The sequence below is a fragment of the Pinus tabuliformis genome, chromosome 3_2 (genome assembly GCF_031772625.1).
Source record: "Pinus tabuliformis cultivar Carrire ecotype Pingquan chromosome 3_2, CPIR1, whole genome shotgun sequence".
In the NCBI taxonomy this organism is placed as follows: domain Eukaryota; kingdom Viridiplantae; phylum Streptophyta; class Pinopsida; order Pinales; family Pinaceae; genus Pinus; species Pinus tabuliformis.
The window spans coordinates 238801287-238873375 of NC_142302.1; the positions used below are offsets into that span (position 1 = coordinate 238801287).

General features: G+C 34.4%; 1 protein-coding gene across 2 annotated transcripts; it reads left to right on the forward strand.

Annotated features, from left to right (window-relative positions):
• Positions 1-20425: 20425 nt before the first annotated feature.
• Positions 20426-48790, forward strand: LOC149180581 (MADS-box protein GGM13-like). Of its 2 annotated transcripts, none has more exons than XM_089418198.1 (8): positions 20426-20887; positions 20999-21265; positions 46614-46680; positions 46832-46893; positions 46984-47083; positions 47210-47251; positions 47337-47378; positions 47926-48790. In XM_089418198.1, the coding sequence occupies exons 2-8, from the start codon at positions 21078-21080 to the stop codon at positions 48115-48117; spliced, it is 693 nt and encodes a 230-aa protein (XP_089274324.1). In that variant the 5' UTR covers positions 20426-20887; positions 20999-21077; the 3' UTR covers positions 48118-48790. The 2 variants fall into 2 exon arrangements, with proteins under 2 accessions (XP_089274324.1, XP_089274323.1); XM_089418197.1 differs by having other exon boundaries at positions 20427-20887; positions 20990-21265.
• The last annotated feature ends 23299 nt before the right edge of the window (positions 48791-72089 follow it).

The window sequence follows — 72089 nt, forward strand, 5'->3', positions numbered from 1 at the left end:
TATATATATATATATATATATATATATATATATATATATATATATATATATATTTTAAAGAGTTTTAGCATTTCATTTAACTTTACATAAAGTTATTTATATTTTGTGATTGATTAACCATAGTTTTTACCAATATTTACTATCAGTTGACTTCTTTGCAAATTTAGTATTTACTTTTTATAACATTATTTATATTTTCTAAACCCATTAAATAGGTTCACCATAGCTTTTACCAAAATTTATTGTGAGTTAGCTTTGTTACAAATTTAGCATTTATTTTTTATAATTAACAAGTATGAAACTCAACTCATTTAATTGATATTTTTATATTATTTTTTTTTATCTCTTTTCATTTGAGTACTTTTTTGCTTTTGCCATATAATGAGACACATTAACATGCTTTTACCCTTTATTAAATTTTTAAAATAGTCGCCTTCAGGAGCAAGTATTATGTGATGTGGTTTAAATGGATGCATGCCACATACTTCTTGGAAGGCCATGGTTTTTTGACATTAAAGTCCACCATGATGGCCGAGAAAAAACTTATGAGTTTAGGAAAGAGGGACAATGGTAAAAACTCACCCCAATGCTGGAAAGTAAATTTGTAAAAATAGGATGATATAGAAGTAACAACAAGTGTAATAGCGAGATCATGTTGTGTTTAGCCAAGGATTTTGTACATGAGTAAATAAAGGAAAAAAAAAAATAGTAGTGATTCCAAAGGTTGTGTAAGAGGAACTGTAATTAGAAACCATACCCACATAAATTAATTCATTGTTAGATGAATTTCAAAGAGATTGTTGTGGATGAATTTCCAAAATGACTACCTCTCATGAGAAGTATTTGTCACCAAATTGACTTTATTCCTAGTTCGAGCTTACAAAACAAGGCACCTTACAGGATGACCCCAACAGAGAGTGATGAAGTAAATAAGAAGGTACATGAGTTTCTTGATACAAGATTGATAAGAGAATGTTTAAGTTTGTGTGTTGTGCCAGTAGTATTGACTCCAAAGAAGACAAGTGAATGGAGAATGTACGCAGATTATAGAGCCCTTAATAGGATAACCATCAAGTATTGGTTTCCCTTGCCAGAGATGGAGGATATTATGGAATGTTTGAGTGAGGCTGCTTATTTCACAAAGATAGGCTTAAAGAGTGGTTATCATAAAATACAGAATAGAGAAGGTGATGAGTGGAATCCTGCATTCAAGATGAAGGATGGATTATTTGAATGGTTGGTTATGCCATTTGGGCTGAATAATTTACCTAGCACATTGATGAGGCTCATGAATGAGGTCTTGAAGCCATTCTAGGGAAAAGAAATTGTAGTATACCTAGATTATATTTTAATTTTCGACAAAAACAAAGAGGATCACTTGGAACATGTAAGGAAAGTGTTGTAGCAATTGAAGGAAGAGAAGTTGTTGATCAACTTGAAGAAATATACATTCATGAAAGATGATTTAGTGTACTTGGGATTTGTGATTTCTAAGGAATATTTGAAGATAGATTCTGAAAAGGTGAAGGCTATCTTGGATTGGCCAACACCTCAATATACTTTTGAGGTGAGGAGATTCCATGGATTGGCAAGCTTCTACCAGAAATTCATTAGGAATTTCGGCCAAATTTGTGAACCTCTTACTGAGTGCATGGAAAAGGGGAATTTTAAATGTACAATAGTAGCAAGGAAATCATTTGCATATCTAAAAAGGAAGATGATAAAGAAACATGTTTTGGTGCTTCCAACCTTTGATATAGTATTCCAAGTTGACTGTGATGCAAGTGGGACAACAATTGGAGCAATTTTAAGTCAAGAAGGCAGACCAATAGCATTATTTTGTGAGAATATGAATGAAGCTAAAAGGAAGTATTATGTATATGATCAACAATTTTTTGTTATTATGTAAGCTTCGAAGAAGTGGAGACACTATTTTCTTTCCAAGGAATTTGTCTTAATTACTAATCACAAGGCATTACAATATATCAACAGTTAATGTAAGTTAAATCAAAGGCATTCTAAATGGGTTCAATTATTTCAAAGTTATACATTTGTTTTCAAGCATAGATCTGGAAAGTCAAACAAAGTTGCAAATGATTTGAGTAGGAGAGTGTTGCTAATAAACACTTTGTCAATAGAAGTGTTGAGTTTGGAAAGGATGAAGGAGTTTTATGTAGAAAATTTTGATTTTGGAGAAGCTTGGATAACTTGTAAAGAACCTTGGAGTGTGGACAAGACCATGTTCTTGGATTACATTACCTAAGAAGGGTTTTTATTTAAAAATAAACAATTGTGCATTGCTCAAGGGTCAATGAGGCTAAATATTATTAAATAGCCACATGGTGGAGGTGTAGGTGGACATCTTGGCATGGATAAGACCACAACGTTGGTAAAGTGGTATTTTTTGCCTAACTTCAATAATGATGTGAGAAATTTTGTTGAGTGTTGTATATTTTTCCAACTAGAAAAGGGTAGAAGTCAAAATACAGGGTTGTGTACTCCATTGTCGGTACAAAAAATTCCTTAGGTAGATGTGAGCATGGTCTTTGTCTTAGGGTTTCCAACAAAACAAAGGAAGAATGATTTAGTGATGGTTGTTGTAGATAGTGTTTAGAACATGGAACATTTCATAGCATGCAAAATGAAAAGTGCTCCTACCTAAGTGGTTATTTTGTTCTTCAAGGAAGCAATGAGACTTCATGGTTTACCAAGAACCATTACTTCAAAGAGAGACACAAGATTCTTGGGTCGCTTTTGGAGGATGCTATGGAAGAAAATGGGATCTAAATTATTATACAATTTATCCTATTGTCCACATACAAATTGACAAATTGAAGTGGTGAACAAAATCCTTGGAAATTTGCTGAGAAGCTTGATTGGTGAAAATCCCAACAAATGGGTTACGGTTTTGGCATAGGTAGAGTTTGTGTATAATGATTCAGTGAACAAGTCAACTGGTAACATTCCATTTCAAATATTTTATGGGTGGTCACCGAAAGGTGTTGTGGACTTGATACAATTTCTAGATTTGGAGGAAAGGAAGAGTTTTGATGGAAGGATTTTACAGACAAGATGTAGCAGATGCACGAATAGGTGAATAAAATACTGCAGTAGAGTAATAACCTATATAAGAAGAAGGAATATTTGAAAAGAAGAGAAAATTTCTTTGAAGAAGGAGCGATGGTAATGCTACTTCTGTGGAAATAAATATTTCCCATGGGTACCTACAACGAGTTGAAGTATAAGAAAATAGGGCCATCTTGAATTCTTCGAAAAAACTCTGAAAATGCCTACAAGCTAGAGTTTCCAAGAGACTTGGATATATCTCTAATATTCAATGTGGTTGAGCTATATGAGTTCCATGAAGGAGAGAAAAATGAGGAGATAGGTACACTCACTCACTGGAAGGAACAATTACAAGTTAAACCTTTTCAAGAAGTGGAATATATTATGGCCATAAGGGTTGGAAAGAAGACCTGCTAGAGGGAGTATCTGGAATACTTGGTCATATGGAAAAATAGGGGATCTAAAGATGCATCATGGGTGAATAAAGAAGAGATAGCATGCTTACAAGGAACTTCAATCTCTAGAGGAAGTACCACACGAGATGGTAACTTATATTTTATGACCAAGAGTGTTAGATGCAAGAGCATCCTTGGCCTTAGGAAATCCTCACCAACCAAAAACAAGTTCCCATTTGAGTTCGTAATGTAGAATTAAAATAAATGTTGTTGTATGCATGTACTCTAATTTACTAACACTCCTATTATGTTATTTCCTAATACACCCAACTGATAGTTTTTTATATTGATTTGTGCATCTTATGAGGTACTCCCACTGGGTTTGTGAGGAATTGACCCACAAAAAGGGCTTTGTGGGAAGTGTACCCAAGTAGTGGGTCTTGTACCCAAATTTGTGGGCACAAAACCAAGTGAACAAATAATAGTTTATTCACTGATTACATGAGGGCACCCTTAATGTACCAAGGGAAACCTAAGGCAACAATGAAGTTTCTTGATAAAATAAAAGAAATTTATTATATTATGTTAGTTGTGGCTTCATGAAGAAAACTCAAGTTATCTTGGGCTTATGTCATGACCTTTGAGGGATAATGTTTACCCTCATAGAACACTAAAAGAAGGAATATATGAAGCTCATTAGATTATAGCCACAGGAGCATCTCATCATAAGAAGAGTTATCAATTAGCCATAGACCTCAAGGAATTTGAGCTAGGAGAAAGAAGGAAGGACAAATGATCTCTCTACTCTTATGTTCTGGCAGATCGAATTCATGCAGGCTTGTTCATGAGGTTGTGGGTATGTAATTTTATATGTGTAGGTCATGACAAGTTCTGGAATTGTAAAGAGTGTCGAGACCCTATTTTGTGTTGGTTAGAAGGATGCAAGGTCTATGATAAGGCAAGAACAAATGGATGTGTCCTTGCAAAAGAATTTAGGGCTAGAATAGAGGTGACTACAAGCTTGAAGGTGACTAAGATAACCCTAGTTTTGGGTGACACAAACATCTAAATATCAAGCCAAAAAACTTAGTCAAAAGTGTGACCATAAAAATTGAGCTTTGTATTTCATGTCATGTCTCTAAGGAGGAATGTTGAGTATTCTTGTGTTTGATGATTTGCTATGGTGGTTGGGTATGTTCAAGGGTTTTTGAACAATAGTATTTAAAAGCCCTAATTACAGTGAATAAAGGAAACATATCCCTATTAAGAGGGTCATCATTGACGCCCTAGGTAGGTTTTCTTCTATGCACATTGCATGTACAATCACCAAGAGCATCTGTAAAATTATATCCTAATAATGATGTGCAAGTTTGCTCTATTTCTAGGTACAAGTGGAGAGTGTTGAGACCCTAAGGGAGCTTTATTATCCTTGGTTTGAGGACCGTTGTGCCTCGGTTTGAGTACACATGTGTGTGGGAGACATGATCCATGTCAGGAGGCCGAAATACTCTCAAAGTGTGGACAACGTGTAAGTGTGGATAGAGGTAGGGTGATATGTTAATGGTAGTATTGTTGTCATGATGTTAAAAGATGTTGGAAAAATTAAGGAGAAAAGAGCTAGAAGTGATGGTGTGAAAAGGTATATACAAACTCTATCCCTAGTTCACTCATCTTATAAGTTTTTAAGGGACTGAGTGTGGGATGATGTGTAAGCACTAAGATTTGTGGTTGGTGTTACAAGTTGCAAATATGTGGGTTCTACCAAAAGCCTTAGATTAGTCATTTTCTTGGACGATGTGAAGGCTAAATTGTGTGCACTAAGATATTTTATTTTGGAGGAGAAAAATTTAGTTAGTGGGAAGATTTTGGTGATGCGCAAGTACAGGAATTTGATGGTGAAAACCACTGATAAGAGGGCAGATCTAGAAGTCCCTTAGAGAAATTGTAACAACCCTAGTGAAAGTTCCATGTAATAAAAGTTAAAAACAATAACCACGGTTGGTGGGACACTTATTCCAAGCTTAATGATGGGCAAGACATCATAAGGGGTGTTCATTTGGTTGTTCATGGCTAAGGAAATTAGCAAAGGAAATGGTGAAGGCTTTGGAAAGCCAAAATGGAATTTCTGGCACAATTATTTATGAAAATAATGGAAATTAGGAGAAAGGGAAGGTGAAAGGTCATAGGTTGCATGTGAGGAGGAAAATGAAGAAAAATAATGGAAATGAAGAAAATAGAGGCCTCATTCAAAAAAATCCTTCTGAGGTTCAGTTGGTAACCTTTTGTCAGTTGAGTTTTGGAGATCTCTCATTATTCTCTCTCTCTCTCTCATACTCTTGGACACTTAGAGTTTCTTGGAGAAATTCTGGCATTGGGGCAAGAAAGGCAAAGAAGGCAAGAGGGAGAAAAGATCAAGCAGGGAAAGGCAGGATCAAGCAGCTACAATAGGATTCATTGCAGGTATCGATTTTCATGTGTATTTTCCTTGCTAAATTTAACATGCATGGCATTGCATGTGGTTCTTTTCTATCATGGCATGGGTTTCTCCAGGTGTAACAATTTTTTCAGCCTAGCCTTTCCATTTTCGGTTAGCCATGGTGTGATGGGTTTCTCATGTTTTGTTTGAGATGGATTTCTAGATGGATTCGAAGCTGAGTGGGGTAGACCTTTGAATGATATAGCACATGGCATAGTGGTCCTTGAACCAGATTGTGGATCACGGTAAATCCATCAGCCTAGTGAACCATGAGCCAAATTGTGGGTTGCGGTAAAGCCAGGATTGTTTTGCCTCGGCGAGCCTAGGAATCCTTGCTGATGAATGGAAGGATATATGGTAAAACCAAGACGTGGTTTTCTCTCCGTTGGGCCTAGTAATCCCAAGTTTAGGATATGTAGTAAAGCCTGGAGAGTGGGTCTCGATTTAGGGCCTAGTGATCTCGGTTTGGATTGTGGTAAAGTCTGAGAGACTAGGATACAGGAAAATTCCTCATGGTGTATGTGGAGAAATCCAGTGGCATCCATGCTTGTTTGGCCTAGTGATCAGGTGTATATCACTGTAAATCCCGTTATGATGTGTTCGTTGTGTTGGCCTAGTGATCCAGGGTGGATTACGGTAAATCCTGGTTTTTATTGATGAGGGTGAGGTGGTTTAGCCTCGGTATTCCCTGATTGGTTCTTTTGGTTTGAGTCCCACATTCATGCCTCGAATATGGAATGGGGGTGAATGGATGAAGAGGGATTTGGGTCAGTCATTCTATGGTTGAGTGGAACGTGGTAGTCCCATCTTCGATTGGTTTATTCCATTCATTAATGAGAAATTCATTCCCTTGATTTCCATGTGCAAATGTATTGATGTATATGTGGATTTTGATGGCCGATATGTTTATGGTAATTTTGTTCCTATTATGTTGGTTATATGTATATTTTATGGCAGCATCTATGTATGGATCTCAGCATGTTTTTACTTGTAAATGAATGGATAGTGTATCTATGGCGTAATAGATGATACTGAAGAAAATGACATAAGGGAACAATGGTTCATAGAAATTCTTAGATAAGTATGAGATTCCTACACTTAATTCTGTTGTTTACACCAATAGGTTACATGTTGATGATATGTTTGATGAAATGCATGGCATGTCTAGTAGGGGTCTAGATATGGTCTTATTCATCTTATTGATTTTGCATCATTGTTTCCTTATACTTTTACTGATTTCAAGCTATCACTCCATTCTAGGCAATGGCATGTGATTTGGTCCTGAAAAAGTGGCTTAAATCCTGGATTTGTTGGCACAGAACTAGCAATTTTGGTCTCTGGTCACTGTCAGACAAGCCTATGAGAGTGACTTTAGGTTACTGCTCACTCCCTTGCCCATCGCATGGGAGTGACTATGGACTAATATATCCAGAACAACAGTGGGACCTAGGGATAGGCATTTTGAGTGGCTGACATGTCTCCTCAGGGTTTTGTTGTTCATGTTGGATGATTATGTGCGATGTTCCAGTGATTCAACTTCCTTAAGGTCACATAGGAGGTTGAATATAATCATAGTAGCCTCTTGTCTCATGTTTACCCTAGCTGGAATGGTTACCTGGGTATATGTGGGAGGAGGGTGTTATAGAGTGGTATTAGAGCATGGTTCACCCCTCAAACTGGATGGGCAGTTTGTGTTCCTCGTCCATGCATTTTAGTTGTATGCATGTCTCTTACACTTACATTTCATGTGCTTGTTACATTTGCTTAATGATTGATTATGGTTGTAGTATGTTTGTTATGGAGAATTTGATATTGATTTCGTGAAATGTATTTTTCATGAGTATGTGACCGATTGCATATGGATTATATGTTGCTTACAAGTTGATTTTATGTCTCATACTTACATCCTTGTATGTTAGGTTGCATTCTTGAAGGTTTGATTACATTTATTAGTCTTGTAGGTTGATTACAAGAATTGATCGCTATATGCTCGACTACATGCATTTATGCATATGTGTAGTTGATTAGGCATTGATTGTGGATGTTGATGGTTGCATGTGGCAATGTGTACAATGGAGTAATGGTTGTTGTCATGCATGAGGTCATAGCGTGCAATGTCGATATGGCCTTGCATTGATGACTGGACTGTAGCTAGAATGATGTTTGTTTGTTGATGCACTTACTTGTTATATGTCTATATGATATTAATGTCTATGTTATATATGTATCATGCTGACTTGGCGACATTGCAGACAAGGTATCCTCCCCGAGATATACTGAGGTAAGTAGATTTATTGTGATTTAGCTTATCTGACATATTTTGCATTGCATGAAAGAGATAAAATGGCTAGCAAGATGGTTGACTACAAAGACTCTCCCTATGAATTTGAATAGTAGTATGGTGTTGGGAACTCTTCCGATTTGGAAGTTACACTGATAAGTTTGAAGGAAGAGATAAAGAGTTGTAATATAGATAATGACCGGAACATATAGGCACAAGAGAAGCAAGCAGAGGTTAATGTTATACTTCTTCAGAGTTTTCTGGACTTGCAGCAATAAGGGCCACTTCAAATCAGCCATGGACATGGGGATGGAACTAATGGGGTGTATGGAAGTAGGTCTCCTTATAGACACAAGTAAAATAGATCTGACACAGTGAGAGATGGCAGGTTGATGGACACTCTGGATATGAGGGGCGATGAGTACTTGTACTATTCTAGTTCTGGTTCTGATAGACATCGTGATCATTAGCATTATCATCCTTACAAGTGGAATGATAGGGGGCACTTTCCAAATGAGTTTAAGAAAGAAAAAACACCTACTTTTGATGGAGACGTGAAGAATTCAGAAGAGGCAGAGACTTGGATACTTGGAACGAACAAATTCTTTGAGTTGCATGAGTACACAAATAAATGAAGGCCAGAGTAGTTATCTTCAGCTTGAAAGGTAAAGCAGAAATTTGGTGGGAAGATTTGAAGTGGGTCAGAGACATTAGGATAGATTATTTGAGTTGGCAGGAGTTCAAGAGGCTTTTCAGAAGAAGTACTTGTCAGAAAGGTACTATGACTGTAAGGATAAGGAATTATATGAGCTAAAGATGGGATCAATGATAAGCAAAGAGTACACAACCAAGTTTTTGGATTTATTAATGTATGTACTGTATCTAACTGATGCGAAGGCTAAATTTCAGATATTTGTCAGTGATTTTCCATTATCATTTAGAGATCGGATTGAGTATGATGAGCCTTGGTCACTTGAGGAAGTTATTGGGAAACTGAAGCATTTCTATGAGCAATCAAACCATAAGAATGAATCTCAACATGAATGGAAAGGAAAGGAAAAAGGTAAAGGTAAATGGTGGCCTAAGAGGACAAGGCCTTCACATGCAGATGAGAAAGAGAATGTGGCACTACAATAAATATTTAATGCGGCTAGATAAGGACATGGGTTAGAGCAGAAACAACATCAAGAGGTGAGGGCACTAGTCGGTTGGAGTGTTGGACATGTGGTAAGGAGCACCTTAAGAGAGACTATCCACAGAATTAGGTAGGTAGGCCTTAGACATACAGTGCACGGGAGGTGAAGACCATTGGGGATGTTGGTCAGAGTGTTCCATGTATCTATGCAACAGTGGACAATAGGCAGGCAGATCATCGGGAATCTATCATTAAGATGGACAGTAAGATTTTTATCCAGTTATTTCTATTTTGATTGACCCTGGATATAATTATAGCTTTGTTAACCCTGGGTTGGTGGATAGATGTGGTTTGAGTAAGGACTTTCATACAAAGTCTTGGTTAGCGCAGTTGGGTACAAGTACAAAGAAGTGAGTTCATCATTGGGTAAGAGCTTGCACATTTGATTTAAATGGTATGCCTACTATAGCAATTTTGAATGTACTACTGTTGGGATCATACAATATGTTGTTGGTCATGGGTTGTTTGTATCTTCTTAAAACCAAGGTAGATTGTTATGGAAAAGCTATTGAGTTTATTGATGATAATGGAGAACCAAGAGTCTTGTAGGGTAAGAAGAAAGCCACATCAGCTGCGATGGTGACAGCTATGCAAGAAAAGCGTAGCCGCAGGAAAGGGTGAAAGCTATTTGCAGTACACATTTATAGTGATAAGGGTAAGGAGGGTGAGTATGAAGATGTGTTGAACATGTATCAAGTTTTCCAGCAGTTTTAGGATGTATTTCCTAAGAATATTACAGAGTTTCCACCTCACTAGGAGGTAGAATTTTCTATCGAGTTAGTTTTAGGGTCATCTCCATCGTCAAAAGCACCTTATAGGATAAGTACACCTGAGTTGGTTGAGTTAAAGTTGTAGTTAAATGAAATGTTGGACAAGGGATACATTAGGCCAAATGTATCACCTTGGGGTGCACTGGTCTTGTTTGTGAAGAAGAAAAATGGTACTCTCAGATTATGCATTGACTACAGGAAACTGAACAAGGTAACTATGAAGACTAGGTATCCTTTGTTGAGGATTGGTGACTTGTTCGATCAGTTGAAGGGAGCAACGGTGTTCTCCAAGATAGACTTGAGATTAGGATACCATCAAATACATATTAAATAGGACGACATTTACAAGACTATGTTCAAGACCAGGTATGGGCATTATGAGTTTTTTGTTGTTCCATTCGGCTTAACTAATGCTCCAGCTACATTCATGTGCTTGATGAATAGTGTGTTGCATCCATATTTGGATAAGTTTTTTATTGTGTTCATTGACGATATATTGGTATACTCTAAAAATGAGGAAGAGCATGTCAAGCACTTAGCAGCAGTGTTGAGGATGTTGAGAGAGCATCAGTTGTATGATAAGCTTAGCAAGTGTAGTTTCTTTCAGATTGAGGTACATTACTTAGGACATGTTGTCTCCAAGGAGGGCATTGCAGTAGATCCAGAGAAGATAAGAGGCATCATGGAGTGGGTAGCTCCTAAGAGTGTGGATGAGGTGATATATTTCATGGGTCTGATAGGCTATTATAAGAGGTTCATCAAGAACTTCTCACAGATTTCTTATCCTATCACATCATTGGAGAGGAAAGTAATAAGTTTAAATGGACAGAGGAGTGTGAGGCTAGCTTTGAGTAGCTTAAGCAGTTGTTGACACATGCACCAGTGCTAAAGATTGCAAATTCGGGCAAGGAGTTTGTAGTATGTAGAGATGCTTGCAAGAGAGGACTTGGTGGAGTCCTTATGTAGGATGGACATGTGGTATGCTATGAGTCATAGAAACTAAACGAGCATGAGTAGAACTACCCAACACATGATCTTGAGTTAGCAGTGAACATACATGCATTGAAGATATAGAGACAATATCTTCTTGGCAGGAGGTTTGTACTAATGAGTGATCATATTGGGTTGAGGTATTTGTTTGATCAGCCAAATCTAAACATTAGGCAAACTAGATGGTTGGCCACCATTAGCGAGTTTGATTTTGAGATCAGGTACATCAAAAGTAAAGAGAACATGGTGGCATATGCTCTCAGTAGAAAAGTACAAGTACATCACTTGGAATCCATGATCTCCTATGGGACTAACTTACAGGATAGTATCTTGCAGGTAGGTTGACAGGATGTGAGGCATATGGAGATTGTGTGCAGGTTATAGCATGATGCTGGTATAGGTACAAGTGAAAGTACAAGTACATGTAGTGGTAAAGGTATAGGTAGCAGTACATGCACAAGTACAGGTGCAGGTGCAGGTGCACAAGGTATGGATTATTGTCTTACAACAGATGGATTGGTCAGGTTCTGAGACATGATATATCTGCTAGACAATAGTGAGCTCAAGAAGTTGATCTTGAGGGAGTTCCATGTGAAACCATATTCAGGTCACCCAGGTTATCAAAAGACACTAACAATAGTGAATAAATTCTACTATTGACCAAATTTGAAGAGGGATATAGCAGAGTTTGTGGTGAGGTGTTTTGACTGTCTGTGAGTCAAAGCAGAGTGTAAACATCCAGCTGGACTGCTACACCTGATCATGATTCCAGAGTGGAAATTGGAGGTCATTTCCATGGATTTCATCACAAGGTTGCCGAAGATAGTGAAACAACATGATTCCATTATGGTCATTGTGGACAAGTTAACAAAGGTTTCACATTTCATTCTAGTGAAGTATACATTCTCATCTAGCGATGTAGCACAGGTATTCATCAAAGATGTGGTCAGGTTGCATGGTGTTCCAAAGAATATTGTGTCAGACAGGGTTGCAAAGTTCACTTCCAAGTTCTTGAAGGAGTTATTTACAGGTTTCGCCACAAAGTTGGCCTTCGGCACAACTTATCATCTGTAGAAAGATGGATAGACAAAGAGTGTCAATAGGATATTGGAGGACACGTTGAGGATGTATATGATGAATCAACAGTGGAAGTGGGAAGAGTATCTCCCTTTGGTAGAGTTCGCATACAAAAATGGTTATCAGGAGTCAGTGAAGATGAGTCCTTTTGAGGCATTGTATGGGCAGAGTTGTAACACTCCTATCAGTTGGAGTGGCTAATAGGGTATTGATTGGAATAGATATGTTGGTGGACCTGGAATAGGAAATGCATGTCATCAAGAAGAATCTAAAGGCAATATAGGATAGGCAGAAAATATATGCAGATTAGAAAAGGTTGCTCAAGGAGTTCCAAGTTGGGGAACAGGTGTACTTGCGCATCAAAACGAAAAAGAGCTCCTTGTGAATTGGATCATGTACTAAGATGGCACCATGCTTTTGTGGACCCTTCAATATCATTGAGAGGATTTGGCCAGTATCCTATTGACTTTCACTACGTCCAATAGTGAAATTCAATGATGTTTTCCATGTATCTTTTCTTTAGAAGTATGTTAAGGATGTTGATCATGTGATTGACTAGTTTGTATTGTAGGTGGAACCAGATGGAGAATTCTAGCCAGAGCCTCAGTGTACATTGTAGAAAAAGGTTCTCATGCTCCAACACCGAGAAATCGAGCAAGTTAAAGTGCAGTGGAAGCACTTTGGACCTAATGAAGCTACATGGGATATGTCGGATCAGATGCGGCCTATGTATCCTTCCTTGTTTGTCGGTTGAGGCAAAGAAGCTTCAATATGGTGGTTTGGTATATGCTTTGATATGGTGTTTTGGTATATGTTTTAATATGGTGTTTTAGTATATTCTTTGATATGGTGTTTCAGTATATGCTTCGATATGGTGTCTTGGTATATGATTTGATATGGTGTTTTGGTATATGCTTAGATATGGTGTTTGGTATATGTTTTGATATATGTTTTGGTATATGATTTGGTATATGTTTTGGTATATATTTTTGGCAATATTTCTATATGTACATATGTATATGGATGTAAATACCTCCATGAGCTATGTTATAAAGTTACACTATGCAGTATGGGTGTTATGTCATTATGATTATGTTGTCATGCTACTATGCTATCATGTGGTTATGTTATCATGATGTTATGATGTCATGTGGGTTGGTACTCAGCAGGATTATCATTGTAAATACCGTAATGAGTTGTGTTGTAAAGCTCCATGAGCAGTATGTCTTCTTTTAGTAGGTTTCTGAGGTATATGTGTTATTGAACACTGAGGATGATGTCCCCCAAGGGGGAGGGTTCTGTAACAGCCCTCGTGAAATTTCCATGTAATAAAAGTTAAAAACAATAACCACAGTCAATGGGACACTTATTCCAAGTTGAATGTTGGGCAAGACATCCTAGGGGTGTTCATTAGTTTTATATGGCTAGGGAAATTGGCAAAGGAAATGGCTAAGGTTTTGGAAAGGAAAAATGGCATTTTTGGCACAATTATTTATGAAAATAATGGAAATTAGGAGAAAAGGGAGGTGAAAGGTCACAGGTTTCATGTGAAGAGGAAAATGAAGGAAAATAATGGAAAATTAAGAAAAAGAGGCCTCATTCATGAAAAGGCTTCCGAGGATCAGTTGGTAGCCTTTTTTCAGTTGAGTTTTGGAGGTCTCTCATTATTCTCTCTCTCTCTCTCTCATACTCTTGGACACTTAGAGTTTCTTGGAGAAATTTTGGCATTGGGGCAAGAAAGGAAAAGAAGGTAAGAGGAAGCAAAGATCAAGCAGAGAAACGCGGAATCAAGAAGCTATAATAGGATTCATTGCAGGTATCAATTTTCATTTTTATTTTACTTGCTATATTTTGCATGCATGGCATTGCATGTGATTCTTTTCTATCATGGAATGGGTTTTGCTAGGTGTAATAGTGTTTTCAGTCTAGCCTTGCCATTTCCGGTTAGCCATGGTGTGATGGAGTTCTCATGTTTTGGTTGAGCTAGATTGATGGATGGATTCAAAGCTAAGTGGGGTGGGTATCCAAATAATAGAGCGCATGGACTAGTGGTCCCTCAACCAGACTGCGGATCACAGTAAATCCACTATCCCAGTGACCCCTGAGCTAGACTGTGGGTCGTGGTAAAGCTAGGATTTTGTTGCCTCAGTGGGCCTAGAATCCTTGTCGATGAATGGTGGGATATACGTTAAAGCCAAGAGGTGGTTTTCTCTCTGTTGGGCCTACCTGTGTTTGGGATATGTGGTAAAGCATGGACAGTGGGTCTCAGTTTAGGGCCTAGTGATCCGGGTTGACCCTTAATGGACCAAGGGGGGCCTAAGGAAACAATGAGGTGTCTTGATCAAATGAAAGAAATCTATTTTCTTCTGTTAGTTAGGCTTTCATGAAGCAAACTTAAGTCATGTTTTCCTTATGTCATGACCTTTGAGGGCTAGTGTCTGCCATCATAAAACATTATAAGAAGGAAGAGATGAAGCTCATTCGATTATAACCACAATAATATCTCATCATAGGATGATTTAACAAGGAGCCACAGACCTCAAGGAATTCAGGCTAGGAGAAAGAAGGAAGGACAAATCTGTTCAATGTATGTGGACCAAAAGGGCTAAGTTGAGTGCCCCTTCACCAAGTGATTCAAGTGTGCTTTGTTCAAGGAAAGATTGGCAGTCATAAGTTTTTGACTCCAAGCCCTAGTTGAGCTTGTATCAAGGCTAATTGCAAGGGCCATGATCCCAGCTACATGAGCCCTATGTTTATTCTATTGAAGTTTGTAGTATAACAAATTTTGGGTTAAAAGTTGTCTTGCGTACTAAGTAGAATGACAATTGTACATTTTCCGTTATGCAAAGTATTTGTGTTGTGGAATTTTAGTGTGTTTGTGATCATGATATTAGATATAAACCTAATTCTAAGGTGCCAAGGAAAAATCACTAGTTGCTACTCTTGTAACTACTGGTTTCGAGTTGTTGATGCTCCTGGGATTGTGTGTTGATACTCTTGTTGCATGGAGTCATTAACACATGCAAAGAAAAAATTGTTTAGTTACGTTGCTACAAGACAGCCACTACTAGACATGCTACGAGAATGGAATGTAGGTTATAAATTTTATTTTTTATGCATACTATGAGGAATCAAGTCGATTCAGTTCTAGAATGTGAAGAGGTCGTCACCATGGGAAACAATTTGTCTTAGTTGGAATGCGAAGCAGTCAACAATGCAAGAATAATTGCGGGGACAAGGAAGGAAAGAAACTTTTGGCTCTTGGGGTTTTTTCTTTTGACTCTCAAGGCTTTGGCTTTTGGCTACTACACAATTAGAGACACCTTTGTATGTTTCACGAATGGGAGCAAGCGCTTTGGATATTACGTGGTATGCATGTGCCACCACATGCAAATTTCAAGTGTTGTGTAGATGCTCTTTTGAAATTTTAATTCATGTCTATAACAACACATTCTAGATTAATAAACACATTTGAATTCTATTTTGAGTTCTTTTGGTAAGGTCTAGAATTACTCCTTATTTATGATTTTTATTTAATCCTTGAATTAGTTTAATATTATAGCCAAAATCAAATGGCTAAGGCTATGCACTTTTTAACAACGATTTTGGTTTTGTAGTTTGTTATGAAAGTTACAAAGTCTAGATTACGTCACTTGATAACTTCTTCTATATTGTAGACCAAATCTAACTCATCTCCCATCACTCTAAAATAGTTCCACATCTTTGAAACTTTAGTAGCAATTTATGCCCATATAATTAACCTTGCTTCACTCAAGGTTGTTGTGCCTATTGATTTATTTTGTAACTTTTGTTTTTCCTTTTGAAGTCTAGCTTTTAGATCTTGATCAATATTAATGGTAGCATTCCTATCAGTTACCTACCCCTTTGAATTGCTTATTTCTTCATTTTTACTAAAATTATCTATATGGTATTTTCAATTTCCAAATCCTTTAAACTTAAAGCATACATCATTTCAACCAATTTATGTTGGAATAAGGAATTACTAGGGCGATAGGTTGAATCAGTAATCAATGTTAATTTTAACAATACATCTCAATTCTTATTTTTATCTTAACTTGGAAATCACTCATATGAGAATTCATAGCTAAATACATAAGCAATAATTTAAACCATTCACATGAACACACACACCATCAATCATAAGCATCATACACACATTGAAAAAGAGATTTAATGTGGAAAAACAAAAGGGAAAAATCACCAATCTATTTTTTATTATGATGTAATTAGAACTCCTACTAAATTACATCAGTTTGTTTGTGACCACCCACTCACAAAAGGCCCCAACCCCTTTTAAATTATCAATCCATGACTTGCCAAGACGCTCCAACCTCTTATAAATGCAAGCTACATCCTGCTTCAACCATCTGTTCAATTTTTCATACAATTTCCAAACTAAAAAATTAGCCTTCTTCTATTACAAAAGGCATACAAAACCTTATATATTGTTTCTTACAATTCCTTCTAATCTACTATCCCAAGTTTGTTTCCCTCATTGTTATTCACAAATCTCCCACAACCTTCTCATACACTCTACCAATCAACACTAGCATATCAATCCTCTCAACCAACACACTACTACCCAAACACTCACCCCACTCTAACAGTACACGCCCCAGATTCTATTTTTTCACATTCAACTCTATTCAGAGGGTAGACTTCATCTCAACCACGTAGTTTGAGATCGTGCATTAATTAAACAAAGTACTTAAATTAGAACTAAAACAACACACTATGAGTGAGTTTAATTCCACATAGTGGTTTCTTTCATGAAACCAATGCGATTTAATTCTTCAGCATGGCTCACTTTGCTTATTCAATCTAATTTCGAATGATGAAATGAACATTGATTGTGCCTTTCATTTTCCCGGTACAACTGAAAGTATTTCTTCCATTTAACATAGAATGGCACCGAGAGTACTTAGTTTCTCATTTGGATGGATTGCAGAGAAAAATTGTCACTGAAATAATGTGCTCCATCAGCTCCATTGACCAATCTCTGTGAATTAGTATAGCGTAGTGTCATTGGCCTTAATTCCATTGCATGAGTGAGATTCTTGTGGTTCTGGGATTAATTTCAACATTTGCGGGATTTAGTGGAGGTTTCATCATTTAGTAGGCCTTTAAACTTTGAAAGAAAAACTAACTACTTTGACCTTTATACCGAAAATTTATAATTCCGCCTAACATGGTCTTAACATCAAATATGGGCTCGCCTTTTAATGTTGGTAAGAGATAGAAGGTCAGAGGTCAACCCACTTTTCTTCTCGTGTCCCAGCTTTTATCGTCAACTAGCTTACAAGCCTGATTAGCTTGAAGGGTCGACTTGGTGTCATTTTCTTTTGATTTTCGTCAAAGACCAAATACATGGGAAAACTTCACCAAACTAACCTTGGCGCAAACTTCGAAAACTTGGCCACTTCATCAACTTACATCATGCTTACAACATGCTAACATCATCAATGCCATGTGGTGCCTCCTGGGTGTTGACACATGTCACCCAGATTTGGCCCACACATGGCCACCTAAAAATGCCAACAACACATGCCACATGTCATATGCTTGAAGTGCCATGTCAACCTATGTTGACGTCATCAACCACCATGGATACGCATTTTTCTCCACGTCATTTCTACCACGCGTCATAGTCCAGAGGTCGGGGGTCGGTCTTTTGTACTCCGGCGGCGAGGCCCAACTCGCTAGATGTTGAGAAACCAAGTGCAATGTAGTTTAACATGTAATTCCTCTTCTTGTTAATTAGTTGTGAATATTAGATGTCTTCCTATTACTTCTTGTGTCTTCGTCATCAAGCAATTATATAATTGTTTAATCATTCAAGAAAAATAGAGATCACAATGAAACAAGAGACACCATAAATTAGGCTAATAGTCAAGGCAAAACCCACAAGGGGGAAATCCAACGACCCTTTCCTTATAGAATCATATCAAAATGAGAGATATCCAAGCCAAGACCAAACTACCACCAAGATACCAAGTCAAACACTCCTCGAAGTCACCTACAAAAGTCAAAGTCAACACTAGTCAAATATGCTCCAATCTTGTCAAAATCATTTGACATTTTCCACAGAAAAAATTGTTCACACATGCGAGACGTAGTATGGTCAAACTTCAGTGGATGAGGAAAATTCTTTTGTGTTCTTGGCTTCCTACTCTTTCCTTTGATCCGATGTTCTTCCTTCATCGCTAGGTGCAAAAGATACTATTTGTTGCAATGAATGAATGAGCTCTCCAAGAAATCAAACTGTCTCTTATATATAGCTATCTAAGAGGGTTGAATAGGTGTCACTTTGGAGGGCCATGCCGACTTGGTCATCTTCTGGTTTTATGAGTCAAAATAGAAACTCAAATTTTATTTCTTTTAGATGTCCAAATGGGATATGACTGAAATAATTTATCGTTGGACTCAAAATAAATTTCCTTTGACTCTAGCATGAAGAAAACTCTTGACAAAAATATAATAAATATATAAACCATACACATACATTATGAAGACCGAACCTAGTTCATACCTACTTACAATTTCAACGCTCCCTCTTAAATAGGGAGGTATTCATGATGACTCATCAGAATATCCTCAAGTTGAAATATTCTCATAAAGGATCCAGGTTAATAAGCATCATTGATAATAACATCATTATAACCAATATTGTCAAATTACTAAAACCTTGACAAGTGAGCTCTATCTTGTCAAATTTCAAATACCAATTTGATATCTAGCTTGAAAGAAACCTTAAAATTAAATTAATATTATTACGAAGAAATATAAATATTTGTACAATTACATTTTAATTTTTTTTTTTTATAAATTAAATAAAAAATATATACTAATTAAATTAATTAATTTTAATATTATTTTTAAATAAATTAAACTTTACCATTTAAAAAATACAACATAATATATTATATATATTTTTATAATGAAAACTCTCGAAAGAAAATAACCCGAGTGGAACGAATAATCTTGAACATAAGAATACTAGTTAACAATTAAATATCAAAAACGTATATAAAATTATATTTTATTGAACAATAATATAATATTTGAGGGAAAATATGGCATATTGACTGCCCCAGATATAAAGCGTATGCATTCAAGTTTATGTTGCTTTCAATTGCATATAATTTTATCAGACACATAAAGAGCTGCATTGATGTCGTAGTCCCCACTTCGGTACCTCAAATTAGAAGTGAATTATGAACTTCAAAGGTGGATGGGGGGATACTAGGTAATTTTCTTTAAATGAATAAAGAGAACAGCAAAGGTGACATTCTAGCATTTTACAACTATAAACAAACTAGAATGGAATGGAATGGAATCAAGTCGGTCTGTCTGTCAAGCCTGTTTTTGCATATGTAGTGGTGAATATTAGACATTTTAAGTATCATGGTTTACTGTTTTTTCAATTTTATGCGAAATGTTGAGTGGAAATTAGATATGAAAATAAAGATTTTCTAAAAAAAAATAACCCATTAACGTTTTTCCATTCAAACCTATTTACTTCTATTACAGAGGAAGAGCTTGCGCATGTTTACTTAGATAAGCCAAAGAAATTTAGTTAAATATAAATTCACAATCAGGGAAGCTGTTTAGATACTACATACATGTATGCATAATGAAGGATGGGATAGTTTTCAGATTCGAGTGATTCTGATTGACAGAAATAGAAATAGTGTAATTTAATTTATTTGTTAATTCTGGGAATATTTGTATATCAGATTTTAGAATGAAAATGATGTAAATCTTTTTTGCCTCAGAATTCCGAAATATATATTGTAGAATTCAGCGATGAAGATAAAGAAGGATGGGTTAAAAAAGGAGAGAGATGCGACTGAATTCATTCAAATGGAAAGCGACATGTAATTGATCTTGTTGGAACAAGAAATGGAATATTGGCGCACGTTTAACCGTGTAAAATTCCCCGTGGTGAAGCCAAGCCAAGCCGAGATTAGAAGATTGAAAGGGAGGGGTGGTACTGGTGAAGCCAAGCCAAGCCAGATTAGAAGATTGAAAGGGAGGGTTGGTTGAATTGAAATTGAAATTGAAATTGAAGGAAAACCGATTAGCTCAAATCACTTATAACCCGTTGATAGAGGCAGCGAGGACGTCATGGCATGCTTATGACATATTTCTTTTGACCCCCCCACAATATTCTGCCTTCACTTGTTTTACTCGATGAAACAATCCCAGACTCTCGTGACTCGCATCTGCAGATCAGAAATAGTATGCAACAGATGGCACTTGTGAGTTGGTACCAACCCCTTGTTCCACAATTGGTTTGGCTAGTCCTTTTCAGGCATCAAACCCCAATTGACGGGCTGTCGTTTCCTATTTTAGCTCTCTGCCACGCCATGATCATGGGTTTAACCTGGACTGCTTCAATACCCATTAAACCCACCCTGCTCTGCCCTGTCCTGTCCTGAATTAAAATTCGAAAAACAGTGGAACTCGTCAGGGATTGGTCAAAGCACGGTGAAAGACTGTGCAACAAGGAATCTGACAGATTGATTTCGTATTTGTAGATTGGTAGGCAACAAGGGATTGCTGGTGTTGTTGCTGCTGCTGTAATTTCTATGCGATTCTTCGTCCTCCGAAGGGGTAAGGACTTCCCTACCCTCCCCTCGCCTCCCCTATGTCTATTGCTCTTCTCTTTCCTTCCTTACTTGAAATCTTCGATTGTCCTTTGATCTTGTCAAATAGAAGTTGCAGGTAGTGCACGGATTGATTCCGCCAAGAAAAGATACTACACCCTTCCAAAAGTGTAAACTGGATCAAGCCAATCGGCGGCATGGGGCGCGGAAAGATCGAGATCAAGAGGATCGAAAATACAACCAACAGACAAGTCACTTTTTCCAAACGCAGGGGTGGTCTGCTCAAGAAAGCCCACGAGTTATCAGTCCTCTGTGATGTAGAACTTGGGCTCATTATTTTTTCAAGCACCGGCAAGCTCTTCGAGTATTCCACCGCTTCTTCCAGGTTAGTGGAGGTTAACCAGTTTGCTCATGTTGAATCTCTCAACATATTCTGCATGTCATTATGTGCCTGTAAAACTTATAAGACTTGTGATTGTGGCTACTGAAGCTGAGATAATAATTGCAATTGCCTGTCTTGCTGAGCTGAGCTATTTTTTTCCGGATCCATTACATCGATCATAATTTCTTTTTCTGGATTCATCATATTGATTACATAAATTATGAATGTCATAAAATGATCAATCTAGAAGAAAAATCTCTAACACGACTCAAATCACAAAAAGCTCACAAAACTAAAAATTGGAGGGATGTGATGAAAATTAATTGTTTTACTGATTTTGCTCTTATTTATAAACTATTTGGATTTCTTTTAGTATGAAAAAAACATTATATATATCCAACATATATTCAGTATATGTTACATTGGAAGATGCCAAATGCCATCAAAGATCTCCAAAAACAATGTTTTTAAGATCCATCCCTATCTGTTATCTTAATATATGGCAGTCTATATTTGTGGCTATGTACCTAGTGGTAATAATATAGAGAAACAGTACATTCATATATCCAATTTGATCTAAATTGACAGCGAGCAGAAGCTCAATATAACATATGCTATGCACAAAACACCAAAAGATATAAACAAGAAGGAAAATTGCTGGAAAAAATAAAAAATCAGCATATATCAGATGTGTACTCCTCCAAAAAATAGATGTTATCCCCGGAAAGGCAGCACCCCAACATCCACGACGATATCACCCAGCTTGATTTCGATGTGCATCCCATCCAAAACATCCTGTAGACCCCTCTTAGACAGGCGATTGACATTTTGATTGAAGTCCCATCTAATATCCACCATTGTTGAGTCTCTAAAAGAGACCCAAAGAACCTCAATTTGATAGAGTCGGCCATGGATAACTGGTTGGTTTACTTTTGGGCAGCCCATAACATGATCAATGATAATGTGGGAGTCTCCAAATATGTGTATGGAAGGGATGTTAATATACCGTGAAAACCAGAGAAGTCCCCATAAATCCATCACTTCAGCCTTCATATTCGTGCATCCACCTACGCCCCAATGGACCCATATTTCCTGCGCCTTAAAATAGCAATTCAAAATCCACAACCACATCTATTCCTTTGTGCCGCACCATCAAAAAAGCCAGCCGGATACTCCATCTTAGGGCCCGGCCTTTTGTGAATGATCTTCTTGGACCTAGTATCATGTATTTTTCCAATAGTGTACCATCTTATAATGTGATCCGACACCTTCATTGCATTCACTCTATAATTTTCAGAAATGATTTTGTTATGCCATGCCAATATTTCCAAGAAAAGAACAAGGGAGATGTTCCGACATGAAGGATTTTGTTTACTCCACCAATTCAAACAAATAGTAATGTTGTCAGATTGGTTATAGGGGAAACCAATGAAACAAGAAAGATTATGCCACACCTATACATTCATAGGGCATTGTAGAAAAATGTGGGTATTATCCTCTTCCGCTTGCCTGCATAGTACACAAAAGCCCGGCCCTTGCCACTTCCACTTCTAAAGGTTTGCCCATGTAAGATTTTTGTTTTTCCAAACCAGCCAAAGAAAAACAATGATCTGAATGGGGATTTTAGTTTTCCAAAATTGTAGAACCAACATACCTCAGTGTTGTGGGCCTCCTGGAGACAAAGAGCCTATCCAGGCAATCTTGTCCCCATCTGCCTCCTGACATACACCTGAAAGCTTTATGCTGGTACTGATCTCCTCCCATTCCCACGCCATATGCCCGTCCAAGCCCAAGTCCCTCGCTCGTTTCCATATAGGACATTGACCTTGCCATCCCGAGATGACCTGGTTCCAAAAAAATAGCCCACGATTGTTGATGCAATGTATAAATCCCTTTGATATGCAATTTTCGTGTTCTATGCACTATATGTGATCCATTCCAATAATAGTCTGATATCCAGAACCCAGTTTCCAAGCGAGATTCTGAAAAAAATATTTACTGATTTTTATGAAGCTAAGCCAAATGGCCGAGCCTGATTCAATCCCAATGCACCCCCTACACATCCAAACAGAAAAGTCACGGTCCTTAAGGTACTTGTGTCTTATGATTTTACCCCAAATGTCATTCCCAAATAAACCCTGCCATAAAGACTTCTGCAGAAGCGCCCAACCAAATCTTCTTAGATTCAATATCCCCTAACCACCCAGCCATTTCAGATATGAGATATGATCCAGCTTGACTAGGTGGAGTTTTTTATTTTAGTTGCTCCAAACCATATGTATTTGGCCATTATCCAATCCAGACACTTAATAACGGAGAGTGGGAGGTGATACAAATGTGCCCAATATACTCCCAATTGTGTGATCACCGATTGGTTCAATGTGATGCGCCCCCTCAATGATAAATATCTGAATTCCCATCCTGTAATTTTTTTATAAAATCGGTCCACAAGCCACATCCAATTATTTATCTTATAATTGCAAGGCTTAATATGATAGCCAAGGTATTTCATGCCCCCCAACAGTAAATCTAAAGCCACCCCAAAAAGTCTATGTATATATTCAATTACCTCCATATCACACGAGCCATGAAGAATGATAGACTTCTGTAGATTCATGTAGAGTCTTGTAGCATTTCCAAATTTAGAAAAAATATGAAAAAGTGTCAGCCATGCAAACCTATTATGCATCCCCATGATGAGAACATCATCAACAAAAAAATATGTGAAATTATGATATATCTTCCCAAGTTCAGTGCAAGAAACTGTCCCTCTGCCACAACTTTTTTGATATGCAAACTCAACCCATCCATAGCCAATATGAATAATAAAAGGAGAAAGTGAACATCCTTGTCTAAGTCCCCTCCTGGCCCGAAAGAAATCAGTGGGATAACCATTAAGAATAACATCATCACTAACATTTAAGAGGCAAGCCATGATCAACTCATCACATTTGGTATGGGTACCAATTTTATGAAGTACCAACCTCAAGTATCTCCAATCTAGACAATCATATGTCTTCAGTAAGTCGACCTTCATAATAACAACATTTAATTTTTCTGAATGAATCATATGGATGCATTCCTGGGCAATCGCCACGGCATCATGAATTTGTCTATTCTTCACAAAATTGAACCGTTCAGGGGATATGAACTTTGACAAAGTATGCTTAATCATGTTAGCAATAGTTTTAGAGATAATCTTATATATAATATTACAAAGGGAAATGGGTCTAAAATCCAAGAAAGAATCAGAGGGATACCTTCTCGGAATGAGAGAAATATAAGTAGAGTTTATATGTGGGTATATATATCCCTTGGTTCTCACCTCCTCCACCATATCAAGGAGGTCCTGCTTAAAAATGTCAAAGAAATGAGTAAAAAGTTCAACTATCCACCCATCTGCTCCCGGACTCTTGTCCCCATTAATATATTTTAGTACCTCCGGGATTTCATCCCCTGAGACAACTTTGTATAAATCCCTGTTTGCATCCTCGTCGAACATAGAGGGATATAAATCCACCCCCAAATTTGATCTTCAACACTCTCGAGATCCCTATGATAGTAAGCCATTTGAAAATGTAGTACAACAGCCTTGCAAATGTCCTTCTGAGTCAGAGATTGATTTCCTATTGCATTAGTGATCTCCCATATGGAATTAATCTTTCTCCTATGATTTGCATATCTATGAAAAAATTTAGTATTCCTATCCCCTTCCTGAATCCACATGGTCCTACTCTTTAGGCACCAGGTAGTCTCTTTAATAAGTAAAATATGTTTCTTTTTAAGTTACATAGCTTGAATACGATCCCTGATAGCAACCGGTCAATTATGCAGAAGCATTTGTGGACGAATGGCATCCAACTCCACTAATATATCATTTAGCTCTTTGTTCATTTGACTTCTTTTTCTCCTCTGCCATGCTTTTACCTCCACCGTAATAACCCTTAGCTTATCCAGAATATGTTCCATGGGAGAGATGTCTTGTTCCCTGTGTCAGATCCAGACATCTAGCACAAGTTTTTTAAAGTTTGGGTCTTCCAACCACACACAATTAAACATGAAATGCATCCCACACCTGAGGTCCCCTTGCCTCCAATGAATGATAAGGGGACGATGATCTGAGATATAATTATTCATAATATCAGAATGGATGGTCCCAAGTCACTCCACTAGTTGTTCATGTATGAGGAAGTGATCCAGCTGCTTCGCCACATACCCATCCCCTGATTTTCCATTGTCCCAAGTAGGACCCATCATAGAAGGGCTTATATCAACAAAGTTGAAATCAATGATAATATCCTTGATTAGTTCAGCCTTAGCATCAACATTCCTGGATCTCCCCCATACCTCATCCAGACCAATGGTAAAATTCAGATCTCCAACAATGATTAGAGACCCAAGTTCCAAGATCCCCGACACTATCAAGTTATTCTAGAACTCAGCCTGATCTCTGTATGGGGCATATACATTTAAAATATGAATTCTACCCTTTAAACCTCTGATATGACCAGCAAGAAGGATGCCAACAAAACATGAAAATGCCTTAACATTGACCCATCAGGGTTCCCATAGAGCCATTAGACCCCCCGAGAGGCCTACAACATCTGTGGTTGCCATAAGCCAATCAGGGAGCATCTTCCTGAAATATTTTATCACTTGCGGAAACAAATGCATAGTTTCCTGAAGTAGGATAATATAGGGACGAATTCCTAGAAAAATCTCCTTAAGGGCCAAATATTTTGAAGCAGCCCCCAGACCCCGATATTCAATGAAAGGATGAAAGTCATGTTAACTCAGGTGAAAGCACCTGCGCTCCAAGGGCCCAAGGAGAGGTAGTGGAAACGATAGGAACATCAATGAGGGCATGTGCATCAGATGGACTAAAAGGAAGAGGTCGAGCACGTCCTCTAAAATGTCTGTTATCTTGGTTTTGTTTTCGGCGGACGGTGATTTACCCGTCGAGGCAGGACTAATGCGAGGGGACGATGAGCTAGGTAGCTAATGGACAGTGAGGGTATGAAGATCCAATGTTTTTTCCCGGAGAAGGAAATCAACGCCACTATCAACGGTTTTGGTAGGAGAATATAGGGGTGAAGTAGGCGATGTAGGGTAAGTCCCAGGCCCCGAGGAAGGATGAGAGGCACGTGAAGGGGATGACATAGGAATATACGTAACATGCGAGGAGGAGGGTGCATCATAAGACTTCGGGGAAGGAGGTACAATATTCGGTGGAGACGGATCATCACAGGAGGGAGGGGGGTACAATCCAGTAGGGACGGTAAGGTGGCATCCATCGAAGGAGCACCAGACCCTTCTGAAGTATAAGGGGATGAAGGAACAAAGATAGGAGCAGAGACATCATGTTTCACAGACTGTGATACATTGGGATGAAAAGGATAGGAAAACAACAAAGTACCTAATGAGCGTTGTGCATCACGCCAATGATTTATCTGCCAATGCATGTCATAAGGAATATCAAATTTAGAATAAACCTTCTCCAATGAACTCAAATATTGCCGCCTATGTGCCATACGCCTGCCACCCAATCTGCGAGGACATTGTGCTAGAAGATGTCGAGTATGATGATAGCTAAGACACCAGAAGGGTACTCCCCAGAAATCCAGCTGCTGCACCATATGTGTGTCCTCCCATCGTAATTCAATGTTGTCCAGAAATCTTCCTCTAAACTCCTTTTCAATCAAAATCCATGCAATTCTCTTATCCCGAGCACCCAAACACCGCGGGTCAGCATATACAAGTTTCCCAATAGTATTTCTGATGTCCATAAAAACTTGCTGAGTCCAGAATTCAATGGGCAATCCGGGCAACTTTACCCAAATCAGTTTGTTCTTTGGCATCTCCTTTGGAATCTACAATTGAGTTAGGATGATGGCATACAGAATATTGCAACTAACTAATAAAAAAACTGATATAAATTAGAGATATATGTGGTTGCAAAATACCAAATTGATTCATAATTGACTTGAGCTATGTCATGTGAACTTCATATATATTTAACTAATTTATGTCATATCAACTTGGTATATATATATATATATATATTTTCTATATATACCAAGTTGATATAAAAATATATTCAATGTAAGTTATCGATAAAATATTTCAATAAAAATTAAGATTGATGTAAAAAGATATTAATAATAAAAAAAATCATTTTAATTTACACTATAAAATCTTTGAATCTGTGGATGTACATGTTATGTCAAATATTTGTATGTCAATTATGTATATATTATATGTCATTTTAAAAAAATTATTTATGTAGCATGAAAAAATTAAGTTTTAATGATTAGAAAGTATATTTGATCTTATAAATATTCTATATAACATTCAAAATTATAATTAAATAATGAAAAATCACACATTATATTTTCTACATCAACATATTTATTTAATTTCTCTGAGTTCATATTAGATCCAAATCTATACTAATTTAAAAATAACTCTACTCTACACTAGTTTAAAATAAAATAATATTGATTTAATAAGCAAAATTTAGCACCGTACGAGTTTGGGTACTGCTTGGTGTTTATAATGATAGTAATAGATCAGACAGGTCTCACTGTGCCCTCAAATTTCCGTTAGGTAGACGTTTAATTCAGCATCGCCCTGTCTACAAAATGGCAAGATATGTTTATGCTTTCTAGGCCGATGTGAAAGCGAGAGTCGGCCAATGTAAAGGGGAGAGTGCACATATGTGACTGAAGAAAGAGAAAATATGCGCAGTCCACATCTCACGTTTTGAGATCATTTAAGGTGTACATTCAAGGCCCAGCCGGCCATAGTTAGACGGGTCTCTGAAATTGAACGGCCGCACTGAAGTGACTCTTTGATTACTCTTCAATCTTCTACGGGTTTCATAACTTAGTGTATGGATTTCAGTTTTGAGAATGAATTATATTAGATAATTAAAATGCTTTATTCATGTGATTAATTTAAATTATTTTTCTAAATAATTATATAAATCAAACAACTTTAAAATCAAAATAACTTAATATATTAATTTTAATAATAATTATAATAATTTAATTGGTTGAAGTCACATAACTTAGTATACGGGATTTCTATTTTGAGAATGAATTATATTAGATGATTAAAATGTCATTATTCATGTGATTAATCTAAATTGTTTTTCTAAATAATTATATAAATCAAATAACTTTAAAATCAAAATAACCTAATATATTAATTTTAATAATAATTTAATTGGTTAAAGTTTTGTTATTTTAATAATAATTTAATTGGTTGAAGCTTTGTTATGATGTGAAGGTTTAGTTCTTTTCTATTGCCTCCTCTCTCATGATTGGCCTGTTCATTTCTTCTTGGTTCAAGATTACACTACCCCTTGTCTTGATTACACTGCCCCGTTGTCTTGATGTGCAGGTTCAATTCTTTTTAGATGAACCCTTTTGAGTTTATCAAAGATGAGATGATGAATTCTGCTGCGTTTGTTAAATCGAAAAGGCGTATGTGAATTTCAAATTCAAACTTCTTCTTCAATAATAATAATAATAATATAAATTAAGATTATTCTCAAAATTATAAATCTCAATTTTTTGGGAGATTGTTTCTTCTCTTAATATTTTGCTCGTCTTTTGAAATTTTTGACATACAAAGATTCTTTGATAACCAAAGTATTCCTTTAATTTAGATTGATAAAATATTTTTTTTTTTTAAATAATCTTGATTATAAATGAAAAATAAAAAATATGATATTTATAAGATATATTTTTTATTTAAAAAAATGAAATTTAATATTATTTTCACATAAGATTAAGCAGTGTTATATAAATATAATAAAAAAGAAGTATATTATGTTTTTATTGGTTTTTTATTTGGGAAACTAAACTAGTAGCATAAAAATACTATTTTTATTCCTACTATGAAAATGTATAATATCATATTTTAAAAACTAATAATATGTATAATAGTGCCTAAAAAGATAACAAAAATATGAATCTTATTTAGCTTGTGAGTGATAGCCTTATTGCTTCCAAAACAATTCAAGTAAAGAAAAATGACAAACATTTAACTTGATGGTGAATCCACCTGAATGGTGGCAGGTTCTTTTGTATCCTCCTCTTGATTGGAGAATCCCAAACACAAAATCTTCATTTCTAACCTAGTTGCCAATTTTTAAAATTTTCCTCTAAACTTCATCAATGCATAGGAGAGTTCTATTGAGTTTTTGACCTCTCCATGAGAAATTTCCCAATAATGGTCTTGAGAGTACAAGTCCACAATCTACATGTAATGAGTTTGTCCTGCATGAGTGTTCCCAAGGGTCCAACTACTTAGTTGCCACTAAATTTCGTCATCTAAGACAAACCTTCTCTCCATCCTCTTCATGGTGTATCTCCCTTCGAATTTCTAAGGGATGTTGATTACATAGGTTGAAGCAAAGCACTCCGTTATGGATTGAGATCTTGGGGAAGGAGAGGGCTCAACTCAATGATGGCCCTTCCATCGAGGGGGATGGTGAATCCAAGGCATACTAAGATAGGATGTAGGATAAAGAAACATGGGCCAAGGTGTAATAACAACCAAGGGAATGATAGCCATCCTTCTACTACTAGTGGAACACGAATAACCAAAGAAAGCAATGGGCCACTGAGGAGGGTGTCAAAGGGGCCTCAACTCAACAACCCCACTGACAACAAAACTTATAGAATCCATAGAACAACCTAGGACCTAAATAAAAGTAGAGGGATTGACCATCTTACTGTCTAAATGAAGCACAAAAAACCCAGCTTAAAGAGAATGATGCCCTTGGAGGTGAGCGAAATATAAAACATGTTAAAACATAAAACTACAAAAAGTAAAACTAGAATCCTGAACCTAATAAAACAAAAAAATATATATAACTAGGAAAAAAAAACACTAAAATTCACATCCTAAAAATATATTTACATATCACAACCCAAGATATATAAGATATATAAATGAAAAAGAAAATCTCACCACTACAATGAAACAAAGAATTATATCCAAAAATATAAGTTGATTATTTTAATCTCAAACTTCCTATTGCACCAAAATTTCAACCTAAATTTAAAACACATAAAAAAAATCACCTCAACCTTTCCCTTAGCCCAAACATGAAGCCAATATAACTAGGAAATCTTAAAATAGAAAAAGTGATAATTCTCACTTGAAACATGTTTCATGCTCCCTTTACTAGTGATTATTATATACCACCCTCTCTCCAACTTCATTACCATGATTGCAAAGCTGGAACCACTATTCGTCACTTCAAAGGAATAGATAGTTGATAAAGCCACAAAACTAACTTTCATGACACCAATCACTTTGAATTCAATCATTAATAGATATACATGAATTAATCCCGGTGTGTGGAAAGTTCTAAGATTCCCACTCATTCTCATATTCTTAACCATAATGTCACTCAGTGAGGATATATATAGAGACACATAAATATAAGATTAATCATTAAAAATGTTACAATTTTAATTAAAATAAATAAGAAATAAAATATAAACCGTTTGAGTGAGAATTTCAAATTAAAATTATTTCGCAAAGAGTTTGGTCAATGGAGATTTTGATCGAAATTGTTGGGCTCCCCAAAGGGTTGCAAAGCTAAAATTCTTTCACAAAAGTCTTTAACTAATAGATGGCTATATTGAGATTGTTTGGCTACCCAACTTACATTGTACATTGAATATGGGAAAAAGGAGATTGTATTAAGTCAGCTAAAACCTCTTAACATATGATTAATATTTTTTTAATAAATAAGTGTATAAAGTTAGAATATAAATTTTAATTGTGTTTATCCCTATTATATATAGGGATAGTAGAGGCATAAAATATGTTTCAAAACGTTAATCATGGAAATATGTTTATATGTTAATATTTTTTAATAAAATAAGATATAATTTTTTAAGATGTAAATAGATTGAATAGAAAATATTTAAGATATTAATCATTAAACAAAATATTTATGGATTTAAATTATTGGATTTAGATTATTGTTTGGGAAGGTTACTTATTCTATATATTTTTTCTTGATATTTATTGGAAAATGTTGAATTAAAGGACTTAGAAACTTAGGACAATGTTAAGATTTTGTTTTTGGAATCAATCGTTTTTGGGAATGAAAATATGGCAATATCATGTAGTGTGAATCTTCATGAGGTGTTACTTTAGTGTAGTGTTGTTGTTGATAGAGTGTTTTAAGTATCAATTATAAGATAAATAATCATTTATTATGTTAAGCCACAATTCTCATGATTATTTCCACTCTGAAATTGTTGTTGGTGTCTTGTTGTCCTAGATTTTTAATGAAGGATCAAAGAAAGCTTCAAATTGCAAATAGACTCCTTTTGCCTTTATAGTGCTTGGCATTTTTTTACAGTTCTTTCCGATCCATGTATTTAGGGCGAGAGACCAAAGGTTTGAGGTTTTTGTCACTTGACTTTAAAGGGAGAGCTTCGATTATCTAGAGAAATACAAAAGGAAAAAATACCAATTCAAATCCCTAATTTTTTCAACCTACGTTTGCTAGGCCTACTCTGGAAATAAATTGATAATAAAATGTACACAAATCAAGAATAGAGAATACATATTTCAAGTCCAGTTCCAACCCATGATGACTAACACCTAAAAATAGTAGACTATTCCTAAAAATGTGTTGCGATTTTGGAAAGCCTTATGCTAAAGAAAATGAAAAGGATGATAATGAAATTACCCCTCACAGGGAAGAGAAGAGATTCTTGCAACTAGACACTATCGTACCATCAAGTGGATGGCTAGATTTAAGAAGCCAAGTTTCTTGCAACTCTAGTGTTGGAAATTTGGGTATGGCATGACAAATTGAAGCCATTCCTACTAAGCTGAAAAGAGTCTATATAATCCCACCTTGATAATAGAACAAGAGTTCAGAGTAATCATTAAAGTCCATTGGAGGAATAGCAAGCATGTTTCGATAGAGGGCAAGTCCTATTAAAGGTTTTCTTTCTATGTGGAAGTGAATGTCATTTAGTTTACCATATGTAGAATTAAAGAGAATTCATGTGGAGGAAACATTGAGGGATGGGTTGTGTAGAAGACTCATTGTTCATAATGAGAGTCCCGTGATTTTTTCTGAGTGGCCAAATTGGCATAAAATATGCCATCAAATTGTCTTCCTTAGGATATGAAACCATTGCACCATATCGAAGGAGTGGCAAGAATGCTTTAGTATTTAATAAAAGGAGATCTACATTGAAGTTAGAATATATTATTTTCTCGACGTTTTGAACCATGAAAAAGGTTCATCCTCAAGAGAGCTAACATATCTCACAACCGTCCTTATCCCAATACTTAATATCATCTATATCTAATTATATAGGGAGCAAATAACTCAATGCTTATGCTCATTTTGACTATGCACAACCAAGTTTGGAGGAGGTTGGGTTTTTTTTTAATACAGTACATAATAGGTTTCCAAACATCTTTTAGTTTCTAACCGTCATCATAGTGATATTATTAACAGAATTCTTGATTTCTATAGATTTGTATTTTTTGCATTTGTAGTGATGAGGGATCTTTGCTACCACTCTTAAGTATACCGGGAATATGTAATGGTTAGAAGTGTGAGATTTCTCAACAATGTCTTATTTGTTTATCCTTCCATGTTTTACATATTTGTTGCATTTTTAGTCTAGTTTTGAGTGGCTTCCATGTTTCTCCAATACACAACTTGCAACAAGAGAAAGGTATTACATATACCATTTGTGTAGTTTTAATTCAATATGAACTTTGGCAGTATCTTGCATATTTTCTATACAAGTTAGAGGAGAGAAAGATACTTTTATGCTCCTTCTTCCTAGGATATTCACAATGTTGTTATTAGCACCAAGGATGTATAGGAGAGTAGTTCTTGGATTTCCTTCATATGGGTTTCTTGGCTCTATTCTTGCCTCCATATGATTTTTTAATATTTTTATAAATATCTTCTTCTTTGTAGCCATTAGCTTTAAGGAACCTTATAAGATGATTGATTTCTTGTCCTAGATGGTCCTTATCTGAAATTATTATAGTGTAGGTGGCCAAGGTATTGATAACTCCTATTTTTTCATGGTATGGTGATGTGATTATGCATGTAGATATCTATTAGTATGAGTTTAGTTTCTATACACCTAGTTCCCTAGTGATCCATCTTTTTTTCGTGGTAAGTACATACAAGAAGGGAGGCACATGTTTTCCTCCTTTTCCATGGTTTTTATGCATTCATATTGACTTTTTAGATGGTTCATGAAATTATTTAATTTACATTCCACATGTGGTCAATTACTATAAGTATCATTGCCAAATATTAACCACCATTAAGGTTTTTGGGGAAAGAAGTCTAATGCTTTTTCAAAATGTTCCATAAATAGGTTCGCAACAACTAGTGAGGGATGTGATCTCATTGCAACTCCCTCCATTTGTTCATATATTTCACCATGAAAGCTAAATTATGTGGACTTCAAGCAAATCTCAACCATGTTATTCGTTTAATCGTTGGAGGCATTTTTGATGATATGGATAACTTCATCAATTAGATTTTTTGTGAAGATGGAGATGATGCCAAAATTAACTAATATATCATTCCCATAATCCTTCTATATTTTAATTGGGTTTACCAAGCGCATTGAGTCTTTAATAAAATAAGAAGTTCTTCCTATAAGAGGTTTAATCTTCCTCGCCAAATATTTCTCCAACTCATTGGTGGGAGAACCTATTGTGTTGACAATAGGTCTTAGTGGAGTGTCATTCTTGTTTATTTTTGGTAGACCATGAATGTACGACATTAATGTATTACTAGGGATCAACTTCTCTTTTAGATGGTCATCCAAAGAAGAGTTTTTGATTGCTAGAGAGACCTTCTTTATAATCTTGTTTATGGGATATTTATGTACATTCCTATAGCTACCTTATGATCCTCGCTAATTTTCTAATTATAGTCTTCGATATTAAGAATTATAATCGCATTACCTTTGTATTCCTTCCATAGTGTAATATCCTTGTTGTTTCTTAACACTTTAATATCCATGGTTTCTTATTTGTTTAAATTTCTTTTTGGGGGTTTGGAATTTTTTAAAACGATAACACATTCCTGAAAAATATCCTCATCCATATTTTCTACTAGGCTTTTAATAATGTTTTTAACATTGTACATGATATCTTCATATGGAATATTTCTTGGAGCTACAAAAAAGTTGATTCCATTTCTTAGTAATACTTTCATGTTTTTATCAAGTTTTATATTTACAATATTTATTATGTAGCTCTTTTCTTTGTGGGTAGTGCACCATTTTCTTTTCTTTATCATTCAAATTTGGTTGTTTGTTTAATATCCATTGTGGTATGTTCTTTATTCTTACGAAATTAGAAGCTAGATGAAAATGAATAGGAAGAGTTTGAGATCATACGATTGCTGATTCTACTAGAGTCTGTTATCACTATGAGATTAGAAATGTTTAATCCATTAGCTAATTTTAATCCTTGTATTAAGGTATATGCTTCTACCATGTTTTTAGTCATGAAATTTAGGCTCCATGTGAAGGTATATGCAGTTGTCCTTATATTATATCCCTTCCCACACTTGCCACCCCATATATTATTTAGTATATTTTTTTTTCTTTCATGTGTATATGTGTGCCTAGAGGAATTGGAAAGTAGGCCAAGTTCATACTCATGTGACATAGGGTTTATTTTGACTCCTACCACTATAATCTCTAGGTGCAACAGATACTACCCAAACACAAAACACAATCTAGGAGAGGCTTGAACCAATGATGCCACAATGAGTTCCTTAAAAATACACTCTATCACCAATTGATCTAAACCCTAGGGGATTTTTTAAGTAAATAAATTGGGGTGGTATTTGATCTACTTGGGTGTGCATAGGTCACTTAACCATTTTAATATAATATCTCTAGGTCAAAACACACATTCAACCACTATCTCAAGGTTCCCCCATGGCTTCAAGTTTTGGATGTCATGGTAACTGAACCTTGACTAATGGTGAAAAAAATCCTTTCTTTCTACCATTGAATTCAACCTATTTTTGGGTGTTATTTAAAATAAGTACACAAGGGGCTTTAATCCACCTATGTGTGCATTGATCAGGAGACAATTTTTAATAAATCTCTTTAGGAGCAACCACAACTTGGGCCACTACCTAAAGTTTCACCCATGGCTCCAAGGCTAGACCCTCATGGGAATTTAACCTTTCCCAATGGTGAAAAACTCCTCACTTTCTGCCATTAGATCCAACCGCTTTGCATTATTATTTAAAATAAATACACGGGGGTGGGATTTGATCGACTTATGTCTACATAGGTCACAATACAACTTTTCGTATAGTCTCTCTAGGTGCAACCACACATTCAACCACTATCTTAAGGTGCCCCCATGGATTGTAGATTAGGTACTCATGAGAAATGAACTTTGCTCAACTGTGAAAAACTTCTTACCTTCCATGATTGGATCCACCCCGTTAGGACCATATAATAATATGAATGACAATAGTAGTAGTAATTATTTTTAGTAAACATCGTTTTGTATTAGATTTTTTTTGTAGTTACACTAAAAAACAAAATGATACAACATATATAGGGCCTAACTTAGAGTTTTATGTTTTGAAATCGTTCAACTATTTGAATTTTAACTACAAAAAAATTTATGACAATCATTTTTAGGAGATTCTGAAAAGATATTACTACAAAATTTATAGTAAATTCCTAAAATTAAATAAAATTTGCATAATTTTTAAGGGAAAATATGTCTGTTGTTGGTTTCCATTCTTTAGTATCAATTGAAAGTTTTTTTTCCTTACTCATCATTTCCACATCTACATGTTGATTTAGTACAATCTCATCTTCTTGAACATCGCCCTCAATTGATCCATAAGAAATTGTATCATATTAAATAATGGATTTGGAAATTTTAATTAAATTTGAAGCCATGTAGTAAAGGGTGATACATTGAGCATGTAGAGTCTCTATTTGTATATTTGACTAAAAATGGTTTCCATAACTAAGGTGTAGTCTTTTATTTTGAGATCCTCCGGAGATTGAAATATACTTTTCATTGAGAAAGTTGAGGCTCTGTTCTTACTTTTGTTCCTTCTTAAAATATAATCAACTTCAAAAATCTGACCCAATGGGCATTTCCCATATTGGAAGTTATTTCCCATATCAAATTCATTTTAACATAGCACATGAAAAATTACCCTTCAAATCTTGCAAGTGACATTAGAAAAAAATGACCATAACAACTCCTGAATCCATTTTCCATCCTCATTGAAAATTTTGATAAAGGGTAGAATTATGATCAATGAGAAAACAATTTTGATAATTATTCAAAAACTCACCATGTAATTTCCCATGTTGAGAGAAGATGAAATCCTAAGAATATTTCAAGATACCAAAAGATTCTAATCCATGAAGTTAGTGTTAATTCCAATAAGCCATACAATGAATCCTTTAGAAACTAAGCACTAAGGTCTTAAATTTGAGGTTAAGGAAGTGTCTCAAAATAAAGTGAAGGATGGAAAACTGAAATCAAGCTAGCTTGAAACAAAGAAAACTAATTGGGCTCATCACCACTTAGGAAAATCGATAGGAAAAACTATAAAATATTTCCATTAGTCATTCTGAAAAGTATGCCACTCATAGCCATTAAATCACCTACCATAATAGTCATGATGATTTGCACCTCATTAGCCTACTTAAGCATTGAAAAACTAAGGTATGAAGATACCACAAAGGTAAACAACCTTAAACATTGTCCTCCCATATTTACTATATCCTTTCTCTTCAGTTGCCACTTGGCTTACATGCTTTGTTTGATCTTGACTAAGGTTAATGCGTTTTGGGGAAGATATTATTTTATTTTTTGTTTTAAGAACTCCAACATCCAAACAAGTGGCCATATTCACCAATTAGACCTCATGTTTATTAGCTTTAATAAGACATGGTAATATTCTATTTATTGAAAACTATTTGCTTCCTTTTGTATCCACTTACCAAATCTTACTAGTTTTTCATCAATGTAAGAGGAATCTCTACACATCAATTTGAAAATGAAAATTATGTCCCTAATAACAAATAAAGTCATTATTCACCTTGAATCAATGAGCTTCATCCCATTTGTAAGTGCTAATTCCTTAGCCTAATTATTCCTTAGGCAGTGAAACAAAATTAGCCCAAGATTCACAAATTTCAGAAAGAGGTACAAAGAGGTCTCAACACCAAAAACAAGAGATATACCATGAGAGGGATTAGTGAGCTAAAACTTCATCAAACATAAGAAAAAGGAACATGCGAGAAGTAAATTGCAAAGCAGTTCACAATAGGTCATTGACATGGCAAGGAACAAGTAAACGCAGATTCAGAAGCGAAACATACATGCAACCACTATGTATCAGTCCATAACATTTGTGTGTATGAAAGCACACATACAAATATAGTGAAGTACCAGACAACTAATACAACCACCATGAGTAAGCATGGGAATTAGTGCCAAAGGTAAAGAAGGTCTTATTAATATTTCTGCAACTTCAAATACATATCATGCAATTGGTCAAAAACCAATAGTGTAACATGGTCCATTCATGACATTGCTCGATGCCTAAAACATAGCCCCATTGTAGATCCACTCTACTCGCTACCAAGAGATGAGTGGCCCTAGCTCTAAAGAATATAACAACTATCTCTAGTCTTAGCTTCATCTAAAGTGCCAAAAGTCCTTTCTATGAGGTATGAGGACACATTTATAGAGGTCAGGTGACTGTTCAACTACCATGACCCTTGACGTTCCCTTATTCCCTTTCGACTACCCTCCTGACTCTTGAGATTCCCCACTTCTTTCTCAAGTTAAAATTTATTGTCACATGCCCAGAGCAGTCCCAACATAGTGGCTTCTATAATGGTGGGCGATATTTACATTATTATGAAAGAGAGAGGGGAGGGATGTAGAGAGTTATTGGAAACCCTAGAATGCTTGATGTCTGTATCTCACAATGATGTGGATGCTTGGTCCTGAAACCGATTTGTTTTCTTGCCACTATGCTTTGCTCGCATTCATTAATCCTCTGGTGATGTGCCTTGGGGTTTATTGAGGGGTTCTTGAAGCTTACAAGGGACCAATTGGTTTGTTGAAAGGAAACCCTAGTGCTGGATCTCATTGCTAACATTGTTGTGAAACCATGAAAACATGGATTGTGGGATTTCCTGTCATTGTGCCTTGCTTACATCCAATCACCTCTTGTTGTTGTGTTCTACATTGAAACCCTTGGTCGTGTGGCTTCTGCAGAAACCCTAGTTCCCTTCTTCCAGGTCACATTCCTTCTTTCTTCCGTGATCTGCAAGAAAACAAATTATATTATCCACGTACATATTGCAAACACAAGGTCACTTAATAAGGTGTTAGATTTAATCAATAAAAATAAGAAACAATTGTTATTGAAAATAATTGATTCCCATAACAACATTTAAGACAGAAATGAAAATAACTCATAGCCCTGAAACATTTATGTAGAGATTCGTTTGTCGAGTCTTCTTCGACCCCTAGGGAACATTTCAACTGCTAGCCTTGAGGAACCATTCTCGTGCATGAGTATCATATCATGTGGCTATCCTTATATGTTAGTCAATGTTAAATTCAACCTTTTGGGACTGTGCATTGGTATAGTGCATTCCTCCTACTCCCGTTTCCTTTTACCATGTATAAGATGTCTTCAGTAAGAAAAGAGTTGGACATACATCCAACTCTAGCAAAGAGGTCGGGTAGTCGGAGCAGAGGGAGAGTCACACCTGTTGACTGAACCTGAATGATTTTCTTTCTACTCAGAAGCCCCACAACATCCGAAAACTAGTCACATCCAGGGATTGCCACTTATGAGGTCTCGTGGTGGTCTTATAATGGAGGTCTCACTTGTGGCTGTGACATTGGGGCTTGATAATGCGATTGGTGACTATGAGTGGGAGTGCGACTTCTTGGAGGTCAAAAAATCACAATTGAGACAAGTCGTGCTCCTTCGATGTTTTCCATAGGCATTAAACTGTGACCCAACGATTGTGAGTGGGAGTGCAACTTTTGGGAGGTTGCACAGTCTCATTTTTGGGTAGGCCAAACACCTTGGAGGCTTTCCTGAGGAGTAAAATGTGATCCAACGACTGTGAGTTGGAATGCGACTCACCGGTGGTTGCATAGTCGCATAAAAGTTGGTGGCACTTCCAGCTAAGATCTTAAGCTCGGATCAGGCGACTAAAAAGCTCTCTAAAATAATGCGACTAATTTGGAACTTGGTGCTGGTGTCTTTACACTCAGTGGGATACTTTTAGAGGGTTTGTTGGCTTTAGTAGAACATATGCCTGGGTACTAAATTCTATTTTGTAGCCTAAACTCGTCCATCATCTCCCTAGAGCGAATGTTAGTCACTTGACTCATGTCTTTCCACCTACAAATATCTCGCTCCATCTGACATGGATCGTATATATATTAGTGAGGAGTTTAGCTTCTTATGGCGAGGGAAAAAGGAGAGATCGAATGCTAGAGTCAATGACCTTTGTTAATTGATCAAAGGTTTTGATCCTGTAACGTAGCGATTGTTAGAGAAGTTGCATTGTCGCACTACAATGAAGGTCACACGGTTTGGCTACTCGTGGATTGCGATGTTGTGAGCTTTGGTGGAAGTGCAACTTCCCAGGGGTCGCATAGTCGCATTGCATAGTAGGTCACATTCCCTGACTACTCTTAGAGTGTGATTCTATGACTTATGGGCTTGCCAAAGGAACTGTGACTTGCAGAATGAGTCCAGTTCAACATTCAACTTCTGCAACAACTCCTTCTCCAGTGATACATGCATACCAAGCAACATTACTCCCTGTGCACATTCGTATATGCATTGTTCTAGCATAACCACCCTGTCATAGAACCAAATACCTGGAGGATTCTATTTAGATGCGACTTTAGCGAATAACAAGACATGCAACGTCGAATTTTCAAAAGGTCGTTGAATAAATAACTTGGGCTTCAAGCTAATGCTGTGAAGCGGTCCTCAATGCCTTTTCATGATTAACATTGATTATTTTGAGGATCCCCTTTCAAAGTTTGTTTTGGAAAAAGATATAGCCACTGCACATATGGAATACATGACCCTTTAGTCATGCTCAAGGCGTTGCTTCCACCTGGCATCTAAACACCCAAGTTGGGCTCAAAATATCCTCTTAGACATATGCCTCTACTTGCAAACTTAAACAACATATGCTTTCCATTCCCTTTGTCATTTAAGCCCCTGTGCAACCCTAGTGCATGTTGACCTTCATGGCAGCTAACCACCTCGATTTTACTCCTTGTCGGAAAATTGACTTCCCACAAGACTTTCGAGTGCGTTACGGTGGTTCAAACTCGAAATAATTAACCCTTTGCTCACTTAAATACCACCATGTCATACATTAAATAATCGCCATGTATAAAGAGTGTGTCTTGTGTCATGTTCACTTTTTCTTAAATTCCTTAGAAGTGTATGTGAGGTTCGCCCTTAGAGTATCTTAGTGGAGTCGTGACTAGGGATTTTCTTAATGCACCTCTTGCATCCTTCAATGTATACCCATGGCATCGTCAATTAATTTCCCCTTCATTTAAGTGATGTCGCAACAAGTTATTAGCTTAACATCAACATTGTCTCATTTGATATGCATCCAAGTTGCCTTCCTTCGATCTCCTGAAATAAAACAATGAAATGAGACCAATTAGTTTACTGAAAGGATTTACACATGTATATGATTTGTATGTGGAAGCGTGGAACTCAAACAAATAATGTGAATGATCCACTAAGGAAAATGCGTTATAAGTCACGTGGTTGAGAAAATCATGCTTTAATTTGGATATCAATCTAAACATGGATGATTTAATGGGACCGGTAACTGCAAGTGGCTTTTCTATTATGTGTCTCCCATGGTGATGATGCAGTTATAGTGTAAAATCTTAGAAGCATTTCTGAGCATGCATTTTGTAAGGTGAGGGTTAATCCATAGTGAGGTTGGGTCCTTGGCCATGCTGACATAGTGTCCTAAAGATGCACGAGTGGGGGGGAATTAGTTTCATAAAACCCTAGTGCCATCGAAAGATGCTCTATTAGCAATGCAAGATGTCATTGTTCTATCACGATGCACATGGTCAAGAAACAAGGTTGGGATCGTCTGAGACTTCGAGTGCATTACTGAAACAATGAGTCCCTTCCCACCTTGGTGTTGTTATAGGAATGATGATCAATAATGCCAAGATGATGTTATGATGTTATGATGCTCGGTCAGTGCCAACAAATGTTTGTGGCAATGCAGCTAGAGGATAAGATGAAGTTAGACAAGGTCGTGGATTTATTCAATCATCCAAGGTTTTAGGTGTGTAATATATGGATGACAATACACAAACCTAGATAGGTTTGGAAGGCACGAGGATGATGGTCAGTTCGTGCCATCAACAAAATGTATTCCCATAAAACCTAGTGAGTGAGGATAATTTCAGAGCGGGGTTGGGCCTTCAATCACATGCCCCTGGGGTTACAAAGATGCCAAGGAAAGAAATGATTCTCACAAACCCTAATGCACATGCTGAGGTGAAGGATTGACCAAGAACCTAGGGAAAAAGCTCTGAAATGACACTCACCATGATTCCATGTGATACCAATGAGAATGCACCACTAAAGTCATGCGAATTTGGTAAAAATAGGGAGGGATCACTCTTTTGACAATCTAGGGTTTCTACCAAACCCTAATATTGTCACTCTTAAGGGAAGCCAACTTGAACCCATGCTTGTTCAAATATAGGGCATCTACTAATTGTGATGTGTATCATGTGAAGATGCTATTCATAATCATGAGAGACTCTTAACGCATCAATGAAGGCATTAACCTTCAAAAACCTAATGCGATCCTAAGGCATATGTCTGAGATAAAACATGATGTGCGAATGCAATGTATGAAACGTGAGTGGACGCACCAAAGGGGGACGATAGGCAAGTTTGTGGGGAGAGAAACCAGCTGGGGGGCCTTATCGAAACCCTAGTAGGTTGGGGTGAGTGGTGGGGCACCCAAAATTTTGAATATGCCCAAAAATTTGGGTGGTGTTGTAGCGGCTACAACACTATACTAAAGAAACACATTATGAAACACATTTTTAAATAAATACACATACCACCAAGTTGATATTAACTAACTCCTAAGTTTCTAAATACCCTTACATATAACATAATTTCTCCTTTTTATTTTGTTAATTAAAACTAGATTTGCTACCCATTTGGAATGTCTAATTTCAAAAATAATCATAGTATCTAGTACTTCCTGAACTCCTTTTAGATGAATGGTTTTAACATTATATGTGTTTTTCTTAATTTTTTTTTAATAATTTAACATTTCCCGGAGGGAAATGACATGTTGTATAATTATTATGTCATAGTACTTCATATCATTATAAAACTAAGAAAACATATCTATATTGAGTAAATAAATTAGCATAAGCATATGTTTATGTTGGTGAAGAACAAGTTCTAAGATAATATTTAGGGGATTTTTTTGAAGAAGTTCCCAACTAAATTGATCCATGATTCATGGAAAAGTGGTTGGTCTTGACATTTACAAATCCTAAGAATTTATTGTGTAAAGTATACAACTATCCAAAACTAAAACCTCATTCTTTGTAATGGAGTTACTCTTAAAATATTTTATCCATTTTAAGGCTTTGAATACTTTTCATGTTCAATTATTACATCTTTGACAGTATCTTAATAAATTAGAAAATTGTGAATTTGTTCATTTTTATTAAACACCTTTCAAGTAGCAACATTATCAAGAACTAGTGGATTAAAAAGTAAGCCAATAGAAAATTCACAATATAAGTAATTTAATAGAAAATATATCATTTTTTGGAATTAGATTAGAAGTAGTATTATTCAACATTTTAGCTACTATATTATTATTTGGAGAAGTAGACATAATGGTAAACGTATCAAATTCCATAATTAAAATATGTTTTTTTTTAATTATTGAAAAACAATGAATGAACCCTTTACTTACATTATGATAATTTTTTAATTATTAAAATCTTCTAAAAATTCATCTTTAAATCAACTATTTTTCTTAAAATGAACTATTTTTCTTAAAATGGTTTTATTAGATTTATATGGAGACATCCAAGAATCATAAGTGGCATAAATCATGGAAAGCCAAAGGCACCCTACTTTAAGTTCCCAAGTATTTAAATTATATGGTCATAACTATTTGGTTACTAATTCATTTTATTTATTGGGAAATAGGCATATAATTAATCTTAATTTTAAATAGTTATTAAATATCATAGTTATTAACTATTTCTCAATGTATGTGACTTAAAATTTATATTTTGAATATTTAAAATGAAATTTGAAAAAAAAAAATAATAATTAGAAAACAATTTGTTTTTATACTCTATATTCCAATTTCATCAATCCCAAAAATAATTAAAAAAAATTACTACAATAAAAATCACAATATTATAATATTTCAACTAGATTTAATACACTTTGCAATTTGTTTTTTTTTTCAACAAATTTCAATTCCCATAATTGGCCATTCTTTCTTTCATCTCAATGATTTCAATGCCCTTCAATGTCCCATAATTGGACATTATTTCAATGGCCTTCAATGTTAGGCATTTTACTTAGTTGATTTGAGGTTATGTATTTATGCAAATTTCTATGCAGAGTAAGGACATATTTTTAATAAGGATATATTGTTGAATTTAAGCTTCTTTGATCCATATCAAGTTTTTTGAGATGATTTTTGGGCGTAAATCACATTCGAATGCCTTTTTCCACGGGTTTTGAACCAACTAGTGTGGTTCATCATCAGGACAAGTTGAAGATTCAGATCTAGGCTTCATGTTAAATAGACAGAGAAAAACATCCAACGACTATATTTGACCAGGCAACCACTATATTGAAGTGGTCAACTAGAATGGCTAACTGTTAAATAGACAGAGAAAAACATCCAACGACTATATTTGACCAGGCAACCACTATATTGAAGTGGTCAACTAGAATGACTAACGACTATATTTGACTGTGAAACGGCTACCCTACTGGATCAAGGGATATAGACAGGAGAATATAATAGTTAAAAAGTTAATATAAAGATATATTGGAGAATATAATAGTTAAAAAGTTAATATAAAGATATATTGATGATTTTTTATTTTTATTTTTTTAAAATTGAATTTAATTGATTTAAAAAAATTCAAGATAATTATATTATTTAATTTAAATTTGTTTAATTGTATAGCTAATGTAAAAATATAAAAATTATATTTAAATACCTTTTTCCATCCATATTTACTATAAATATTTATTTACCTTTTAATTATTATTATTATTTATTTTATAACTCTTCAACATTTCAATTTTATACATATTTCTTATATTATAAATATACATTAAAAATTCTAATTTATATTTCCTATTAATTTATTTTTTTTTGTTTTAAAAATTTATTATCTTATATTATAAATATATTTTTTTTATTATCAAAATATTAAAATTAATATTTTTTTAATAAATAATCTCTTTTAGTTAAAACATACATTGTAATCTCGATACCATCATTCCTACAAACTCATTTAGATACAACAAATAAAGTTAATAGTATACACCCCAGTAAGTCGTAAATTCTAACCAAGATAGAAAAAGTTGAAAAGCTGTCCAGAATTTCACTTAACATTATATTACAATGAAGAAGTTTTTCTGTCGTATCACTCATGGAGATATTTTACTCTTTTTTTATATCATTAATCATTAATTAAAAAAATAATATATATGTTATTTATACTTAATTCTCTCTTTTCCTTTAACCTTCAAGATTTAGAAGTTATCAATGAATTTTCCACATATGTTGGTTCACCTTTTGCAACTGTAACATTAATGCATAATTTAAAGTTACTAGTTGACCGACTTCAGTATATCTTTCATTTTCTGAACTCCAATAACCAAAACCCCAACTACAATTCGTTCTCTATTCTTCCAATGTGCTGTTTACTCTTCGATTTTATGATTTCACACATAAAATGCACAACAATGTCCAAAACCGGGGCTATATTACAGAAGGTCAAATTTTTTGTGGAATGCTTTGCCTATGGGGAGCCCAGGTGCACCTCAAGATCCCAAAACTCTGATGACCGAAACAGTGATTATGGTGATTATGGTATACAGTAAGTAATTTGATCCGAATGTTACTCGAGTCCAGCTTTTAGATACAAAACTCTGGCGAGCAAAACTATGACGGTCCTACCTAGTCATTTCTCTCGATCAGTGGTTTGCCTTTTATAAACCAAATTCCTCAATAATGCAGAAACACTATGACCTTCTGACCATGGCTCAGGTGCTCAACTTATGCTCAGGTGCTCAATTTATGTAGATTGCATATTAGTCTTACTTTAACTAGGTGGAGGAATTGCTCAGAAAGTTATGGAAATTCCAGTCATATTTAGAGAAAATTCGGCAAGGACTTATGTAAATCCAAGTGGTGTCCTAAACATTTTTGATGGTGCTGAATCCATTTCCACCATCAAGAATACGATTCAAACACTATCTCTACAAAAGTTTTTGAAATTTTTTGAAATTCCTTCCCATTCCTTCCCCTCATTAGAGGACTCCTTGCACATTATAATAATATTTCAAAATCTAACTTTGCAGATTCTAACAAGGTGAAACAATTGACCATCAGATTTTAAAATTTTCCACCTCAAAATGCAAACCATAAAAACCTAATTCCACTTCAAAATGAAAACCCTAACCATAAAAACCTAATTCCACCACAAAACCCTATTAAACAAAAAAGACAAAAACCTTCGCGACAATACTCGATGAAATGAGTTCGTGGGGGAATATTTAATCAGCAAACGTAAGTTTTGCCTTTGTAACTAGAACCTCAACTTATGTAAATTGCAGATTATAGTAATATTTCAAAATCTAACTTTGCAGATTCTAACCAGGTGAAACAATTGAACATCAGATTTTAAAATATTCCACCTCAAAATGCAAACCATAAAAACCTAATTCCACTTCAAAATGCAAACCCTAACAATAAAAACCTAATTCCACCTCAAAACCCTATTAAACAAAAAAGACAAAAACCTTCGCTACAATACTCGATGAAATGAGTTCGTGGGGAATATTTAATCAGCAAACGTAAGTTTTGCCTTTGTAAGTAGAACCTCCATGCAGTATGGGATCTCTAAATGAAATACAAATTAATCCATTATTTTTCTTTGTTCCGACGAGCTTAGTCAAATTTGCGCTGTTTGTCTGCAGCATGAGAAAGATCATAGAGAGATACCAAAAAGTGTCCGGATCTCGACTGCCCGAGTTTGACAATAAGGTTGGTTTACGTATATAGCTCTACTAGATCTCCATCAACTTTTATATATATATATATATATATATATAAAAGTAAGTTGATATTTAAATTTTACTGAACGCTGATAAACTGAATATTATTTCTGAACAAATTATTACATGAATCATGACAGCATTTCTTCTGTGAGATGACAAGAATGAGGAACGAAAGTGAAAAGCTTCAAAATAATATGAGGTAAATAAATACAGCCTGGAAAATAATAGTTATAAGTGGCACATGCATTTGAAGGAGTTGGTAAATAATAATTTTCAAGGTTGCATTCAGGCATATGATGGGTGAGGATATGACTTCCTTGAGTGTGAGTGAAGTACATCATCTCGAGCAACAACTGGAAGTCGCAGTAAATCGTGTTCGAACCAGAAAGGTATCAATATTTCATCATTCCTGCGATCAACACACCAATATATATTTAATTAATTATCATACTTTAATTTCCAATAATCCATCGATATAAGCTTTTATTGTTTCTCTTACATTTTTGTGCCAACAGAATCAGCTTATGCTGCAACAGTTAGATAATCTACGCAGAAAGGTAATATCATGTTATACTCCTTCAAATTAATATTATAGATCATATCGATGGGTCAACGCTTAATTCAACTGGCATATTTTTACAGGAACATCTGCTTGAGGAGCAAAACAACCATCTCTGCAGGCTAGTACGTATCTAGTTATTACAATTTATTATCTAAAATAGCTGCATATAGAAAAAGAAAGAAAGGTGATCTTATAGGCTAAGGATTGGAGAGATTTCCACGTGTCATAGTACGTTGCACAAACATATATTTTAGGTTGGTGTAATTAGTATAGATCAAGTTTACCCTTCAAAGTATTATTTGCTCTTGTTCATCTTTAATAATGCAATTCCAAGTTTAACAATGCAATTCACTTAACTTGGGGATAATTATTTTCAGTGACACTCAATCAGTACGAGTTTTCAGGCAGATTACATAAAATCTAAATTTAGGATGTATGAGTTAATTTAGGAAGTATCGTTCATACTTCTGCATGAGTTAATATTCGGATATCGATTTTGAGTCTCTTTAATCAAGGCAATTTACTGAGTTGCAACTCTCGTCTGGTTGGTTTCCTTCCTCTATGCATCCATCATTAATAACCATCACACAATATTAAAAGCTCAAATACATATGTATATTACTAATACTCAAATGCATATGAATATTAATATGGTGGTGAATGGTTCAGCTAGCTGTACATCAATCTGCAGTGGAGGGAGCAGCAGAGCCCATGATTGATGGGCATTTCGGAGTATTCTGTCAAGCGAACGAAACACGCGGAAATCCTCTTCATTTTACCTCGCTGCAGGTGCAAGCAATTTGTGTGCAGCCAACTCAGGCTAATTTGCATGAAAATGGAATGCAACGCTCAGAGCTATGACCTGGTACATGCGTAAGTTTACCAAATCATCCTCTACTTTGAACTTTCATCTCAACCTTTATATATATATATATATATCATGATCACAACGTAGAAGACGGACAATTTCATTGTAGCTGTTATGGCAGATAGATTTTAGTGTTGCCCCTAAGCAGGAAGGAGTTGTTTATATTATATAACATGGCATTGCCCACAAATAATCATATGAAAAACAGCAATATATTTTATGTCGATGTATATGAATATCCACTCAGAACTGACTGGCGATTCCAGCAATGGTTTTTACATGAACATGTTTTTTTCTCTATGGCTGTAACTGGTTGTACATCGGCATTTACTCTCTACTATCAGGCTCTCTATATATGTTTTTGCCTTGGTTGATAGCACATGTTGCTGCTTGCTTTATTATTTTGATTCTTAGCTACATGCAGCTGTTTATATCTCACGCATCTCCATAACAGACTCTCTAATTATGTCTTTGCCACGGTTGATTAGCTCAAGCTGATGCTCTCTTTATATTTTGATTCACAGCTCTTAGCTGCTGTTATATCCCACGCATCTCAATATGCGCCCATTCGGAGCGTTGTATTCATATATTCCATAGACTGTGGTCACAAATGTAATCTCGATCCATATATTTCAATATATATTATGCCGATTTTTTCCTACTGAAAAAAAAACTTAATTTATTGCAACTTAATTTGGAAATACTTTGACTGTATCTAAGTTGTGGATGCATTTTGGCATCGATCTAAATGAATGGATTGGTTTAGTGTGATAATCGTAATTTCCTTAGTAATTCTTACATTTCCAAATATTCGTATTTGATTTCTTTCGTGCATTGAGCGATAGTTAATATTATTAAGGAGATTACAATATATTCTCCCATTATAATAAGTTTGTTTTAGTGAATGTACAAATTATTTATGAAATTCATTAGTGTATAGAATTTGATTTTATTATGTTTTAAAATCGAATTCCGTAAAAAAAAAATATTATTAATGATGAAAGTTAATTATGAAGGTTAATTAGGAAGGTTAATTCAATTTAAAACACTATTTAAATTTATTTATTTATTTTTGAGAGAATCTCTTACATGTAATTTCATTAAAATCAAAGTATATAAATTAATATTTAATAATCATGTAATGTTATTTCATTGAAATCAAAATATATAAATTATTTTTCAATTACGACCTCCTTAACATTTTTGTCAACCTCCCTAACATGTTTGTCAACATTAATTATGTCTTACCTGCTGGAGTACTGCTTCATTTTGATCTTTTGTCCACATCAGCTCCTAAAAAAAATGACTGTAATTGACAAATTCTTTATTGCCAAGGATTTAGGGCCAATATGTGTAATGTACCAATCCCCAATAACCAATCAATAATTACTCAAAAATCACCAAAGATTTGTACGAACTTCACATGCTTGGACATTGCAAAGTCAAGGATGAGCCAAAGCCCAATTAATTTTTCTTTATTATTAGTTTTAGGCCCCCACCCCAGGCTAAGGAGGAACATGTGATGGTTGTTCACGTGAAATGCAATTCTAGCTCCACATACATCCCTAACATGACTTTTGAATGGTCTTCTTTTGTAAAGCTTCTATGCTAAATTCCTTCATTAATGTTTTTATTTCGTGCACGAGCTTGTGCATATTTGGGACTTGACTATTAAAGATGGTTCTATTCTTGTGTAACCATATATGCCAAAGGACCAATCCTAGAATGCTAGAAAAATGCTCCAAGGCTTGGTTTTTTGTCCACTCTGTACAACATTCCCATAACAACCTACCTGACCACGTCCTTGCACAGGCCTCCTCAAACAATATTGTTCTTGACACTTCCCTTGGAAAAATACAATCCATGAATAGGTGTGTCACTCCCTCTTGATTATCACAGTAGATTGAGAATCTTTTAGGCCCTTCCCATCCTTTCCTCTGAATATTATCCGATGATTCTATTATTTAGTATTAGCCATAGAAAGAGGTGTATCTTTAAAGGACAATGCCACTTCCAAGAAATTTTATACCATTTAAAAGGGTCCCACTCTACTTCTTATGTCACCATCACTTCATAAGCTAGTATTGTCACCACCACACCACATTTTTTGTTCATTTTCCACCTAAGTCTCTGCTCAGATAGTGCCATTCTATGTAAGTGAAAAGACAAATTATGTCCATTCCTATGCTAGATTCGCTGAGAGGCATTAAGCATTAGCTGATTTCCAAGGTCTTAGGGACATCTCATTGACTCTGGGATTAATTTCTTCAGAAAGTAAAGAAATGCCTTTGTATTTTAACGCCACTACCAAATCTAAGAATATTCTTTTGATGCCATCACCTCCTATTCATGGATCCTTACTTAAGACTATTTTGCTTCCATTTCTTACCTGCTAAACAAGACCTTATTTAATTATGTCAAACGCTAACACCAACTCCTTCCAAATATTTGACCCTCCCTTCCATGACTTCATCTCTAGTTGAACTCATTCTTCCAATTTTTTATTCTTCCAATACTTGTCTCGCATCAGAATTCCCCATAGGTCAACATCAAACACATTTCTCCAAAGACTTTTGGTAGCTAGCACCTTTGCCAAAATGAAAATATATTTGAGCCTCCATTCTCCCAATTTATTTGGGTTGGAAACATATTTCCAAATTGTTAAATGCATCTCTCTCTATATTTTTTCTTTCCAAAGAAAATGGAAACATAAATTTTTAATTTTGTTCAGAATTCTCCTTGTAAACTAACCAGCAACAACCGATATACTAGCATTGTTTCTAAAACTGATTTTATCATGATTTATCAACCTCCCAAGAGATCCATCTATTTCACTAGAGATTGATCCAACATTCCACTTTCTTTACCATCCAGAGCCAATGAGTGACTCAGTAACTATTAGCCTTTACATGATAACCAAGATATTTTATTCTCTCATCTAAAGGAAAAAACTAGAAAGGAGGAAAAAAAATTAGACTTCCACGAACTCCATTAGTGAACATAATTGAATTGGGAGGATTAACTTCCATGTCTGTAGCTTTGCAATACAACACAATCATGTTGCAAATACTTCTCCATTCTTCAATTGAGTCATGTCCAAATAAAAAAATGTCATCAATAAATAATACTTGTATGAGTTTGACCAGTGTGGATACTTGTATACCTTTGATTCTCCCTTCCCTTTCTATCTAGTTGATAAGAAGACTTAAGCCTTCAACCACTAGTAGGGAAAGAAAATGTGAAAGTGGACATCCTTGTTGAATTCCTCTAAAATAATTAAAAATACGAGTTGTTATGCAATTAAAAAGTACTACAAAGTTTGCTCAAATAAAAAATCCCATTATCCAATCAATAATATCAAGAGCCAGACCAATTTATAGTATAACTAGTCTTAGGAAGACCCAATTAACTCCATCATAAAATTTAACGAAATCTAATTTCAACAAGTAATCCTAAGAGCTTCTTGACTTTCATACTATGTAATCCTTCTTGTGTTGATCCAATAACATCAAGGATCTATCTATTTTTCAAGAATCCAAGTTGTTCTTTAGAAATACCCTTTAACAGTTCTTCCTTCAAATGATCAACTAAAATTTTTGAATTCAAATTGTATAGGAAAATACAGAAAGATATAGGGCGAAACTCTGCAAAAGATTTTGGATTTGTCTTCTTCAAAACTAATGCTATGAAAGTGGCAGTGAGTGCCCCAAGATTCTTCCTCCTGCCCTAATATCTTCAATGACACTAACTATATCCTGAGCTAGGAGGTTGAAGAAATCTAAGTAAATCCATCAGGTGTTGGGATCTTCTCCTTGTTCTCTTTTTTAAGTAGTTGAACTTCCTTTTGTGTAATAGACTTTTTCAAAATCTCAATGGAGTCATTATCAAAAATTTTGCAAAAAAGTTTATGCTTCAATGTTAGGAATATCCGACTATTAAAATATATTTTGGAAGAAAATGAGAGCCAAATTAATCAAAATTGCTTGTGAAGAAATGAGAGAGCCATATTTCCCATTCATCTCCCATGTGGTGTGGGTTACCCTCTAGTGCTTGATGCAGGAGCATCAAGGGCGTTTTTTTTATTTTGTAAATATGTTAAAAGGGGGTGTGATGATTTTTAATATTTTATAAAATAGGAAAATGTGAGGATTTTTGTAAATATCTTTTTATTTAATAAAAGGATATGAGGGAATTTAATTAGTGGAAAGATTTTAGGGATAAAGGGCTATCCTTTAGGGATTTTGAGAGATTTAGGGGTTTGTTGAGGAATTGAAGGGATTGAGCATTTAATTTAATGATTTTTTTTAAAATTGTATAAATAGGAGTAAGTTTTGAGAGAAGAAGACAAGGGAGATTGTGAGAGAATTGTGAGACTGAGAGTAGGCTTGAGCAGTAAGGCTGTAAGCCTTCAGCAATTGTAAGGGGCCACGACATTGAAACATCTGGCCAGAAAAAGTTGTAAGTCATTGTTTTGTTTCAGTTTACAGAAAAAGATCGATATTTATATAACAATTGTCCTCTGTATAATGAGCTTATCTATGTCAAGGGAGTAGTTATGTTAAATCGATCTGAATTTGATCATTAAGGGAAAGAGGAGAGCACCAGTAATTGTGAAACCCGTTCTGCGTGTTTGATAAGTGTAAAAAGTGTTAAACCTCTGCGTAAAGAGGTATTTTAATACATTTTAAAATTCATAGTTTAGTGAGAAATCCAGTGCGGTAAACTCTGTTATGTTAGACTGAGTGATCGATAGCAGAAATCGCTATCTGTTGGTGCGTTGAGACCATTGTTGAACTGAAGGGCAAAAAGCATATAATACTGTGAGTTGAATGTGTTGAAGGAATGCAGGAACAGGTGTCGATTCTCTTGGCAGAGGATTAGATGAACGTCAATTGGATAATGACTTGGAAAGTCGACTTTATGAAAGGTGCTAAACTAAATAGGGTATTTTTATATGCATTAATCAAATTGTCATGCGGTAATACAGAACAATAACAGTTTAAATCGATCTCATCCATAGAGGATTTTGATGCGCTGTTTTATGTGGATCAGTATTTAAACTGTTAATTGCAGAAATCGATGGACTTATATTAGTTTGCAGATTGTAAAAGTTTCTGAACAAAGCGCAGATTCGATTCAGTGGAAATTCGAAGCATCGATTATGAGTGCTGGAGGTTGAAAGTCGATTTTAACAGAGAAAGAACCAGAACGCTGCAATAAAGCATTTGCAGAGTTGACAAAAGATCGAATTTGAGAGCGGATGTGTAATTTCAAAAGCCGATTCATGCCATGATGTGTTGAAGGCAGAGAGCGGAGTTCACACATGAGGGCATATTGAAGGCGCTGAGACTTAAAGTCTTTGATTGATATTGGGGCAAGAACGCTCTTAGGAAAAGCGTTTACAGGTATGAGTAGCATCGTTTCTAATTTAAATGAATAAATTAGTGAGGCTGTGTTGAATTCAGTTAATTGAAGATTGACCATAGAAGTGATGATATAAAAAGGGTGGAATAGTATAATGCAGTCGGACATTTTAGAAGTTCAACACTGTTGAAGACATGTATAGCTACTGTGGATGGAAGCGTTGAACGCACAATTGAAATTGCCAGAGCAATAATGAATGATGAAGGCGCAATATGAAAATGAAGACAGAGGAAGGTGTGTTGGCAAATAACGAATTGAGCAGTTAAGGTTGCAGCGTTCAAGGAGGTAAATAGAATGGCAGATCGTTGCAGATGGTACAGCGCTGGAATGAAGTTCATTCCTGGTCAAAGATGCAGATATCCAGGTATGAAATTCAGATACAATTGTCTGAATAAGGCGCACATATAGATTGCCATTTTAAAATCCGAACAATGTTATTAATTTGCAATGAATTGGAGTTCCATTATGAAGATGGTATTGAAAGCTGTGGCATGAAATGTTTGTAAAAACAAACCAAGGGCGCATTGGTTGATTTTGATTGTATTAAAAATCCATGTTAATTGGGAAGTGAGTTAAATGCATTCTTAAATGAGAAGCATTGGGGCTTTAAAATAAAACAATGAAACTGATGGTTTTAAAAAAAAAAGTCTTTATAAGACTTGAACAAGGGATTTTTAATGCTATTGAACCTGTTGAAAAGAAGATGGTTGGGTTGTGGGTTTTGAACCATTTGTTGAGGATAGTTTCTGCGAATTATTTTGATTTGAGGTTGCCAAGAATTGAAAGATAAGTTTCTGCATATTAATTGAGATTGCCAGTGGGTGAAAATTGCCGTGTATTGAAGTTTGAATTGGGTAATTGTTTGAGGTGCATGTTATCATATACATGAGTGTAGAAGATCCTGGAGATTGCAAGCTCTAGGCTTGCGTCAGTGCTGCATAAACTTATGGAAAATATTGGTATTGTTTTCTCCCTCTTCAAGCTAGAGTGCTTGATTGCACGACACCAAGTCACTTCCTCTGCATCCATTAGTGTTTTTTATTACCTTCTAGAGTCCAAAATTTTTCTAGTTCCTCCTCTGAAAGTATTCCATATGACTGTGTTCTATGCAATTAGGTGATTCTAACCTATAGTTCCTTGATCTCCTTCTTTTCTATTTTCTGATGAGCCTAATCCCATATTATGGCCTCTCATTTCAGCTTATTTAGGTTACAAATGAAGTGTTCAATCACAGATTCAACATTTGAAGAATCAAAAGACACGTAATTAGATCTTAGCAAATTGGAAAAAGAACTTTCTTTGATACAATGAGAGTTGAATTTATACTACGACCCCTTTTTATTTTCTGCCTTCTTCAATAATGGAAAGAACATGGGGGCATGATTTGATAGTCCTTTAAAAAATTCACCTATCCAGCTTCCATAGCGCCTCACTATTTCTAATAAGTGATCAACCACCAAAAAATGATCCATCCCTTTTGTGATTCCTTCAATTTTTTCTCTTTTATTGTACCAGATTAGGTGTATTGGCATTGGTTCAATGTTGACTAGCCCTAATTCTTCCAGTAATGTAATAAAATACTAGGACAATGGATTCATTTTAGAATGAACTACCCAACGTTTCCCAGTATAACATGACAAAGTTTAGGTCTTCTCCGAGGCATGGTGTCTCTAAGCGCTCAAAATACTTTGCATAAATCAAGATTGTCATGTTGTCTCATCCTTCTATTCCTCCATCTAAGATCAATCATATACTCAGTTAAAATATCCTTTGCTAGGTCTTGTTTCCCTTGATGTGCACCTATTCCTTTACATGATAATCAACATTTTAGAACAAACCCTCTTCCTCTAGTGGGAATTTATTCAACTAAAATTCCAATTCTCTCACACTATCCAAAAGCACTTGTCATGTGGCCCCTTTGGAAAGTGGTATGAGTGTTTTGTTAATCATCGGGGAGCAAAACTCTAAGGAGATAGTCAACCACTAGAACAGTCTGTGGTGAAAAATCCTTTAAAACTTCTAACTCCTTGAGAAAATTGAAAGCATCTCCTTTTGGAGAGAAGTGATTTCCTTGATTTGTGTGGGTCCTCCCCTCTTAAGTGGGTCAAAGTTAGCCACCACAGTGGTCCAACCACCCCCACCACTTACCCCAACATCACTTGTGATTTATTTATTCAACTACAATGTTTTCATAAGCAGACATGTGAACAAAAAAAGGGGGGCTTACCAAAAGGCCTAGAAAATCTAGGAAATGTTCCGGGAGTGTTGAGAAATGGCAATAAGAAATTCTAGTTTAATTTCTCCTTGAATTAAACTATGAATTAAAACATAATTCCTTTCTAATAACAATTTGAAAATAATCAATTAAGTTTAATTAACTTAATTAATTTAGGAAATTCGAATTGGAAGTCTTTTAGAATACATGTATATGTTCTCCCTAACTTATAGGAGTTAAGGATGGGTTATGAATGAGTTGTAATTAGTTAACTCATTTTATTGAGTTAAGTCTAGTTAAATTAGTTCCAATCAATTTCAGGAACTAATAGTGAGTAAACAGTCAGTTGGGACACTAGCGACCTAATTAGTGCTACTCTAGTTAACTAAAGATTCCACCATCAGAAACTATGTTGATTCTGAGAAAGACCCACTTGAGACTAGTGTGCAGGGACAATGTACTATTTGTTTTATATTTTTCTTAGTTGCATTGATAGTGCATGCAATCAGTAACTGATCCTTGAGGGATTGCACTATTTTTAGAGGTTTTATTTCCCTTTAAATACAAGCTATTCTCCATAGGAATTACACATTGGAATAGCGACTTGGATAGCTTATGAATTGGCTAAGCTTTGGCCTTGAGATTTCTTATGAGTTGGAGATTGAATTTGTTGACTGTTGGGATTGTTCTAGAGAGAACAAGCATTGTAATTTCATCTTGATTTTCTTGGTTAATACAAAACAGATAGTGGGGTTTTGATTTGTGGCTTTCCCCAGATATTTATTGTGTTATGTGCCTTTGATTCTCTTCCTCTATTGATTATTGTTTGCTCGATGTTTATGGGCTTCCACTGTGAAGAGTAGAAGTATGTTCTTGTTTCTTGTTTTAGTAGATTACACGAGCTTGTGAATCTACAAGATTTTCTACATATGGGGAGACTTGACTTAAGACAAATCAATACCTTTGTTCCTTCCTAATAACATTGAATTAAACAAATGAATAGTTGATTGGCTCACCCCTTGTGAGTGTCTCTTCCACTACATTTTAGAAGTTAGAGGAAATGCATAGCACTTGTCCTTGCTCAAACTTCTCCTTATTTTCCAAGTGTGAATCACCTTATTCTTGGGTAACTTCTTGTGCTAAAACTTTCTTCTCTAATCCCCCTAACATAGAAGCGCCCTCCTATTAAATTAATATTATTGCTAGGTCTTTGTTAACTGAAAAGTATCCACAATTCAACTCTGGGCCTCACCCTCTTTTTTCTTTAAACTATTGAAATAAAGAACAGAAAAGTGCATCTTAAATGTCCCACCTCACAACACCAAGAACATATGAAGGGTGTTTCCATGTAATCAATAGGTTGTTTGAACACCCAGTTACCCTGGGTTGACTTTATTTTGGCAACTGGGCATTTACTAAGGTTTTCTTCATTGAGCACCCTCGCCATTCTCATATCAATAACTCCAACAGACTCTAAAATCTTCTCATCCAAGTAAAGAAATTTCCCAAGTACTCACCCCACCCTTTCCATAAAATCCCTTGTTGACAGTAGTTCAAACAAGCTATGAAAAATAGCTTCGATATGTTGAACAACAAATGGTTCGGTATTTAGGCCAAAAGATTTGTGTTAGCTTTTAGGTAGAAAACTTGACATATCTAAGAACCACACATTATTCTTCACAAAGTCTACGTTTAATTTATTGTTAAAAACCACATTAATCCAACCCTTCAATAAAATTTGGACTTGTGAAATATAGCCCAAGCTCTTCCACCCACTTCTTCGAGCCTCGTTTTGACACCTTCTTCATCATAAATTTTCCTATTAGACACTTTTCACAAAACATTAAAACCTTCACCATGCCAATATCATATCCCAACACCACTTTGAATTCTCCATCCCTCCATTTTACACACTTACCTCTTTGCTTTTATCTAATATGACACTTCTTCAAAAACTCACTCTGCCTTTTCCGGAGATCTATCTCGAGATCTATCTACTCAAATTGTTTATCTAGTGTTTATATCAAAGTTTTTGTCAAGACATCTCTTCCACATGTGCCATCTTGGATTTTGACTAACCCAACCCCTTTGCACATAGCTTGGCATAAACCATGAACATGCAAACTCCCTTATGGCTCTTCTTCTCATCATAGTGGGGCTATGTGGAAATAAATCCACATGAAAAACTACATGATGACCTTCATTAAATATCCTCTCCATACGGTGATGGTTTTTGTATCTACTCACATCTAAATTTAAGACGGCTCTATGGAAATAAATCCACATGAGAAACTACATGATGACCTTCATTAAATATCCTCTCCATACGGTTAGGGTTTTTGTATCTACTCACATATAAATTTAACTCATTAAACAAGCTTGTAATAATCAAAATTAAATAAATTAACTTTTTATCAACAAACCAAGTCCAAATAGTAGTAACAAAATAATTTAATAACAAAATTCTTTTTCACATTATTAAAGTGATCTAATCTTATACATCACTCTCTTACATATAATAAGATAGTAATCATAAATCATGACGTTCTTTACAAATATGAAGAAGAAAATTTAAAACATTGAGAATCTATAAAGCAAACTACCATGAAGACCCAAAATCACGATGAGTCTAGGTTGTTTCTCATAGGCATGCCTTAAAAAGAATGCAAAGTGAATCTTTGAATTTCACAATTCTCCCCCATCTATGTGTTAATAATTAAAATAAGGTGATAAGAAAATAATTCGAAATAATTATATGGTGAGTGAAAAGTTGAATTTAATTTGTTGGTTAATAATTAGAATAGGGGAAGGAAAAATCTAAAAATAATAATATAGATTATAATAATGTACATAATTTTCTCAAATTGGGGTGTCGAAAATGAAATTAATAAAAAGAGGGGAAAATCTATTACTTTGTTATCTCTCTTTGTTGGATTTTCATATTGACCTTGTTGGGAATCGATCACTTGGACTAACCTCGGCTATGGGATCCACCTTAGGATCACTAGAAAAGGTAATGATAATGATTTGGAAGTTTACTAATGCCTTTAAGTTTTCGTGTAATGGAAAACCTAACTTGGTATCAGAGCCTTAGCCCAAGTTCGATTCTTCGATTTGCGTCTGAGGGAGGGTGTTGGATTTTCAGACTCACCATGTTGGGAATTAATCACATGGATTAACCCCCACTCTGGAATCCACCTTGGGACCACTCAAAAAGGTAATGATAATAGTTTAGAAGTTTTCTACTGTATGCGGGTTTTGGTGTAATGGAAAAACTAACATTCCTCGCATTAAAGAGGGGATGGCGTGGCTATCCTACCCCATGCACTCGCACATGCCAACTAACTTAACATTCCTTTGCATGAAGATGTTAGCTTTCATTTCCACTGTGGATTGCTTCATGTTTTTCTATTATTTTTTGTGGTGTTTCCTAACCACAGGTGGAATATTTCCATCATGGCACTGAATTTTCAGACATTCTGGTTTATGGAGGTCCTAGTCTCCCTAGATCAGAACCTCACTACAGACCTCTTCTGAGAGTGTTTCGAGCTTGGAGATGGGGAGTGGTCATAGTTGCTAGCTCTAGAATTTGCGGCGTAAAGGTAAGTAGAGGAAGTAGAGGGTGTCATCTACAACACTCTAACACCTGGTGGGTTTCCAACACAAGGGTAATTCCTCCTATGTCTAGTCTTAGCAAATTCTTCATCTTGATTTTATTCAAATGGAGGAATTCAATTTATGGATTCCATGGCATCTCAGTGGTGCTGAAACTGATTTGAGTGTCTTGGGTACCCCCCTCTATCATTGTTATCTCACCCTAGCCTATGTCCAACCTAGAAGCAGGGAGTGAGGATCCTTACAAATTTGTCCTTGTTTCATTAATCTACACCTTGCCTTGGTTTATCTCTCCTTATGCCTTTCCCTCTTTCGAGCATTATTCCCTGCTAGCACATGTGCTCTCGTCAAGGGTCTAGAGGCCATGGCCCTTTGGGCATACCTCGGGCTTAAATGCAAGCCCATGAAGTTGCTGCTATTATTCACTCTTCTAATCCCCCAAAAATATAGGAGGAAATATGATAGTTAGAAGTTTTAACCACTAATGATCGCCAAGCCTATTATGATTTTGAGATTCACATAGAAGTAGCTAGTGGGGTTTCAAACCCTAGCCACACAAGGGGATAATGCAACCAATACCTCGATTCTATCACCCTCCATTGGCAAATGAAGGCGCTCGTGGGTAGGGTGCTTAAAGAAAAGTACAAGGATCACAATGAATTCATTACATGCCTCAATGAAACCAGAGAGACCAATGCCACCTGCACTCCTACTTGGTTAACCTTGATGTCTGCTTGGCACATATAGAAGGTCACCTACAATTTGATAGCAAACCTCCAACACCAAAAGGTATAAGTGCCAAGGATATGGCCCCAGTAACATCCTCTAACAATTGATGTTCATTCAGTGTTTTTGGCTCATACTTTCGTTCCAATAAATTAGTTTATTTCTAGTAAATGTATAGTGAGTTGTAATTAGAAAATTGTTTATTACATATTGTAATTTTGTTATTATTTCTGCGAGTAACTTAAAAGTAAACTTGCCAATTAATATCTCACTATCATTGGTCTCATTTCCTTTATAATAAACCATAATAAAGATTAAATCAAAATATAACCTCTAATTTTTATATAATAATAATTAAAAAAATAACATAGAAATCTAAAAAAAATCATATATTTATTATTTTATAACTTAAAAGTAATCAACATCCTTAAATCTAGTAAGAAATCCTCACAAATGAACTTTCAACTTTAACTCTAACACATTATAATGAGAAATCCCAAAGCCTTACAATTTTTTAAATATTATATGGTTAAAATTTACCAAACATGTGTTACACTCGTTTAATAATCACGAATGATTTTAATATTAATATTTGTGTAACATCTTCGCAGGTTTCTTATTCATACGATAACATTATTTTCATTATTTAATGAATGGTTTTTAATATATCATTATTTAGATTATTTTAACAACATTGTGATATTTTGGTTTTTAATATATTTACCTGTTTTCGTGTGGGGAACTTTGAATTCCATCTTGTTACGTACATTTATCCGTTCCCAATTTTTATAATAAGATTGTGTAATATCATTTTGGATTTTTTAAATAAGTTTTGTGTATTATAATTTTGGAACTTTTAATTAAGATTTGATATATAGGTTGTTGATAAATTTAACCTTTTTTGTTTGCTTGACGTGTAAGGAACTTTGAATTCTATATTTTATGAGGAATTTATGAAATTCGATTCTTTCCGAAAGGTTAACATTTTCAATAAATGTAGCATTTATAATTTTGAAGTAAGGTTTTCAAAAGAGCGAAAACCATGTTCTTAAGGCATGTCCATATAATTTTTTGAAACGTAAATTATTGATGGTAAATGCTATTACTATAAATCAAAATAAATTAGTGTATTTTAATTATGGTACAAAATTGGAAAATAAGAGAACAAATTTAATTACTATAATAACTTGAGATGACTTTTGTGAGAATAGAAATTTTGATTTTGTATTTATGGAATATTCACATTAATTTTTTGTTTAGGTTTATATTTTGTTTTTTATAAAATTTAAATTTTGAATATTTATAAAAAAAGAATAGTTAAAAAAATGAATTAATAAAATAGAACAATAATTGCTAAAAGTATAAATGGAATTATATATATATATATATATATATATAATCAAGCTAAACATCAAATCGGTGTATGAGATCTCCTTGTTTGTGGGACAAGGGACCCCATTACTAAGTTTATGAAGACATACATACTCTACCCCTTAGTTTTGAATAAATACATACTCTTAACCATATACCCAATCTGAATTACAACAAAAAAAATATGTTCTTGTAAGCCTTATGAGAGTTAGGATCAAGAAAAAAAATTAGACGCAAAAAATTTAAAGTGACAAATGCCACTAAGTGACTAAGGAAAGTAATAAATACAAATATTCAATAAAGTCACCAAAGATCATTAAATTAGTCAAAAATCGAACTAATCATCACTAAACTCATCAAACTTCTAAATAGAATGGACATAAATTTAAATCAAACAAATTAACCTTTAAGAACAATTCAAAGAACTCCAAACTATTTTCCTTCACTCCCTTTCAAGATGTCCTTGCTATCGACAAGATAAACAATCACATAAGAGAAACTCTGGTCTACGCTTTTAGAACCATCTAATGTGGTTCATCTTCATGACAATATGAGGAACGTGACCTAGGCATTGAAGTAAATAGATGTAGAGAAAAGCTAACTAGCCATTAGATTATAAGAGGTTTGACTCAAAAACAGTTAAAAATTATTCTATAGTAAAAAATAATTTATTATTATAAATTACTTAAAATAATATTATTATAATTAGTAATAAATTATTATTATTATAAATAATATTATTAATAAAATTGATTATAATAATAATATAACTAAACAAATCATATACTAAGATTATAATGTTTAATTTGACTCAAGAATCGTTATTAATATTAATAAAATAAAAAATATTCTATATTAAGAAATAATTTATTACTATAAATTATTCAAAATAAATTCATTATAAATAATATTTAATTATAATATTTATTTGTAATATTTATAAATTTTATAGAAATAAATTCATCAAAATAAATTTATTATCAATACTATTATTAAAAATAATTCGTAAAAAAGTTTTTATTATTATAAATATTATTATTAATAAAATTGATTATAATTATCAAATAAGACATTAAAGTAAAGAAATCAATAAACAAAATAATATTTTTATTTTCTATATTCAAGGTTCTGTGATCCATAATGAATTAAGCAAAGTCTTTCGGTAGAAATCACATAAGAGAAATTTTTGGTCGATGCATTTCAAACCAACAACTATGGTTCATCATGAGGACCAGATGAAGAGGCCCACCATGGCACAGGCTTAAATAGAGAGCAATGTAGAGACATAATTTCCAAGTAACAATTATATTTGAACAATTATATTTAAGTTATGATATTAATTTATTAATATATAAAAAACAAATATTATCAAGTAACGACTATATTAAACTGCTAGTTTTTGAAAATTAATATTTAAATGATGATATTATTTTATTAAATTATTAAAAATATTAAGAGGTAACGAGTATATTAAACAACTAGTTTTTGAAAAATAATATTTAAATAATGATATTAGTTTATTAATTTATTAAAAATTATTAATAAGTAATGGCTATATTAAATGGCTAGTTTTTGAAAAACAATATTTAAATTAATTTATTAAAACCAAATATTACTAGCTTTTGAGAAATAATATTTAAATTATGATATTAGTTTATTAATTTATTAAAAAAGAAATATCAATAAGTAACTGCAATATTAAATAGCTATTTTTTGAGAAATAATATTTAGATTAATTTAATAAAAGAAAAAACAATAATAATAAATAAATAAATAAATAAAATAAAATAAAAATCAAACTCTAAAGAAGGAGGGAAGTCAAAAGTTATAAAAATGAGTTAGGACCCTAATCGAGACAAGATCATTTGATAAATAAAATAATAAATGGAAAATTAAATAAAATAAAACAAATATATATATATATATATATATATATATATATATATATATATATATATATATATATATATATATATATATATATATATATAATCTGATCTTGATAAGCAACTCAGGCTTCTTGAGGATTTCTGCTCTACCATGGGTATGACTGTTAACACTGACAAAAAAAAAGTTATGATTATCAAATCTAAGAAGGACACTTATGCTAATTTTATGTATGACAATAATAACTTGGAGGAAGTGTATTCTTACAAGTACCTAGGAATTGATATTCATCACAAGCTCAACTAGAACTATAGCATTGAGAAAAGGATTAATGGGGGTGGAAAGCTTATTTTGGTATTGAAAATTATTGTAAAACGACAAACCTCGTAATGTTGCATAAAAAGAAGTTCTTCTTTGAAACTTTAGTCACTCCTGTTATCTTATATGGATGTGAGGTTTGGGGTTGTAGCATATCTAGAGAATCATGGAGAAATATTGAGCAAATCTAGAAGCATTTTATAACGTATAACTTGAAAATTAAAAGTAATACACCCTATCCTATTCTCCTTATAGAAGTAGGTATTTCCCCTATCGAGAGCCTAACTATGATAAGGCTTCTATTGTACAAGCACAAACTCAATAACATAGGAGATCATAGACTTCCTAAGCTAGCTTTAAATTCCAGCCAAAACCACCTAAGGCTCAAATGGGGGTGGTATAAAGACACGAGGGTGTGGTTAAACTATTGGGAGATCAACGAGAATGATGCATTGCAAAACATTAATAACATTAAAAATATTGTTACTTCTAAGTTCAAAGAAAAAATGTGGTGTGAGAAAGATTTAGTGGCTAAAAGAAAATTAAGTTATTATAAGAAGGTCATCAACCCCACCCTAGAAGATCAAAAGTATCTCTCTATTGTAACTAGCTCAGAGAAGAAAATTAATATGGCGAAGATTAGAATGAATTCTTATGAGCTCCATAGTGAAACAGGTAGTTGGGAAATTCCTGAAACACCATGGATGGAAAGGATATACCATCTCTGTGAGAATGGGAACATCGAGGATGAAAACCACTTCCTCTTAGAGTGTCCTGCGTACAACCACATTAGATCTCAGTTTCATAATCTTTGTTGCAATACTAACCTTCCTAGCCTTCTACGATGTCAAAATTATAGTGAGCTCAGGAGGCTTCTCTCCAAGCTTTTTGAGCATAAGAATAAAATCTTAAATCAAACTAAATAATTTGTCTCTTTTGGTCCGATAGACCAAAGTTTGGTCTAGTGGATGTTAACCATCATCACTATATATATATATCCATAGAAAAGTTATCAATAAATAAAGTAAGGTCAACTATAAAATGTGGGGCTGAGGCCCATTAAACAAATAACAAAAATACTAAAAGGAGTTAAGTAAGAACAAATAGGATGATAAAATACATGAAAAACATGAAGGATCAAGAAAATAAACTCTAATGAAAAATAAATCAACAACAAATACTATAAAAAGGATGTCAATACCTGCATAGGTAAACAAACACACAAAATAAATCTAAAAAAGAAGCCTAAAAACTAGGAGGACAAGACCGGGACCCAACCTCTACTAATATTCCAACCATCATCTATATTCAAATTATTGGGTATTTTTTCAATTTCTAGGGCCTCCATCAATTTATGATGATGGAAATGACTAACCCTAGCAACGACTTGGGCCTCCTCAATGCAGATGTGATGCTTATATTTATCTGCATGCTCTGCCAAAGCAGAGGAGCGGGTCCTGCCATGCTTGATGTTAGCAACATGCTCAAGAATCCTTTGATTAATTAAGCGACCTGTCTCACCAATGTAGGGAATCCCTCAAGAGAATGGGATAATGTAAACACCCTTCATATTCTTTGGGTCCACTAGGTCTTTTACAGATCTAAGGGAGCTCTCGATGGTATTTAAAGGCCCTAAGGTTGAAGGCACCTTATGCTTCCTTAGGATCCTCGCAATCTTGTTAGTGGTCCCTTGGATAAAAGGAAGATGAACACCAGAAAATCGATCCTTGGTAACTTTCTTAGCCTTAGGACCTTTTTTAGCTCTGAGGAAAGCCTTAATACATTGGTGTCTACTATACCCATTATTAAAGAAAACACTTAGGAGATGTGATTTCTCTTCATTGAGATGGTTGTCATTAGAAACTATTAAAGCTCTAGTCACTATGGTGTTGAGAATACCAATCTTTTGAGCTCGGAAATGATGAGAATTAGCATGAAGATATTGTTGCGTATGAATTTTCTTATCAAATACCTGATGAGAAAAAGAGCCATCATCATTCCTTGAGAGGAGGACATCAAGGAAGGGAAAACTAACATTACATCCAAATTCCATGGTGAACTTTATAGAACTAAATTGATTGCTTAGATGGAGGAAAAATAGTTCCAAATTTTCTTTACCATGGGACTAGATGACACAAGTGTCATCTGCAAACCTTTTCCACATCTTAGGCAGAAGACGAGAAGGAGCGAAGGCCTTTGATTCAAAATCCTCCATGAATTGATTAGCTACCATAGGGGAGAGGGGGGAACCCATGGCGACACCACAAGTTTGCTCATACAATTACCCATTGAATGAAAAGAAAGTAGAAGACAGACAAATACCAACTAAATAAGTTGTATCAGGATTTGTTATGTGCTTGATGATTTCGATGGCCTCATTGATAGGGATATTAGTATAGAGGGAGACCACATCGAAGCTAACAATCTTGTCATCTGGATCAAGATTGAAACTATTTAACTCATTAACAAATGATGCAGAGTCCTTGACGAAGGATTCTGTATGGCCAGCAAGGCGCTTAAGCTTCTGGGCTAAATATTTAGCAAGAAGATAATTTTTCCCTCCTATTGTGTTGACAATGGGTCTCAGAGGAGCCCCTTCCTTATAAATCTTTGGCAGACCATAGATTCTGGGGGTAAGAGGGCAAATTTCAATAAGATTATGACTGAAGGAGCTGACTAGGCTACTAACATTGATAGGAAGAGCCACACTTTTGGAAATCTTCTTTAGGGGATCCTTGTTGAGTTTCTTGTAGCTCCCACTATTATGGAGGTGGTCCAACATCTTCCGACGGTAACAATCTTTATCAAGAATAATCACAACACCACCTTTGTCGGATTTGAGAACAACAATATTCTTATTACTGTTTAATGATTTGAGAGGATCAAACTTAGGTTTGCTGATGTTGTTCTTGGGGGGCTTTGCCTTTCTAAGGACAACCACATAGTCTTAATGAATGATATATTTAGTGACGTCTGGTAAGTCTCTAATACCATATCTAATGTCGCAGATGATATCATCGACTGGGATATTTCTAGGAGCAAGAGCAAAATTTAAACCTTTCTCCAAAAGACTAAAGATAGGGGGATCAAAAGAAAAGCTAGAGAGATTGACAACCCTATTAGAACAAACAATATTATCCAAACCTAGTCTTATTACCAGTCTTATTACAATTATCAGAATTGAAAACAGAGTCACTAACCTCATTAATATTATTATTATTATTATTATTATTAAGTCCACTAATAATAATAATAATATTATTATATTACTATTATTATTATTATTATTATTATTATTATTATTATTATTATTATTATCATCATCCAAGCATAAATTATTATTGCTATTCCTAATATTATTATTCCTATCTAAGGTGAAAATACAGTCACTATTATTATTATTACTATTAAACCAATTATTATTATTATTATTATTATTCAATTGAATATTATTATTAATAGAACCACTTCCACTATTTTCGAAACCAACAGAAACCAAAGAAGAATTAACAGACAACGAACCTGAGGGAATCTAACACGGTGAATACGAGACTGTTCCAGCTTCACCTTTGATGGCAGAAGGATGAGAAACACCATCAACCCATGATTGAAGAGCAGAGATTTGATTAGAATTAATTCTACTTCTGGAAGGACCATGAAAGAAACTAGACTCATTAGGTTGTGAGTTCAATTTCTCTGAGAACTTACTAAACTTCTTGGACTGCTTTGCTTTCCATATTTCTTCTAGATGAGTAGATTTTAGTGTCGAGCATGCCTCGATCCTTGACCAAAGGGGGGAAGATATCTCATTTGAAAGTTCCAAATGGAGACAGAACAAATTACAAGAAAAGAAATCCAAAACCTTTCTCACCCTACCAATCTCCAAACAAACTGATGCCATGCTAGCATTAAGAAAAATATGATAGCCACTAGAATTATTAAGGGGGTTCTTAATCTGAGTGAATGGGGGAATAAGGGAAGAGTCTCTACATCGTTTTAGAAAAGCCAGATCTCTCTTCAACTTGGAAACCCTTACACGAGACTATTCAAAGTGATGAACTTTAATAGCAGTGGCCCTTCTGTATAGGGTAGTAATTGCTCTATTCAAGCTTCTGTGATCCATAATGAATTAAGCAAAGTCTTTAGGTAGAAATCACATGACAGAAATTTTTGGCTGACACGTTTCAAACCAACAAGTGTGGTTCATCATTAGGACCAGACGAAGAGGGAGACCATGGCAAAGGCTTAAATAGAGAGCAACGTAGAGACATAATATCCAAGTAATGACTATTTTTGAACAATAATATTTAAATTATAATATTAATTTATTATTATATTAAAAACAAATATTATTAAGTAACGACTATATTAAACGGCTAGTTTTTTAAAATTAATATTTAAATAATGATATTAATTTATTAATTTATTAAAAACATTAATAGGTAACGGCTATATTAAATGGCTAGTTTTTGAAAAATAATATTCAAATTAATTTATTAAAAATAAATATTACTAGTTTTGAAAAATAATATTTAGAATAATTATTAAAACCAAATATTACTAGCTTTTGAAAATAATATTTAAATTATGATATTAGTTTATTAATTTATTAAAAACAAATATTAATAAGTAACCCCAATATTAAACAACTAGTTTTTGAGAAATAATATTTAAATTAATTTAATAAAATAAAAAATAATAATAATAAATAAATAAAATAAAAGTCAAACTCTAAAGAAGGAGGGAACTCAATCATCTCAGAAATAAAATAAACTAAATTAAATTTTCCATTAAACAATTAATGTAAAATTTAATTTAGTTTATTTTATTTCTATTAATTATTTTATTTATCAAATGATATTGTCTCCATTAGGGTCTTGACTCGTTTTTATAACTTTTAACTTCCCTCCTTCTTTAGAGTTAGACTTTTATTTCATTTATTTATTATTATTATTTTGTCTTTTATTAAATTAATTTAAATATTATTTCTCAAAAAGTAGTTGTTTAATATTGCGGTTACTTATTAATATTTTTTTTTGAATAAATTAATAAACTAATATCATAATTTAAATATTATTTTTCAAAAACTAGCCATTTAATATAGCCATTACTTATTAATAATTTATAATAAATTAATAAACTAATATCATTATTTAAATACTATGTTTCAAAAACTAGTAATATTTATTTTTAATAAATTAATTTAAATATTATTTTTCAAAAAATAGTCGTTTAATATAGCCGTTACCGATTAATATTTTTAATAAATTAATAAAACAATATCATTATTTAAATATTAATTTTCAAAAACTAGCTGTTTAATATAGCCATTACTTAACAATATTTGTTTTTAATATCTTAATAAATTAATATCATAATTTAAATACAAGCCTAGTCAAGTCCCTGCTCCAAAAATTCAAAACCTTCAAACATAAAAAGTCTCTTTGCCATTCAATCTGGGAGCATAGATAGCAAAGCTAAAGATTTCAGTTCCTTTAACAGAACTAATCAAGAATGAAACTTACAAATCACAATTAAACCAAACCTTAAACATTGCTAAAAATGAGGATTCAGTCAACTTGTTTGATGACCAACCAGAACTCATATTTGGTCCACATGTTAATGGCAAACCATTAGAAGGAGGAGTTCCACCTTTTTACATCAGCCTTAGTATCCATCAAAAAATTCTACATAATGCAATGTTGGATTCTAGGGCCTCTCATAACTTAATGCCCAAATCAGTGATGGAGAAATTAAACCTAGACATTACAAGGCCTTACAAACACTTATTCTCATTTGACTCCAGTCAGGTACCGTGTCTAGGACTGATCAAAGACCTGTGTGTCACTTTAGTCCAATATCCTGCCAAAAGCATCCTTATGGATATTATAGTTGTTGACATCCCACCAAAGTATAGCATGCTGTTATCCAGATCATGGGGAGCCAAAATTTAGGGATCCTTACAACTAGATATGTCATATGCAACAATCTCTGTTTTTGGAAAACTTAAGAAACTATACCGAGAAACCTTAATGAAATATATGGTAAGTAGCCAGGATTGGCCTTAGAACTTTCCCATCTACTCCATACACTCAGATATCAATTATTTTATCCTATAGAATGCCGATCAAACACAAGAAGAAATTTCAGACAATATTAATACAGAACCAAAATAAATTGTAGTTTCTACACAAAATGAAACTAACCAAACTACAAAACTTTTCAATGAACAAGATGGTCAAATTGCTATAAATGATGAAAAGTTTGTTGCACCAGATAGTGAAAATTATGATCATGAGATATTATGGCATTTAGAATTTGATGGGTCAGTCAATAGGTTAGGAGCAAGAGCAGGAGTGTGGATATATAATTTGGAAAATAATCACTCAGAAGGCCATGCATATAGATTGAATTTTAAATGTACCAATAATATGGCCGAGTATGAAGCATTAATTTTAGGTCTTAAGTTAGTTAGGAATCTAGGAGCTAAAAGAGTTTCTATCATGGGAGACTCTAAACTAATTATAAAACAGATTGATGTTGTATATATGACAAAGGACCCTAGATTAAGTTGTTATAGAGGAACTATTGTAGAAATACTTAACACTTTCCTAGAAACAAAGCTTGCAGTAATCCCTAGAAAACACAATATACAAGCCCATAGTTTAGGCATGTTTGTTAGCACCTGCAAATTACCCTTTCAACCTGACCATCAGTACACTTCTGAAGTTAGGCAGAGACCTGCAATTCTAGATAATTTGAAGAATTGGCAAATATTTTCTGATGACAAACAGATAAATAACTTTTTACTTTCAGAAGAAGAGTTTGTAAATAACAATATAGATATCGATACATCAATAGATCCTGACACTAAGAGTGAGATAGAAATAAATGAGATAGAAGGTGACGAACTAGATAAACTCAACCCAACTAAATTTACCAAATTAGAAGTAGATAATTTGGAGCAAATTGAGATTGATGAAATAATTAGTGAAGAAACCGAAGTAATTGATCTCAAGGATAATTTCTTACCAAAGGTATTAACCCCTCTGGAAGATTTATTTGATTCAAATGATGTTCCTAGGAAACCTAAAATGGAACCCTTAAGGTAGACTGATATAAATGAATGTAATATATGCACCAATTAAAATCCTAAATTGATCAAACTTTCAAAATCATTACCCCCAACTGAAAAAGTGAAATACATTGAGTTGTTGAAAGAATTTCAGGATGTCTTTGCTTGGAGTTATGAGGACCTCAAATCCTATGACACCAACATAATCCAGCACACAATTCCTATTAAATAAAATCAAATACCTTTCAAAAAAAAACTTAGAAGGATTAATCCTGTCTTATTACCTGCCATTGAAAAGGAAATCAGAGGATGTATGTTGCCAAAATAATTGCACCAATCAGATTTTCTGATTGGGTCTCAAACTTGGTACCAACTAGAAAGAAAATTGGTGAGATCAGACTCTGTGTGGATCTCAGAAACCTCAACAAAGTGTCACTAAAAGACAATTACCCTCTCCCCAAAATGGACCACATTTTACAGAGAGTAGTTGGATCAACCAGAATCTCATTGTTGGATGGGTTTTCTGGTTACAATCAAATCTTGGTTCATCTTGATGACCAACCCAAAACTTCTTTTACTACTCCTTGGGGCACATTTATGTATGTGAAAATGCCTTTTGGGCTAATGAATGCAGGAGCCACTTTCCAGAGGGCTATGGATATAGCCTTTGCAAAAGAAATTCATGACTTCCTTGTGATATATCTAGATGATATTACCATATTTTCAAAATCTGACAATCAACATTTGGATCATCTAAGACAAGTTTTTATTAAATGCAGGAGGTTTGGAATCTCCTTAAACACCAATAAGTCCTTGTTTGGGTTAGAAGAAGGAAAATTGTTAGGTCACATAATTTCAAAAGATGGTATAACAATAGACCCTACGAGAATAGAAGCCATCTTGCAAATACAACACCCTAGGAACATTAAAGAGTTACAAGCTTTCTTAGGAAAAAATATTTTTCTTAGAAGATTTATATCTAATATAGCAGAATTAATTACATCGCTAAACAAAATGTTGAAAAAAGACTCCACCATAAAATGGATTGTTGAGGCTAAAAAATCCTTTGAAGACATTAAACTAGCCTTGACTAAAACACCTGTGTTAATCAATCCTAAATTTGAAAGATTTCATCTTGTTTTCCTTTGCTTCTAAGCATACAATTGGTGCAGCTCTCTTGTAGAAAAATGACCAGGGCTATGAACAACCCATTGCTTTCTTTAGAAAAGCCCTGAGAGATGCCGCCTTGAAATATAATATAATGGAAAAACAAGAATTGGCTTTAGTCAAAGCCATTAAGGTCTTTAGGGTATACATCTTATATTCTCATATAG

What these genes read in the sequence shown, in the direction of transcription:
- LOC149180581 (XM_089418198.1), top strand. Translation starts at nt 21,078, where the DNA reads ATGGGGCGCGGAAAGATCGAGATCAAGAGGATCGAAAATACAACCAAC. An exon ending in TGCCCGAGTTTGACAATAAG is followed by an intron (nt 46,681 to 46,831) that starts GTTGGTTTACGT and finishes GAATCATGACAG; the next exon opens with CATTTCTTCTGTGAGATGAC. An exon ending in ACAACCATCTCTGCAGGCTA is followed by an intron (nt 47,379 to 47,925) that starts GTACGTATCTAG and finishes TGAATGGTTCAG; the next exon opens with CTAGCTGTACATCAATCTGC.